At 36.0% G+C, this 71,745-nt stretch overlaps 5 protein-coding genes, 1 long non-coding RNA gene and 1 other non-coding gene across 8 annotated transcripts in view; 5 read left to right on the top strand and 2 right to left on the bottom strand.

Moving 5' to 3' along the window:
* The first annotated feature begins 1,631 nt into the window (after positions 1-1,631).
* On the top strand, positions 1,632-8,155 carry LOC111490520. The gene is made up of 2 exons (XR_002719574.1): positions 1,632-1,902; positions 8,066-8,155. It is a non-coding gene; the product is annotated as an uncharacterized LOC111490520 (long non-coding RNA).
* On the top strand, positions 5,846-8,056 carry LOC111490460 (protein PHLOEM PROTEIN 2-LIKE A9-like). Its single transcript, XM_023139091.1, has 3 exons — positions 5,846-5,964; positions 6,063-6,133; positions 7,228-8,056. Exons 1-3 carry the CDS (start codon positions 5,905-5,907, stop codon positions 7,931-7,933), a joined length of 837 nt encoding a protein of 278 aa, XP_022994859.1. The 5' UTR covers positions 5,846-5,904; the 3' UTR covers positions 7,934-8,056.
* A 21,460-nt stretch (positions 8,156-29,615) lies between the features above and the next one.
* On the top strand, positions 29,616-36,710 carry LOC111490487 (protein PHLOEM PROTEIN 2-LIKE A9-like). 2 transcript variants are annotated; one of them, XR_002719566.1, is made up of 4 exons: positions 29,616-29,806; positions 29,987-30,063; positions 31,413-31,899; positions 36,530-36,710. XR_002719566.1 is itself a non-coding variant. In XM_023139131.1 (3 exons), exons 1-3 carry the CDS (start codon positions 29,741-29,743, stop codon positions 31,825-31,827), a joined length of 558 nt encoding a protein of 185 aa, XP_022994899.1. In that variant the 5' UTR covers positions 29,616-29,740; the 3' UTR covers positions 31,828-31,962. The 2 variants fall into 2 exon arrangements, 1 of the variants encoding a protein (XP_022994899.1); XM_023139131.1 differs by lacking the exon at positions 36,530-36,710 and having other exon boundaries at positions 31,413-31,962.
* Positions 36,711-54,492: 17,782 nt separating this feature from the next.
* On the top strand, positions 54,493-55,268 carry LOC111490489 (protein PHLOEM PROTEIN 2-LIKE A9-like). The gene is made up of 3 exons (XM_023139136.1): positions 54,493-54,604; positions 54,663-54,754; positions 54,828-55,268. Exons 1-3 carry the CDS (start codon positions 54,539-54,541, stop codon positions 55,219-55,221), a joined length of 552 nt encoding a protein of 183 aa, XP_022994904.1. The 5' UTR covers positions 54,493-54,538; the 3' UTR covers positions 55,222-55,268.
* A 2,400-nt stretch (positions 55,269-57,668) lies between these two features.
* Positions 57,669-57,775, top strand: LOC111490556. The gene has a single exon (XR_002719591.1). It is a non-coding gene; the product is annotated as a Plant small nucleolar RNA R71 (small nucleolar RNA).
* Positions 57,776-59,985: 2,210 nt separating this feature from the next.
* Positions 59,986-61,257, bottom strand: LOC111490485 (DNA-directed RNA polymerases II and IV subunit 5A-like). The gene is made up of 4 exons (XM_023139129.1): positions 61,057-61,257; positions 60,791-60,970; positions 60,593-60,706; positions 59,986-60,111 (listed from the first exon to the last, which is right to left on the bottom strand). Exons 1-4 carry the CDS (start codon positions 61,255-61,257, stop codon positions 59,986-59,988), a joined length of 621 nt encoding a protein of 206 aa, XP_022994897.1.
* Positions 61,258-63,528: 2,271 nt separating this feature from the next.
* The window catches only part of LOC111490406 (lecithin-cholesterol acyltransferase-like 4), an 8,358-nt gene continuing 141 nt past the window's right edge, over positions 63,529-71,745 (bottom strand). Inside the window, exons 1-11 of the mRNA XM_023139010.1 lie at positions 71,398-71,745; positions 70,026-70,117; positions 69,433-69,551; positions 67,617-67,752; positions 67,240-67,291; positions 67,033-67,133; positions 65,920-66,102; positions 65,530-65,687; positions 65,354-65,408; positions 65,151-65,204; positions 63,529-64,134 (exon numbers count right to left, since the gene is read on the bottom strand). The exon at positions 71,398-71,745 is cut by the window's right edge and continues 141 nt beyond it. Of these exons, the coding sequence (XP_022994778.1) occupies positions 63,712-64,134; positions 65,151-65,204; positions 65,354-65,408; positions 65,530-65,687; positions 65,920-66,102; positions 67,033-67,133; positions 67,240-67,291; positions 67,617-67,752; positions 69,433-69,551; positions 70,026-70,117; positions 71,398-71,638 (1,614 nt within the window). The 5' untranslated portion in view covers positions 71,639-71,745 and the 3' untranslated portion in view covers positions 63,529-63,711. The remainder of the gene's footprint in view (positions 64,135-65,150; positions 65,205-65,353; positions 65,409-65,529; positions 65,688-65,919; positions 66,103-67,032; positions 67,134-67,239; positions 67,292-67,616; positions 67,753-69,432; positions 69,552-70,025; positions 70,118-71,397) is intronic.

Below are 71,745 nucleotides of genomic sequence, written 5' to 3'. Positions count from 1 at the left end.
TTTTATTTGTTTAGCCTTGTCTTTTTAGTATCTGTCCAAGATTTGAAGCCTCGAAAATTGTGTTATCATAATTTTTATACTCATTATAGCTAACACAAAAACAAAGTCATAGATTTTTAATAATATCAGTCGTCGAGACCTTAAAAAATACTATAAATGGTTAATTATAGCGTTTTTCGTTAGCCGATAGATAAAGCCACCCTCCCAACCATGAGAATAGTTGCCATTTCTACATGGCATTCGAGGATGAATTGAAGATGAAGATACACTCTACTATAGCAAAATTCTTCCCAAGAGCTCAAATTTGACTCATCATGTATACGTTCACCCATCCTTGCTCACAATATTCTTCCATTATTCCTTTGAAGTTTTACCGGGTTTTTATTCTTTAGACCTATTACAAAACACAAAGAACTAGACAAAGGAAGAAGAGGCAGCCGAGAATGTGATGTCAAAAGGACGGACCAACGACCTACTGAACGATAGGAAATTGAGTTCTTCCTGGATCAAGATCAGTGTCTAAATAGGTGGCGATTCCTTCTCAGCCTGGGCGATGCTATCCCGAGAAGTGCTCCGACTTGAACCTTTCTTTTATAGACTAGAAGATCCCGTAACCTCTATGACCTGACCTTATTTCAGGGTAGATAAGAATCCTACCAAGATCTTCGAGATTCAGAGCGCCAGAGCGTTATAAGGTTCCGGAGTTGTTCAAGACTAAATAGATGAAGCAGGGAACGTAATAGAGGTTCAACGGAATGACAGTAGGAGCTTTCCAAAGAAATAGCTTTCCTGCGCCTCCCGTGCGGGGAGACAGTCTGAAGGGTCGCAGCCCTATATTGAGCAGCAGTAAATTCATGCTTTCCCTTGTTCAATTAGGGAATAGTGTCAAAGGTTTAGTTTAAGGTTGAGGAGAATGAATAAGGAGCTTCACATAGAGTGTAACCGCCTAAGTTCATCATTAGCAGATATATTGTCGTTTTTGGAATTTCTCTTTCGAATGTCTCTTTAAGGTGAACAAGATAAAGGAAGAAGTTTTACATAGAGTGTAACAATCTAAGCACACAGCTAGCAGATATTATCCTTTTTGGACTTTCCATTTCGGACTTCCCTTCAAGATGAATGAGACAAATGAAGAAGTTTCACATAGAGACATAGAGTGTAGCAGCCTAAGTTCATGGCTAGCAGATATTATCCTCTTTAGAATTTCTCTTTCAGACTTCCTTTCAAGGTGAACAAGACAAAGGAAGAAATTTCACATAGAGTATAACAGTCTAAATGCACACCTAACAAATATTATCCTTTTTAGACTTCCCGTGAACAAGACAAAGGAAGAAGTTTCACGTAGAGTGTAACAACCCAAGCCCACTTGTAGCAAATATTGTCATTTTTTTACTTTACCTTTTGGACTTTCATTTAAGGTGAACAAAACAAAGGAAGAAGTTTCACATAGAGTATAACTGCCTAAGCCCACAGGTAACTAATATGGTTCTTTTTGGACTTTCTTTTTTGTGCTTCTTCTCACGATTTTTAAAAGCTAAAGAAAAGTTTCCACATCCTTATACAGAAAACTTGGTTTCCCTCTTCAGCCAACGTAGAATCTCACATACAAGTAAAAAACTAAGGTTACGGTTATGCCCGATTATATCAATGAACCCTTAGAAATCACGGTTATGCCTCCACCATTCTACAAGCCTAACGACAAGCCGAAATCCCCAGAAATCCATTTTGGTTTGCATGAAGTATGGAATAAGAAGTGGAAGGGAGGGTTGACGATTCGTCACGCCTACATTGAGAAGGCCGAACCAGCTGATCCCAAAAATGAAGAGTCCTCCTCTCAGCCCACCATACCAAAAGAATGAGATTTCATTGGAGGGTTCCTTAGGGTTGTGGGAAAATGTTAAGGTCGATCATATATTTTATTGTTTAAGTTAAAAAACTGTTTATGTTTTTGATTATTTATTATACACAAATATCTAGTTTTTCCTCACGTTCGCGTATATATCATATTTTACCCTTTATTTATAAGCAAATATCAGCCTTTAATTTTAATTTATCCTCGTATCATATTTGATTCCTTATTATATGCAAATATGGTGAGTTCATTTATTACTTTTTCCATTTCCTTTATAATTTATTTGATTTTATAAATAATTATAAATAGAGAATTTTCACCGCTTGGTGATTGTAACGAATATTTGACAAGGTTTTAGCTTAATGAAGTTGGAAAAGTTAGGAGGACGTTCATTTTCCTATTAATTTGATAAGCATTAGATTCTTCGAGATGGGTGTCATTGAAAAAATTATCTGAAAAATCAACCACATCTTTATACTGTTTGGATCGAGATAAATTTTGCATATAACCATTTTGCATATAAATTTTGGATCGAGATGGGTGTCATTTTTTTTTTTTTTTTTTTTTTTTTTTTTTTTTTTTTTTTTTTTTTTTTTTTTTTTTTTTTTTTTTTTTTTTTTTTTTTTTTTTTTTTGCATGCCTCCTAATAACCATTTTGGATACGGTTCGAATTATTTTTAACATTTTTCTCATATATTCAACCATTTAAAATTACTAACCATATTGTGATAAGTCTCCTTCTATAATTTCTTAGGAAAGTTTATCTAACTTCTATTTGACATATTCGTAACGATCTTAGATTTCTGATAGTCTAAAGTCACTACTGTATGCATAACATACTCATTTGTGTGGAAATAATCATTTGAAACTTTAACATAAAAGACTGCCATGGACTTACATATTCGAAGATGTCTTTAGAATAACATAACAATTTCTCAATAAATAAACATTAAAGATAAAAACACTCTATTCTAACCTAAGCCTAAAAAAAATAAATAGAACTATCTTATGCATGTGCTATGGTCTCGACTTGCGATATTGTTAGGAGTGTCTTACCTTTACCTGAAATAAAAGTAGCGCGTGGCTGGAGTATTTTAAGAAATATTGAGTAAGTGACCCCATTTTTGGGGTTAGATGCAAACACATAAAATTGTGAATGAGACCTATCCTTTGGTGTATATTTCCTTGGGCGACTATTGTAAATGGGTAATTGGATGTGTATTTACTGTTTTACACACGATCCACAAGATTAAGATCGAGTCGCATATGATCATCAACTAAAATATTAATCTTCTCAATTAACGAAATTTTAAAGAGTGATTAAATATTTATTGATCTAGTATTATACAAACTCATTGAATAGGATACCCCCCACTTACATGTCTCAAAATGAACGATTTGTATCAAATTATTTGTAACGATTCTCTTGTATGTCAACCACATACGATTCAAGATAACATCACTAACCTTGGATTTTCATACCATGGATAATAATTAAATTACAAATAAAATAATAAAAATTATTGTTAAAAACTAAATAATTAATTATGAGACTTTAGGGCATAAATCCCAACAGTTAGATGCACTAGAGTTCGAGATTGATGAGGCATCCACGTTCTCCTACACATATCACATAAGGACCTAGACAAACCAACAAGATTAGTAACCGATCAACTAAGTGCATCTAGAAACCCGAGTAACCTAGATGAGTACAGTACACTTTGAAAGAGGAGTGACGAGGCTTGATAGATCAAATGTAGGGTGATAAGAACCATGGAATTAATAGACCATAGAAATCCAAACGAGCTCGATGGAGCCGATGCACCTAGGTGTTGTCTTTCAATGACCTCTGATATAGACACATGATATTAAGAACATTGGCTCGTAACAATAGCAGTTAGGAGTTACATCATTGTTGTATTCATATTTGAATATTTTGTATAACTCTTTTGTTTAACTCCCACATATGTATTTGAATGATTTTATTAATTTTATAAATTTATATTCTAAAATTGCCAATCTCCATGGCATTACTTTTTGTTTTAAAATGAAAACAAAATTGTATGTAACAGTCCATGGTTTGAAGTCCGAATAAATAAATAAATAAGTATTGAATAAATGTTATTAGAATTTAAAAATATATAAACATATTACAATTTTAATAAAAAGCAGTTATACTACATACTCTATCATCAATAATAACTAATACAAAAACATTATAAAAATTTATAAATTTTTAATAATATCAATGGTCGATACCTTTGAAAAAGACTATAAACAGTCAATTATAACGTTTTAAGTGAGCCGGTGGATAAAGTCACTCTCCCCTTACTTGCCTAAATGGAAATTCTTTGTTCTATTAAAGGTGGTCACCATGGGAAACGTTTCCATTTCTACATAGCATTTGAGGATGAATTGAAGATGAAGATACACTCTACTATAGCAAAATTCTTCTAACCAAGAGCTCAAATTTGACTCATCATGTATACAACCGGTATGAGGGTAAGGTCTTAGGGTAGGACTACCTCATGATAAGGTAAGGTCTTAGGGTAGGATAGGGTAAGTTAGATATGTCTAACTGATGATAAGGTCAGGTAGTCATGATAAGGTAAGGTCTTAGGGTAGGATAGGGTAAGTTAGATATGTCTAACTGATGATAAGGTCAGGAGGTAGATGCCTCCCAGCCGGGGGGCGGATCGAATCGGAGTTTCCTTAGGTAGCCACCGACCTACAGTTATCTTTAACATTCATCCATCCTTGCTTACACAATATGCTTCCTCCAAGAATATTACCTTTATTCCTTTGAAGTTTTAATCTTTTTTTTTTATTATTATTATTCTTTACGTGTAGACATGTTACAAAACACAAAGAACCAGATAAAGGAAGAAGTTTCACATAGAGTATAACCGTCTAAGATCACCGCTAACCAATATTATTCTCTTTGGATTTTCCATTTGGGACTTCCCTTCAAGGTGAACAAGACAAAAGAAGAAGTTTCACATATAGTGTAACTGCCTAAGAGTTCACCGCTAGTAGATATTATTCTCTTTGGACTTTCTCTTTCGAATTTCTCCGTCATGGTGAACAAGACAAAAGAAGAAGCTTCACATAGAGTGTAACTACCTTGGACTTTCCCTTTCGAACTTCCCTTCAAGGTGAACAAGACAAAGGAAGAAGTTTCACATAGAGGGTAACCATCTAAGCCCACATCTAACAAATATTATCCTTTTTGGACTTTCCCTTTCGAACTTCCGTTCAAGATTAACAAGACAAAGGAAGAAGTTTCACATAGAGTGTAACGTCCCAAACCCATTGCTAGCAGATATTGTCATTTTTTTACTCTCACTTTTGGACTTTCCTTCAAGGTGAACAAGACAAAGGAAGAAGTTTCACATAGAGTGTAACGTCCCAAACCCACTGCTAGCAGATATTGTCATTTTTTTACTCTCACTTTTGGACTTTCCTTTAAGGTGAACAAGACAAAGGAAGAAGTTTCACATAGAGTGTAACGTCCCAAACCCACTGCTAGCAGATATTGTCATTTTTTTACTCTCACTTTTGAACTTTCTTTCAAGGTGAACAAGACAAAGGAAGAAATTTCACATAGAGTGTAACAACCAAAGTTTACCGCTAACATATATTGTTCTCTTTGGGTTTTTCCTCTCGGACTTCCTCTTAATGTTTTAAAAAATTAGAGAGAAGTTTCCACACTCTTATAAAGAAGACTTTGTTCCCCTCTCAGAGTCAATGTGGGATATCATAAGTCAAACCAGATTTCTAAAATTTACCAAATATTCTTCAAACACTATTAACCAAAACAAAGTCAAAAGGTAATTAAAGTAGGGGAGGCTTTTTAACACCATGTTTATCACTCAAAATCTTTTTACTTTTTCACGTTAATCTTTCGATTTTCTCAAATATCGTGTTGTTCTTATCCACTAACACCCTTTTTGTTCCATCTTATGAATAGTTAGTTAAGCTAATTTTAAGATACAAACAAGAATACATTGAGGCTCTTAATTTTTGTTGTGGAAGGTTGCAATAATCCAATAATGGAAAAGGGGCCTCACAAAGTACCAGAAGAAGATGCCTTAGACGTGAAAAACAACGAGGTTTGCCCATTCGACAGCCTCTTTGTTTTCTTTTCTTTAAACTATATCGTATGAAACTCAAGATTTTTATCAGTTTTCTAACATTTGATCTGTGGAAGGTCCTAATTTATCCGAGAGGCTTTAACATCACATGGGGCAACGATGATCGCTATTGGAAGAAATTCAACGGGTCAGTTTCTCGATTAAGCTTTTCGATATAGTATACTAATGGTTAAACAAACTCATATCCATTGATTAATGAATGAAAATTAAATTAAAATTTAGATTTATAAATATATTCTTGCAAAAATATTGTTTTTTTAAGCTTTTCCTCAAAGTTTTTATGCTTGTGCTAGAGAGAGCTTTCCATAAAAAATGTTTTGTTCTCCTTTATAAATAATGTTTCGTTCTCCTCATCAATCAATGTGGGATCTCACAATCCACCCCCTTTAGGGTCCAACATCCTTACTGGCACTCTGTTCCCTTCTCCAATCCACCCCCTTCGAAACTCAGCGTTCTTGCTAACATATCGCTTCATGTCCACCCCTTTCGGGCTAAGCCTTTTCGCTGGCACATTGCCCGATGTCTGGCTCTAATACTATTTGTAACGACTCAAGCCCACCATTAACAAATATTGTCCTCTTTTCCATGCCTTTCGAAAGAATGTTTCGTTCTCTTCCCCAACATACGATCTCACATATACAATATTTGATTTTTTGAAATATAAGTGGTACTAAATATAATATTACTAAAATTATTTATTTAAGGATATTTATTAAAATTTATTACAAAATAAACTAAAAAATCTAAAATTTAGTCCCAAAATTAAATTATTTTAATAATTTGACTTGATAAAAATTAATAACTTAATTATTTAAAATTAAATAATGTAATAAAATTGTTGCAAATACCTTAATAGACACGAGACCAAGTGTTAGTAAGAATGCTAGGCCTAAAGGGGTGGATTTGGCGGGGGCTCCAAAGGAAAGAGTGTCAGCGAAGTCGCTGGACCTCGAAAGAGGTGGATTGTGATGTCCTACATTGGTTGGGGATGAGAACAAAAACACCCATTTACAATTTACAAGGGTGTGGAAACCTTCTCCTAGCAAACGCGTTTTAAAGTCTTTCGGGGAAACTAGTATTCTTGGGACAGGTTTTCACACCATTTCTCTTTCTTAACTGATGTGGGATCGCAGAATCCTATGGTTAGCTGAATCCTATGGTTGGATAGCTATCTATTAAGGATTTAATATTATTGTCTACAAATTTGTGTCATTTTTGCAGGGAAAAAAATTGTGCGGCAGAACTGAAGCAAGTTTCATGGCTGGAAGTAGCATGCTCAATTGATAAGAAACTAAAGTATGGGAAGACATATAAAGTGGGTTTCGAAGTGTCATTGAAACCAGATGCGTTTGGATGGAAAGATGTCGATGTTTATGTGATGGCCAAGGTTGGCAAGTCAGGGAAATACAGTTATAGGAAAGTCCATCTTGACAGGGCACCCCTAGGTGAAAAGATACGCATCCCTGATTATTTCAATGAAACCTTAAAAATCAAGGCTATGCGTCCACCATCCAACAAGCATGACGGGAAGCATGACGAGAAGCATGACGAGAAGCATGACGAGAAGCATGACGAGAAGCATGACGAAAAGTCTAACGAGAAGTCTAACGAGAACGACAAGTCTAACCAGAAGCCTAACAAGAATCCTAACGAGAAGTCTAACGAGAAGCCTAGCGAGAAGCCTAACGAGCCTAACGAGAAGTCTAACGAGAAACCTAAGAAGCCTAACGAGAAGTCTAAGAAGTCTAACGAGAAGCCTAACGAGAAGTCGGAATCCCCAGAAATCCATTTTGGTTTGTATGAAGTATGGACTAAGAAGTGGAAGGGAGGGTTGATGATTCATCACGCCTACATTGAGGAGCTCAAACCAGCTGATCCCAAAAATGAAGAGTCCTCCTCTCAACCCCCCGCCGTATCAAACCAATGAGGTTTCCTTGAAGGGTTCCTTAGGGTTGTGGGAAAATGTTAAGGTCCATCGTGAGTTTTATTATTGTTTAGGATAAAGACGGCTTACTATATATATATATCATATTAGACTCCTTATTATACACATGTTAAGGTCCATCATATACTTAGTTTTATTATTGTTTAAGCTAAAAGACGGTTTACTATATATATATATATCATATTAGACTCCTTATTATACACATGTTAAGTTCTATCATATACTTAGTTTTATTATTGTTTAAGCTAAGAGACGGTTTACTATATATATATCATATTAGACTCTTTATTATACACAAATATCTCGTACAACATATCTAGTTTTTCTTTTCGATTTACGTACTACGTATTATATTTTACTCTTTATTATAAGCAAATATCTGATATGATTGAGAACATTTAGCCATATTTGTAGCAAATATTTCACAACGCTTTTAGCTTAACTAAGTTAGGACATTCATTTTCCATTAATTTGACAAGCATTAGATTCTTTGAAATGAACGGTATCGGGATTTTTTTAATATTTTTTTAATATTTTTTTATATTTTTTAACATGCTTCAACGAATTAAAGTTACAAACCATATTGTGAGAGTCTCCTGGTATGATTTCTTGTGAAAGTTTATTAACTTCTTTTTGACGACCCTAGATTTATGATAGTCTAAAGTTGCTACTGTAACGAAAATATACTCATTTGTATGGAAATAATCATTTGAAACTTTAACATAGAACACTGTCTTGAATTTACGTGTTCGAAGTTATTTTTAAAATAACATAACAATTTCTAAATAAATAAACATTAAAGATAAAAGCACCCTATTCTAACCTAAGTCTAAAAAAATAAATAGAACTATCTTATGCATGTGCTATGGTCTCGATTTGCGATGTTGTCGTCAGCCTTATAGAAGTGTCTTGCCTTTACTTGAAATAGAAGTAGCGTGTGACTTTAGTATTTTAAGAAATATTTAATTAATAACCTCATTAAGAAATATTTAATTAGTAACCTCATTGTTGGGGTTAGATGCAAACACATAAAATCTTGTATGGAACCTATCCTTTCAATGTATACTTCCTTGGGCGGCTATCCTAAATGGGTAATTGGATGTTTATTTGTTGTTCTACACACGACTCACACATGCGAGTATGGACCTACCAGCGGTTTGCACACCTCCTAGGCTCTTTTCTTGGTCGAGTGAGCATTCTCCAAAGTTGTTGCCAGACACCAATTGTGAATAGCGACCGTTGCCAACCTCATTTCGTTTACCTCCATATCATATCATTTTTTAACATAGCCTTTAAGGCATGTATCGAGGTTGAATCTCGTATCATTTATAACATACATGGTTTTGTGTCATATCATGCACATAACAAATCCTTCGACATATGATATCATAAAACACGTCACAACATATTTTGTTACGTCAAACGTGTTACACTATAACATATATTGTATCATCAACACGTCACATCATAACACATACCATAATATTAACATAACATATCACCGACATTTCATAATCATAACATATCACACATATCATATCATAGCCATATAATAGTCATATCATTTCATAAACACATCATTCATAGACATATCATAGTCATATCGTTTCATAAACACATCATTCATAGACATATCATAGTCATATCGTTTCATAAACATATTATAGTCATATCATTCACAAACATATCATAGTCATATCATTTCATATACATATCACACATATCAAACATATGACACATGCAGAACCACGGGGCATGTGTCATCATACCAATCATCAATTTTTAACCATATTGATGCTAAGGTCACTTACTTGGTTCTCCCTAAACTCGAGTACGTTTAGATTTCGTCTCCCGAAATTATTCAAACTATAGTTATTTCTTATTGGAATGCCCATCTCATTTTTGTTAAAAAATTACATTCCTAGTTAAAAATTCATATACCATAAATTAACATCATATAGACCAATCGAAATATGACATTTATAACTTTAGTAGAGTAACAAATGATGGAGTTTTCAATTACCTTTATAAAAAGTTTTAAAAAGTTTTAAGTACTTTAAATTATTTGAATTATAAAATCATTTCAATTTATAAAAATTTTCAATTACTTTTAAATTATTACTCATTAACATTTTTTTTATTATATTATTACATTTAAATATGTTATATATATATATATATAATAAAAATGAATTTCAAATGTTTTTAATATTTATTTAAAATAATATATATATATTTAAATGATACATGTGGTCTATAATTTTTTACGATAAATTTAAAAATAAATAAATATTATTTTTCGTCATCCACATCTCAGTTCACGATTTAGTGTTACATATCGATTCCTATTTTTACAACTTCATCAATACTTAAACTCATCCCCTTTTTATATTTTTCAGACCACAACAGAAAGAACATTTCACAATAAACAAGTTCGATAGTTTCTTCGATCTAAAATTTTTTTAAAAGCCTCCATTTTGCTCTCTACATAGTTTCCAATTTTATTTCTTGTTTATCTTACTATGAGAGATGTCTTACTCTGAGATAGATGTCTATTGTAGGGTGAGAAAATTGTAAATCTACTAAGAGTTTGGTGTGTGGTGTTTTTCTATAAAGTTTCAGACAATTGTACTGGTTTGATCTTGAGTCGTGGAAAGGATTGAGTTTTCTCTTGAACTCGTAAAAAAGCGGTATAGCGGTTGGGCACAGATACAAGGAAAGAGTCGAAAGTTTTATTCAAATTCACAAGAGACGTTTGGGGAGTGAAGTAGGTAGAGTTTGACCGAACCACTGTAAAAATAAGGTGTTATATTTTCTAAATTATTGTTATGTTTTATTGCATGGTATAAGTTTTATCGTTATTAATTTTTTGTTTTTTTAATAATTACATGATTAAAACCTTATTCACCCCTCTACGGTTGTCATATCGATCCAACAATTGGTATCAGTGCAGGTTTCTTATTGATTTTTTTTTAAACTTTATTTTTAGATATTATGGCAAATCTCATGTTAAAAACGATTTTTTTGTGAAGGACAATCAACTTCTAGACCTCCTTATGATTTTTTTTAAACTTTATTTTTAGTGATTATGGCAAATCAACATGTTAAAAACGGTTTTTGTCGAGGACAATCAACTTCTAGACCTCCTTATTTTGATGGATCTATTTATACGTATTAGAAAGCTAGAATGAAAATTTATTTGTAATCGATTGATTATCAATTATGGTTAAATGTTAGTAAAAGTCCTAATATTCCAATAAAAATTGTTAATAATATTGTGGAGCTTAATGGAGGATGAATTTGATGAGCATGATATGAAAAAATGTTTTTTTAATTCTAGTGCTATAAATTCTCTATTGTGCCCTAAGTAATGATGAATTTAATAGTATCTATGTGTTCTTTAAAATATGAAATTTGGAAAACTCTTGAAGTAACTCATGAGGGAACAAATCAAGTTAAAGAAACAAAGATCATCATGTTAGTTTATAATTATGAACTATTTAAAATGGATGCAAATGAATCTATGGGTGATATTTCACTAGATTTACGAATATTCTAAATGCTTTGAAAAATCTTGGAAAAATATATTCTACTTCCGAAAATGTCAGGAAAATTCTTAGGTCTCTACCTAAAAGTTGGGAAGCAAAAGTGATGACAATTCAAGAAGCAAAGGTTCTCACAAAGCTTTCTTTGGATAAACTTGTTGGTTCTCTCATGACGCATGAGATTAACATGGAGGAGCGCATAGAAGAGGAATCCAAAAAGAAGAAAAGTATAGCCCTAAAATCCATCACATTGGAAGTTGACTCTGACGATGAGGAAGCCCTTGATGAAGATGATGTTGCCTACTTCACAAGTATAAAAATTTCATCAAAAGAAAGAAACAATTTAGAAAACATTTCACCAACCGAAAAGGTGAGAAGAGCAAACATGATGAGATAATATGTTATGATTGTAAAAAGTCGGGTCATATAAGACCGGATTGTCCTCTCCTCAAATCATCTAAGAAATCCAGGAAGAAAGCAATGCAGGCTACTTACGATGATAGTGATGAAAGTGCAAGTAATGAAGAAGTCACAAATTTTTGCTTCACGGCTCATAGTAACAAAGATGATGAAGAAAATGAGGTAATTCTTGAATCTCCTTCTTACCATGAATTATTTAAAGTTTTTGAGGAGAGCAACTTGATTTAGAAAAACTTGGTTCAAAGTATGTTATACTTCATGTGAAAGGCATGCATTTGATTGTGATGAGAAAACTGCATTAATTGATAAAATTAAATTTCTTGAGCATGATTGTTGTGAAAAAGATAAGTTAATTAAATTATTCAAAGTAAAGGAATCAAATACTATGCAAGAATCCGATAAGGATAAAGAATCTATTCTAAATTTAACTATATGTTCTCAAAAGTTAGATAAAATAATTGAAGTAGGTAAGCCTTATGGTGATAAAAAAGGATTAGGCTATATTGATGAATGTTCTACCCTTCCAGTTCTAAAACAATATTTGTTGTATCTTCCCTTATGTCTAAGCTAACACATGCAAATTTGTATCTCAATATGATAAATTTAGATTTGTGCCTATATGTCATTATTGTGGTGTTGAAGGTCATTTAGACCTAATTACTTTAAATTGAAAAATTCTCAAAACATTACTGCATGAAGAAAATTTTCTCAAAATATAAAATTTAACAATGTTTTAAGAAATAATTTTTCTATTGAAAATAGAAGGCATAAACTTAGTCCAAGAAATAAATTCATGCATGATATTATTTGTTTCTCGTGTGGTAAGTTTTCTAATATGAATGCAAGCATGATTACTAAATTTATGAAAACTAACTTGTTAGGACCCAAACAAGTATGGGTACCAAAAGTTCAATTTTGAATATCTTTATTTATAGGTTTATTTGAAAGCCTCCAAGAAAAATAAGTGGTATTTGCGTAGTGGTTGCTAAGACACATGACGGGAAACCAATCCAAGTTTGTGAATCTTTCCAAGAAGGATGACGACTTAGTAACTTTTGGCGACAACAAGAAAGGTAAAATAATTGGTAAGGGTACTATAGGTAATGACTCTCGTACTCTCATATAAAATGTACTTTTAGTTGATGGTTTAAAGCATGACTTACTTAGCATTAGTCAATGATGTGATAAAGGTTTTAGAGTTATATTTGATAAAAATAATTGCATAATTGAAAATGTTAGTGATCGAAAAGTGTTGGTTGGAAATAGGGATAACAATGTGTACATTATTGATTTAAATGATTGTCTAACAAATGATAAATGTCTTTCGGCTTTGCATGATAATTCTTGGTTATGGCATAGAAGATTAGGACATGCTAGTATACATTTGATTTCAAATATCTCAAAAAATTCATTAGTGAGAGGCGTTCCTAACTTTAAATTTGAAAAAGATAAAATCTGTGATGCTTGTCAAATGGGTAAGCAAACCAAATCCTCTTTCAAATCTAAAAATGTGATTTCTACTGCTAGACCTCTTCAACTATTACATATGGACTTATTTGATCCTTCTAAAATAGCTAGCTATGGAGGGAATTGTCTTTGATGATAAAACATAAAAATGATGTTTTGAAAAAATTTGCTAGTTTTGTAAAACTAGTCCAAAATGAAAAAAGTTTTTTAATTACTAAAATTAGGAGTGACGAAGGAGGGGAATTTGATAGCATGACATTTGAAAATTTTTGTGAAGATAATGATTTTTATCATGATTTCTCCTCTCCTAGACTCCTCAACAAAACGGTGTAGTTGAGAGAAAAAAAATCGTACTTTACAAGAATTTGTTAGATCAATGTTAAATGAATATGATTTACCTAAATATTTTTGGGCGGAAGCTGTTAATACCGCATGTTATGTTTCAAATAGAGTTTTAATTAGACCCTGTTTAGATAAAATCCTTATGAACTTCGACATAATAAAATTCCAAATATTTGGTATTTAAAAGTTTTTGGTTTGAAATGTTTTATTTTGAACCAAAAAAAAAAAAAAAAATTAGGAAAATTTGTTTTTAAGACTGATGTTGATATTTTTCTTGGTTATTCATCTATTACTAAAGCTTATAGAGTTTTCAATGAGAGAACTTTAGTTATAGAAGAATCTATGCATATGGTATTTGATGAATCTTGTAATGATATTTCTAATGAGTCTATTTGTAGGGATAATTTAGAAAGAAATTTTGGAGATTTACATACGGAACTCTTTTAAGTAGAGAAGAAGTGAGCTTAAATGAAAAGAAGGAAGAAAGTTTTTCATCAGTGCCAAAAGTATGGAGGTATGGCTCATCTCATCACAAGGACTTGATTATTGGTGATCCCATGTGAAAACTCGTTCCTCTATTAATTTATTTAATAATCTTGCTTTTGTTTTTCAAATTGAACCAAAAAGTCTTAAGGATGCCGAAAATGATGCGTTTTGGATTTTAGGTATGCAAGAAGAACTAAATCAATTTGAAAGGAATAAAGTTTGGGAATTAGTCCCTAGACCCTCTAATATTTCCATTATTGGAACCAAATGCTAAATCAATTTGAAACGAATAAAGTTTGAGAATTAGTCTCTAACCCTCTAATATTTTCATTATTGGAACCAAATCGGTTTTTAGAAATAAAATTGATGAAAATGGATATCATTAGAAATAAAGTTAGACTTGTAGCTCAAGGTTATTGTCAAGAGGAAGGTATAGACTATGAAGAAACTTTTGCACCCGTGGCTAGATTAGAAGCTATTAAAATGTTACTTACCTTTGCTCTTACAAAAAGTGCATTCTTAAATGGTTATATTATGGAGGAAGTTTATGTAAAACATGGATTTGAAAATTTTGATTTTCAACGTCATGTTTATAAGTTAAAAAAGGTTCTTTATGGCTTAAAACAAGCTCCAAGAGCTTGGTACGATAGACTTAGTAATTTTCTTATTGAGAATGATTTCAAAATGGATAAGCTCGACACTACTCTCTTTATTAAAATTAAAGAAAAAGATATGTTATTAGTGCAAATATATGTGAATGATATTATATTTGGTTCATTTTATGTGAAGAATTTTCTAAAGGGATGCATAATGAGTTTGAGATGAGTATGATGGGAGAGCTCAGTTTTTTTCTTGGACTTCAAATCAAACAACTGAAAGATGGTATCTTCCTAAATCAAGAGAAGTACATTAAGGATTTACTCAAAAGGTTCAAGTTCAATGAAGGTAAGACTGCAAAAACTCCAATGAGCACATCTACCAAGCTTGATAAGGATGAAAATGGTAAATGTGTAGGTATAAAATCTTATCGAGGTATGATTGGATCTTTACTTTACTTGACTGCTAGTAGACCTAATATTATGTTTAGTGTATGTCTTTGTGCTAGGTTTCAATCTTGTCCTAAGGAATCTCATCTACATGCGGTTAAAAGAATATTTAAATATTTGCTTGGGACTATTAATTTAGGATTGTGGTATACTAGAAAGGTTGAATTTAAATGGGTAGGATATTCTGATGTGGAGTTTGCGGGAAGTTTACTTGATCGTAAAAGTACTAGTGGAACTTGTCAATTTCTTGGTAGTTCATTAGGTTCTTGGTTGAGTAAAAAGCAAAATTTGGTTGCCTTATCTACTACGAAAGCGGAATATATTGCGGTTGCTAGTTGTTGTTTTCAAATTCTTTGGATGAAACAAACTCTTTGTGATTTTAGATTAAAATTTGATAGTGTGCCTATCTTTTGTGATAACAACCGTGCTATTAATTTAACCAAAAATACTATTCATCATTCTAGAACTAAACATATAACATTAGACATCATTTTATTAGAAACAGGTGCAAAATGGACATATTATTCTTAATTTTGTAAACTCTAATAATCAATTAGCAGATATTTTTACCAAGCCTTTAAATGAAGAATTTTTTTTTGCAAAAATAGGCTTGAGCTTGGTATTATTCCGTATGATATATCTTGAATTTGAGTTTAGTATTACTCGGTGTGATATATCTTGAATTTTATAATCTTAAAATGGACATATTATTCTTGATTTTGTAAACTCTAATAATCAATTAGCAGATATTTTTACCCAGCCTTTAAATGAAGAATTTTTTTTTTTTGCAAAAATAGGCTTGAGCTTGGTATTATTCGGTGTAATATATCTTGAATTTGAGTTTGGTATTACTCAGTGTGATATATTATGAATTTTATAATCTTAATTTTACTTATAGGCATGTTCTTAGGGGAGCATGTAATTCTTTTATTATTGTTTTATTATTTTTTTTATAATTCTTTTATAGTTCTTTTTATGATTACAAAAGGGAGAAAATTAGGAAAATATGTTCTAAGTTTGTTTTTTTTATAATTAATAAAATCACTAAGTTGTTATTTTATAATTAATGAATCACTTTGTTGTTGTGTTATTTCATAATTCATTGAAACATTAATATAGGGGAGAGTATGGATTTGAGTGAATTTCAAATTTATGATAATATATTAAAATGCCTATCATGATTATTATTTGAATATCTGCATTATTTTAAATTTTATGGTTTTATAGATTTTATACTATTTTTCTTGAAATAGTTTGTTATCGTAAAAAAGGGGGAGATTGTTGACTTTTTTTCCGTTAACTTCAAATTAATTAATGAATTAATTGATGTTTTGATGATAACAAACCTACATTCAATTATTAACAATTATCAGTATTTTGTTTACAATGTAAGGTTGGGAATAACGATTTCAATGTCTTTTGTAGTTCACTCAAATTAGAGATAAAACGAAGGAGTTCTAGTCTAAACAAGATACCCGGCGTGATGAAGTATCGGAAAAATTGACATCATCATAGACCAGCGACAAAATTGACATCATAGACCAGCAGCAAAATAGACATCATAGACCAATCGAAGTATGACATTTATAACTAAACAAATAGTGGTCATCAATAAAAATTTTCATAACTTTTAAATTAAAAGTGGTGTATATAAAATCATTTCAATTACATATATTATGATTTCAATAGATTTATAAAACTTTTCAACGTTATTCACATGGTTTTCATTAACATTTTTTTTATTATATTATTATATTTAAATAGGTTTTATATATATATATATCTATATATAATAAAAATGAATTTTAAATGTTTTTAATATTTATTTAAAATAATATATATATATATATATATATATATTTAAATGAAACATGTAGCGTATAATTTTTTTACAATAAATTTAAAAATAAATAAATATTATTTTTCGTGGGCCACGTTTCAGTGGTCCGTATCGATTCTTATTTTTACAACTTCAATCCCCTCTACATATCTTTCACGACACACAAAACATTTCACAATACAAGTTCCATAGTTTCTCGATCTAAACTTTTTTAAAGCCTTCATTGTTGCTCTCTCCAAGTTTCCAATTTTATTTCTTGTTTATCTTAGAGAGATGTCTATTGTAGTGTGAGAAAATTGTAAATGTACTACTTTGGAGAGTTTTATTTCTTGTTTATCATAAATCTACTACTTTAGAGAGTTGTCGTGTGTGATGTGTTTCTATAAAGTTTCAGACAATTGTACTGGTTTGATCCTGAGCCGTGGAAATTGAGTTTGCTCTTGAACTCGTAAAAAGAGCGGTGTAGCGGTTGGGCTCTGATCCGAGGAAAGAGTCGAAAGTTTTATTCAAATTTACAAAAGGCAATTGGGGAGTAGAGTAGGTAGAGTTTGACCGAACCACTATAAAAATAAGGTGTTATAGTTTCTAATCCTTTTCCTATTTAAATTCTAAATTATTGTTATGTTTTATTGCATGATATAAGTTTTATTGATATTAATTTTTTTTTTTAATAATTACATGATTATAACCCTATTCACCCCTCTAGGATTGTCATATTGATCCAACAATTGGTATCAGAGCAGGTTTCTTATTGATTTTTTTTAAACTTTATTGAGGAGATCATCTAGAACTATCAGAGCCTTAGATAGATATTCACCCTCATTACACTATCGGTTGCTTACTGACGAAGGAGAACCAGAGTCCTTTGATGAGATGAGCTCACTTGAAAAGAATAATATGTGGGTGCTGACTAAGTTACCTATAGGAAAGAGAGCTCTGTTGAACAAATGGGTGTTCATAATCAAGGCTGAACCAGATGGCAAAAGGAGGTTTAAGGCTCGGTTAGTAGTTAAAGGATATTCACAAAGAAAAGACATTGATTATGTCGAGATCTTTTCTCCGATTGTGAAATTAACTACTATTCGAATTCTGCTGAGTATTGTTGCATCGGAGAATTTGCACCTTGAGCAAATGGATGTAAAAACGGCGTTTTTACATGGAGATCTAGATGAGGAAATCTATATGCAACCACCAAAAGGGTTTGCAGCTCCAGGCAAGAAGCACATGGTGTGTAAGCTTAATAAGAGCTTGTATGGACTAAAACAAGCACCGAGACAATGGTACACGAAGTTTGACTCCTTCATGTGCAAGAGTAGTTTCCACAAGAGTGAAAAGGATCAGTGTTGTTACCTCAAGAAATACACTAATTCTTATGTGTTTCTACTCATGTATGTGGATGATATACTGATTGCTGGATCAAGTATGAAGGAGGTAAACCATCTGAAGGCAAGCCTGTCTTCAGTATTTGAGATGAAAGATTTGGGTGCAGCAAAGCAGATTCTTGGGATGAGAATTTCTCGAGATAGATCTACTGGCACACTAAATCTATCTCAAGAGCAGTACATTAAGAAGGTGTTGTCCAAATTCAAGATGAATGATACTAAACCCAAGACTACCCCCTTGACAAATCGTATTAAATTGTCAAAGGGGCAATCTCCCAAGACAGTTCAGGAACGTGAGCACATGGCATCAGTTCCGTACGCTTCTGCAGTTGGGAGTTTGATGTATGTTATGGTTTGCACTAGACTTGATATAACACATGCAGTGGGAGTTGTTAGCAAGTACATGACAAATCTAGGGAAAGAACATTGAGAAGCTGTGAAGTGGCTTCTGAGATATGTGAGAGGTACATCCAATACTTCACTTTGTTATGGCAATGACAAAGTAGTTCTAAAAAGGTTTTGTGGATGTTGATCTTAGTGGAGATGTAGACTCTAGCAAGAGTACATCTAGATATATCTACACTATAGATGGAACAGCAGTGAGTTGGATGTCCAAACTTCAGAAATGCGTCGCTCTTTCATCTACTGAAGCTGAGTATGTGGCAATAGCTGAAGCTGGAAAGGAGATGATATGGATGATAGACTATCTAGAAGAATTAGGCATGAAACATTGCAAGAAGATTCTTTATATAGATAGTTAGAGTGTCATACAGCTGGTGAAAAACTCAGTCTATCATTCAAGGACAAAACACATTAGAAGGCGAAACGATTTCATTCGCAGGTTAGTGGAAGAAGGTGATATGTGTTTGGAGAAGATAGAGGGGGCAAAGAATCCAGCAGACATGTTGACAAAATGTGTTGATGTTGGAAAATTAAGGTTATGCAAAGCCTTAATTGGTATGGTGTAGTGATCGTTTGAGTATGAAATTCTTGGTTAACTAGATCAATCTCCAAGTGGGAGAATTGTTAGGTTATGGAGTCTGCTCTCTTATTTATAGCTTGGTCAACGGTTATATCCGGAAAAGCTATATATAGCAAATAGCTATATATAGTAAATGGTTAAATCTGGTAAAGCTATATACAGTAAACTGAACCATATATATATCCACTCCGTAGAGCTCTGAAAATGTACTTTCTATATTCTCTGAAAATGTACTTTCTGTATTCTTTGTATTCTCTCTTACTGTACATACTTAGAAGTCATCAATATAAATCTTTTGGCCAGAGTTCTCCTTGCATTTTCTCTATCATGTTTTTTGTGTTCATCTAGATCGAGTGTGTGCGTTGTTGTGCGATCCTAATAAGTAATCACCTTAGACTTTTCTTAAGAAATACTTGCACGAAAAACAATTCTGTATGAACCTTAAACCAAGTATAAATTAAGGATATATGAAATAAAAAGACCAAGAACCGAGAGTTAAGGCCCTAAATCAATCAAATTGTTCAAAATTTAAGTAACATTAAAATAATCAACTAGATGAACTCTGCTTCCTAATAAATTTTAATTATGAACATATTATGAGATGTTAAAATTATATATGAAATTTAGTGGTCATTGGATAAGAATAAGTAGCTAAACCAAGTAACGGTGTAAAATGACCATAATACTCCTAAGGTAATTTACCTTCGGTTCATGATCTAGATGACCTCCAAATGCTATAGAACACTGTAGTAGATCTTATTTTATGATGTTTGATGATATTGTGAAGTTTGAAAGCCATTGGAACCCGTTAAGTAGCAAAACCAAGAATTAGGGTAAAATGACCAAATTGCCCCTTAGATTATTTATGATATTTCAAGGTCTTTATGTACTCCAAGTGACTTGCTACTTTCTATAAGGCCGGTTCTTAAGATCATGAAGATGTGTTTGAGATTTCAAGTTGATTAGAGAGAGTATGGAACCTAAACCAAGTTATGACCAAATAAACAGTTAAAGAAAACACCTCAAGACTCTTCTAAAACCCTTTAAAGAATTCATTATGACTCTATGAATTTCTAGAATAACTCAGGCTTGTTATTATTATGAATTCATTTGTTTATGAATGCATGTTACAACTTATGTCTGAATGAATTATGAACCTTAGAACCTTCCCAAATTAAGAACCAAGAACAATACCACACAAGCTCTACGACTACCAAGGTAAGAAGAATGCTAGGTACTATTCAAGGATAAGGGATCAAGGTCCTCAGCACACAGAAATTCAAGAATGCTAGGTAGTGCTCTAATCATGTCCAATTGTGATCCATAACCTCCCATCATGCAGTGCTTTTAGAGGCTCATGTTTTCCTCTTCTACATAGGATGCCCTACACCATGTTTTCTTTGATCTCATGTTTCCCTCACCTAGATGAGATGCCCTATATCATGTTATGGATGCCCTATTCGCGATTTGCAGGATGCCATGTTCATGTTTCATACCGATCACGAGACCTTTATAGTCTTTCATGGAGAGTAATAGGGCCATGATGGAACAAGAAGAGAGTAAATTACCTTAGTCATGAATCAAGTACTTTCTAAGACCTTCCATGGTACAACATGTTCATGACTTAGATTACGTTACTTGAAACGTATAGAGCCTTGAGCATAGGTATTCAGACTATGCCTTTGGAATGTATGAAACCTTAGGCATAGGTATTCAGGCTGTATCACAGGGCAAGCCCTAGATGCATGATTAGACTGCATCGCTTGGAACGTAAGAAGCCTTGGATGTAGGTTTTCAGACTATGCCGCTTGGAACGCATGAGGCTTTGGGCATAGGTTTCAAATTGTATTGTAGGGTAAGCCCTAGATGCGGGTTTAGACTATGTCGCTTGGAACACATGAAGCCTTGGACATAAGTTAAGACTGTGTCGTTTGGAACATATGAGACCTTGTGCATAGGCTGCCACGTTATGACTAGTATAGTAAATCTTAGGGAGAGTGTCTTGGAGAGCAAACCAAGAAAAGAGTAAGAACCTAGAAGGCATCCAAGAACAAGACAACAATCAAGGGCTAGAACATCAATATTAAGGGCTCTTAGAGTAGAATCAAGGTTTAAGAATCCAAGGAGAAGGTCCTCAAGATAAGATCATTATAAACCCACAAGTCAAGAACAAAATTAAGGGCCCAAATACTTACAACAAGAACTAGAACAAGAAAAGAAAGAGTTTGGTACCCTAGCATATCAAGAACACAATTAAGGGCTTACAAGTAGGTTACTTACTGAGTTATTATACTCCTTCTATGTTGTTCAGGTAAACAAGGAGCTGGTCAAAGTCGGGAGTGAACTCTAGAGCAGGTGCCATAACAAGTCTCACCCGTCGTCCTCCACCTTTTTATTTTAAAATGTTTTGTATCCGTGCCTTATTTTGTGTTTTAACTATCATGTTGTGTTTTTATATAATAATTTATGAATTTTATTTCAATGTAATATAAATATAATACATATGAACTTTATTTCGATGTAATATAAATATAATGCATATTTTGGTGTTGTTGATCCTAAAAGTCTGAACCCAAATTCCCTTTATTCTCTCAATCTTCAGCTGTTCACTCCGGTGAATCCCTCTGCTAAGACAATTAATCATATTCCCCAAGTTGAAGAAACAAAGTGATCGACATTCCAATTGGGTGAAGTCGATGGGGAATTTGTTCGTCAAGAACCCCGAAGTCACCGATGTTTATGAAACGATTCTTTCTCAAGACGCAGCGATGCAAACTTGGTCAATATCAAAAGCATAAAAGAATATTGCAAGAGGGTTAGTTCCACAAAACAAAAAGGATCTAGTCACGTTAGATTTGAAGAATAAAGAGGCACAAGGAGAATTATTAAAGCAAGTTGATGCTAAGCTGTGATTTTGGTTGCTTCAACTCTGGGTTTGGTTGGAAAATTTCTTGAAGTATGCGCATGTCCTGGGCTCTTGCACATGTCATACCTTAAGATTGTTTAATGTTTGTTTATTATATTATGGGATGATATATGTTATGTTATATTGCACGCTATGAGATATTTATGTTATGTTATGAATTTTGTTGTGACTTCCATATCCGTATGCATAATACTTTTGATATGTCATGCACATTATGTTAATAAAATTACTTTAGAATTTTGGCGATACAGTTATGCTTTCATGAAAATTAGGTTTATGAAAGAATGAATGTATGACTTGCATCATATGTTTACGTCATGATTTAAAGTTGGAAACCTCATGCGTTTTTGTATGTCACGTGCATCAGGATACTTCCCCGTTTTCATGAGTATAGATGCGTACATAACGATATCTATGTACGCCATGATGTTATCTGGCTCATTTCCGTTTGTGGCTCTGACAACGTGAGTGTGTGCTAGTTGAAGGGCAAGCGAACGGGGGACGCATATGCTCATCTAGTGGGTTTATGTGCACATACGTGGGCCATGTGTAAATAAGTACTACACATCCCATTTTAGCCCAAACTGGAAAGTAGAGTTCACGACCCTGAAATGTTTTTATGAAACGATAGGTCCTACCATGATTGCTTGTGTTTATATTTTCCGACCCCCATAGTTGGGTTACTTATTGAGTATTTCTTAAAATACTCAATTTACATATTACTCTTATTTTTTAGGTAAAGGTAAGACACCCCTCGTATAGATGACGACGTCATAGTTGGCCATGAGACCGAAGTTAGGATAATTGCATTTATGTTAGATCAAGACGTTTTTCACTACTTTGAGTTTTTATTATTTCGTTTTTAGGGTGTTACAAATCCTTTCGTCCTTGAAAGTTTTCAGATCGTGAAATACTTAGGGTAGGATGTGCGCACCTCATATTCTCTCGTCTAGGTTGCTCTTATAGCCGAATGGTTAATCTTTCATGTTATTGTTCACATGACGTAGTAAACTCTCCTTTCACCCACGTGTGCTCATGACCCACCTCGACGTAGTCAGGGTCGTTCAATGCTAGGAGAAACCTCCATTCTTGGAGTCTATCATACAAACGCAAAATGTTGCTTTGTTATCTTTCGTCAAGCTTACTTAGCTCGCTTATTCCAAGTGCTTCACATGGCTTTCATCGGGTCTCACATAGTCCTTGCAAACTCATCATTAGCTGGTGGTATACAATTACAAGTGTGCTTTTATTGTCGTGCCCTTGGTATCTTATCGTTAACTTTGTACTAAATCTTGATGTCAACTAGGGCCTAACACGACACGACACATGACAGTTCATGAGCATACATATCATGTCTAGCGATTGTGGTCTCGTGGCAATGACCTGCTGCTTTAAATAAACCATACGAGGTTTCTTCTTCAATTAGCGAGCACCATGTGCTCCTAGGTGTTCATTCAAATCTTGTCAGTCTATGCTAGTACAATATTTCCTCTATACCCTCATGCCAACATCACGACTCAAAATTGCAAGTCTATGGCCTTAATCTCTTCCCTCACTACCATCGCATAGGCAACAACTTCATGCGTCGTGTCTACTCAATCGGTTTGACTTTTCTCTTCAAAGGCGATGCCACCATCCATGGCATCCCATATCTTCGGCAAAACTATCCTCTTATCGGGACATTTTTAGTGTTATCGACTATTCTCTTAATGGCATTTAACCATCATCTTAATAGGCATTCATTTGAGACGAAGTACTATTCTATGCTTAACTAACATTTAACCATCATCCTAATTTTAAGCTGATTTTGTTCTGAGTTTATTACAAATAGAAAATAGGTTTTGGATACAATTTCAAATAAAATATAAAAGACTGAAAATACACAAAAATGACTAATGCCTCGGGACTACCTCGTTTGTGACTGTGCAACTCAAGAGCACTCCCTCATCTTGACTAGTGGTCACAATAGACTGAGTATAAAAATACTCAGTAATCAATCCACTTGTAAGCTCTCGTCACATCCTTATCATAATAGGATACCATGAGTTTTTTTTTGGGCTCTAGGTAATACTGATCTAATCTCTATAACTATCTGAGCAACTGAGAACGCCTCGAAGTTCCAAACAGCTCTCTTGTCTTATTTTTACTTCTTGGTGTTTGTGCATGTTCCTCAACCTTTTTGTACTTCAACTTCGGTAGCTTGCTTTATTTAGGTAGTGAAGGACTAGTATGTTAGATTGAGGCACTACCTCAATAACATATGGTAGGACAATATGACATTTAATAGTCTGAACATCATTTGTGAAATGTTAATGAGTGGACCCTTCTAGAGGAGGGAAAGCGACTTATGCACTAGCCCGCTACTACATCTGCTTGTGTGGTCCCTCACCATCTCTCAAGATGAGTGTACAAAGAAAAAACCCTACTAAGAAGACCCTAGTCATTTCCATAAGATGAACACACTTAATCGATCTCTAATGCATTACCCTAACCAACCTATGCAAAATTAATCATAAAAATAATTTAATTGTTGAGGATGGTTGGAAGGGATTCCCACATTCGTTAGCGGAGGGAATGATCATGAGTTTACAAGTAAATCATACTTCTCCATTTGTACGAGGCCTTTTAGGGAAACCCAAAGCAAATCTACGAGAGCTTATGCTCAAAGTGGACAACATCATACCATTATGGAGTGTCGTGATTCCTAACATTAATGTCTTAAAACATATTTTGGGAACATTTATTAATAGTATATTTTATCTTATTTTCATAGGTGGGTTAATAGTATATATTCTCTTATTTAAACGTCCCAAACTCTCTTTCTATGAAATTTGATATACAACAATAAGATAGGTACCAGAGAGGAAAAGTGTTTGAATATAAGACAAATTTGCATTCCTTCTCCTCATTGCAACCACAACCAAGCAGTGTAAAGAGGAGGCTATTTGGTTCTTCAACCAATATCCTTTGCTTCTTGGATTCTTCTCAATGTTCGTTGAAAAGAATGAGAGATTCTTGATGCATGTTGCCAAACTGCGAATATTTATTTTTTTTATTATTATTATTATTCATTCATTCATTCATAAATTCAGACACACACAAATAATTTGTTAGGTATATTTTTATCTGAGGGATTTAGAGGCTGAATTTGACGGAGGGTTGGAGGTGAAAAATGCTCAGAAAACCTCCCGGAATCTTGGAAAAAAATTAAAAAGTTTGGATCAAAGTCAACCGAGGAGTAAAATGGTAATTTTCTCCCTTTGACTATCCTGGGTCCGGGAGACCTTGGTCAGACCAACAAAAAAGAGAAGAAAGAAGAACACACGAAAAGAAAAGGGATTTGTTCAAATTCAGCACGAGAGTTTCACAAGAAAAGAAGTTCGAATGTTGAACGTTCGTTTTCATCAAGAACTTAAAAAGAAAACGTATTGAAGGTATTCATGAGAGAGTTAGAACTTGAAATTTAAACATGTTGTTCTAGGAGAAGTTCTTCATAGATCTCGTATTGAAGTTTGGCTAGGAATCGTGGTGAAACTCGGAGCTTTAAGAAGCCTTTTAGTTTCAGTAAGATCACATAAATTCCAAAGTTTAAACAAGTTTATTAAGATATATGATCGATCACCCAAAAAAAAAAAAAATGATAAGACAATTATTTATGGAAAGTTGGATTTGAGACCTACAACTCTAGTGAAGGAGTTCAATAGATACAGATATGCGCGAGAAGTCAAGAAATCCCAAAGAAAATAGGTTGGAAATCAGAAAACTCATTATATTTGGGAATTAAAATGTAGGTGAGAGGTTTCTAGAGTTGGGTGGATCGTGCAATAAGCCTCTCTCGACCCTCCCTTTCTCATACGGTGACATGCGTCGACAAACAAGAGGTGGAACGTGGCTTGTGTAGAAAAGGGCACACGTCAAGCATGGAACAGTGAACCCAATCCAAAATCTACGTGCGACCCGAGAGTCTGATACCCAACCCAAATTTTCAGTCGATCTACGGTCCGATCCATCAACCCAAAACTGACTTGACTCAAATTAGTAAGTATAGTCGAATGCTAGTAATGAAACTTAGATCTCACTAGTCATGATAGTCTAACTATGTTTTTTTATGGTCGAGTGATATGATTATAGCTTGAAATTTTCTTGGAATTCCAATTAAAAGTTTGAAATTTTAACACAAAGTCCGAACCAAAATTAATTTCTCAATTTTTCTTTTTAAATTAAAAGTGTTGTGATTTTATTGAGAGTTTTAGAAACTCAAGAAGTTAACTTTCTATGTCAACTCAAGGGGCAAAATTGTCATTTTAATGATGAGGATTCTATTAAAGGCCTAATCTGAATTGGAAAGGGAAAATAAAATGGGAAAAAAGGAAAATGAAAAGAAAAGAAATAAAGAAAGTACTAAGGCTTTGAGAGAGAAGATGATAGAGAATCTAAAATCATGCGACTTTGGTGAAGAAATCAAATTGATTCCGAGCCTATTTTGGACTCATTTATCTATCTCCACAATTAATGAAATTGAGTTTGAATACTTTTGTTTGAAACTTAGACTAAATCATGCTACTTTGGTGAAGAAATCAAATTGATTCGAGATACTAAGAAAAAGATACAAATTCAAAAGAAAATAGGTTGAATACGATATTGTAAGAAATTTGGAAAGAAAATGATGGAGAAACCAATGTGCATACGACACGTTGGATGGTGAATTGCAGAATGCTGGTTGGCACGGACACTACCACGTGTTGAGAAAAGGCAAAGGAAGTGCATTTGGCTGGGAGAGAGACGTGTATTGAAGTTTGTTTGGCATGCACATATCTGTGGATCGACCCGACCCAACCCGTTTTTTGCCTTCGAACCAATCCACGACCCAAAATTTGATCTGAATCCCATGACCCGAACCTCTTGCTTTTGCTTCAACTTAATCTCTACACATCAATGAGTACTAGCCATGTGTTGTGCAATGAGTGCGTTCAACTGTTTTTCATCTTGATTTCAATACTAACCCTATCATGCAAATGTCATTCATGAAAGTAGCCGATCTAATTTTTCTCCCGTAATACTTGTAGGGATAATTATAACATGCTAACATGCAAGCATATCTTACCTTTAAGTGGTTAAAATATGCATGTTTAGGACCTCACAAGCGAATTTTTGGATGAGAATGCAAGTATATTATAAAAAATTATTAAAATACCCCTAGGATGTGCTAACATGCTAGCATATCTTACCTGAGGTCGTTAGAATATGCATGTTTAGGACCTCATAAGAGAATTTTTGGATGAAAATGCAAGTATATATAAAAATTTACTAGAATACCCCTAGAATGAGAATTTAGGATGCATCCCGATTTTAATGTTTACTACCGTGCTAGAATGAAGGATGAGATATTCTGATCTATGTCCTGACGATTGATGGATGTTATCTCTCTGTAGAGCTTGTACTAATGCATAATATAATATGTTTAGCTTCAGTTGGTTGATTGTGTGTTCTCCCTATAAAACATGTTTATGTGCATAGAGCTGGAGTTAGGGCGCTAGAGTTACGACTAGATGATGACCTAGGTCAAGATGTCTCCAGTGGATTAAGCACCTTTGGATCGTGAACAGTGATCAGAGGGTTTAAACTCTAGTGCTTTCAGACTAAGAAAGACTGGAGAAGTTGGAACAGTATCCTTGAGTCGGAAGTTCGTATTATGCCACTCAGCCACCCTAAGAATCGAGTAAACCTCCTCAGCTCCTAAAGATGACCAAGGTAATGTATAGATTTTGTTTCTTAGGCTTTAGGTGGTCGATATAAATATTCTCAAACACAATATGCATATGTGAACCAAGTTAAGACTAGGGTGCTACACTTTGAGTGGTTTACACATTGACATAGGTCACTACATTTACAGTTAACTGGGCACCTTAGGATCGTCAGCACCAATCAGAGTTCTAGACTTATGTGGACCTAGTGATTGGATTAGTCCTAAGGGGTTAACCTCGAACATTCTAGAAACATGAGATTAGATTTAAACTGCCTAGATACTCCTAAGAACCTAATAGACCTCCACGACATTCAGGATTGACTAATGTAACTCACCAAGTAGTTAGCATTATGACAGCGCCATCAGAGTCTTTGCCTTCTACTTCTCCGATATGCCTTTAGTGCTAGCAGCGCCCTACAAAGAGATAGTAGTATAGGTACCGTTGAGCTAAGCCTAAGCCAAATAGTGCAATGCATCGACTAGGTATCCTTACCTAGAGGAAATGACTAATTGACTCCTAAATGGGGCCATTGTGTAGTAGAAACCTATCTTGGGAGGGAATGTGGTATCATGCAATAAGATTCAATAGTTGGCCAACACACGGGGTCATTTCCCCAAACTAGGGTGATTATATGGTCCTGTGGGAGAGTTTGCCGGCTAACCTCTCATGGATGATGTTCAGACTAGATAGCAAATACCATACCGTCCCACTAGATGATTATGATGTAGTGCTTCAACCCTAGATACTAGTGATTCATCCAAATGTTAGAAAACCTATACAAACCCATAGGGGCAATATTCAAAATAAAGATCTACTCAAAACTTTTAGACCTCTCAGATGCTCAAATAACAGTAGAGACTAGGCCCGAACTTCCTAATGCTCAAGTAAACCTATGGATACCTACTAAGTTAAGAATGTGATGAGAGCTTACAAGTAAGTTGCTTGCTGATTATTTTTATACTCACCCCTTTCCTCTCTCTTTTTCCAGGTCTTGGCAGGAGCTGTTCAAGGTGGAGCATTTGAGAGCTCCATAGTCACAAAGAGAATCGTTCTAGAGCGTTAGTCCGTCTTTACATGTTAATTAGTTTTACATGAATTTGTTTGAAACATGGATGATGTGCATGTAGTAATAATATTTTCTCAATTCATGTCCCAACATATTTCAATCTTTACACAACATATAAACAAACAAAAATCAAAATACTTTTGACTTCAATCAATTCCATAAATCCCATCAACTTTCCACACAAGTATTTCATCAATCATAATGAATTACACATCTATTCCTCGATTCCTTTCCAACTAACACGACTATCTTATTCCAAAAAGATAAGAAAAAGAAACCCATAAAGAAGCAAAAAAGGAACATACAATCCAATCCAAAAGAATTGGATTCTCCATTTACTTACCATTAAATATTATACGAAGCTTCCTCCCATTAGCATATACTCCTCTTCTATAAAAAGAACCCTTTGGCTCTTCCTTAGATTACTATCAACAAGGCTTCGAAGAACACAAAAGAAAAGAAAAGGCTTTGATCATCAGAGGGAGCTGAAGCTGGAGAGCTCATTAACCTTTCTTTCTTTGTTTCCTTTTATGTCCATGAATGGAAATAGGGCGTTCCAACCCTCACCATCGGGCTGAATCAAACAACATAAAAATGGAGGGGAAGGTTCGTATGGTACCCATAATTTGAAAGTTCATAGACTAAATTTTACAGATTTTAATTAAAATGTTAGAAAACGACCAAGTTTCTTGTTGAAAATTTTAGTTTAATAAAATATTTGAATTATTAGCCAAATTCTAAAATTCTATTGTTTTTTTCGTTATTTGATGGTCCTTAATTTTACAGAATAAGTTCAAAATATATCCAAGGGGACTAGATATTACGTGGGGCAACGACAATCGTTATTGGATGTTATCAGACATGTAAGCTCTAAGCTGCAACTTTGTTTTTTTTTTTTTTTTTTTTTTTTTTTTTTTTTTTTTTTTTTTTTTTTTTTTTTTTTTTTTTTTTTTTTTTTATGAAGTTTAATCTGAAATTTATTTTGTTAACTTGATTTTATAGATTTCGTTGTAGAAAAACCGAAAGGAATAATAATAATTAAAAAAAAGGTCTTCTTTGATGAATCACTATTCCTCCTGAGAATATATGCTAAAACCATGACACTAAAGGGCGAAAGTTCCCTTTGATAATTCTTTATTGAATCAAATAAATTACAAAGAATACGAAAAGATGAACAAAATTCAAGATATTTGTCTATAAGAAAGAGACAAATACGATACCTATGATAGATTGTAAATATCTATATATTTGTCTTGTTGGATGATGAAAGTCCCCCATCAGCTAATTTAGGGAATGATCATGGGTTTATAAATGAGGAATACTAACTCTATTGGCATGAGGCTTTTTGAGGAACCCCAAAGCAAAGTCAAAAGTCATGAGAGCTTATGCTCAAAGTAGATAATATCATATCATTATGGAGAGTCGTGCTCGTCTAACGGTCAAATAGGGTATCCTTTCAATACATAGTGTTTGATCTAAAAGCTAAGTGATATTTATGCTACTTTCTTGTGGATCTTTTCCTCTTCCTATAAGTTTCCTTTGGGAAGAGCCATCTAATTGAGTTGCTCTTTTAAGCCCATTGTTCCATGTAATAGTAGAAGAAATAAAATTTTTACACGAAAGGAAGAGTACATAGATGAACTGACGACATCAAATGAGAGTGATTTAAGAGTAAGATTGTTGAACCGAGATTAAAACAATTCAAGTTATTACCTATACCAACAAGGTTCACTTTCTTTTTTTTGATAGCTCAATTATTGTAATGGGCTAAATCTACTGTTAGCTGATATTGTCATTTTTGGGCTTTTCCTCTCGGGCTTCCTCATTTTTAAAACGTCTCTGCTAGGGAAAAGTTTCCACACCCATATAAAAGATGTTTCGTTTTCCTTCTCAACGATGCGGGATCTCACAATTCACTCTAAGAGTGCTTCGTTCTCCTCCCCAACCGATGTGGGATCTCACAATCATATAAACTCTAAAGTTAAACATGATTTGCTTTGACCAATTCTAAGTTGGATGACCTCTTACTTATTTTCCTATGAAACATGTGAATGAGGACAAGAAAATGTGTTAATTTGTGGAGATAATAGTTTTCATTCGAGAATCGACAAATAAGTAACGCGGTTATGTTACAAAGGATACAGGTTCCATATCGGAATTCCTTTGTTTCTTTCAATTGTGTTCATAATTTGTTGTTATTGTGATTTTGTAGGGAGGCGGAAGACAGTTTTGCAGAACTAAAACAAGTAAATTGGCTAGAAGTAACTGGTTCAACACCGAAAAATCTAAAGATTGGGGCTTGGTTCAAAGTGAGTTTCAATGTGACACTAAGACCCAATGCTTTTGGATGGGATGAGTGTAATGTTTACATAATGGCTAAGATTGGGAAAAAGGGGCATTACAGTTTCAAGAAGCTGAATCTTAATGTTAAACAACCAGAAGGAAGATTTAACATTCCCCATAATGAATTAAAAATTAAAGTTGCCAAGCCCAAAAACGGATCCGAAGAGGATCTCAAGCTCTACTTTGGTATGTATGAAGTTTGGAGCAACAGATGGAAAGGAGGGTTGAGGATCTATCATGCACTAGTTGAGGAGTGCGAGGCACCAAAAGAGAAAAAATTATGATGATCGTGTCTATAACAATTGCTATCGACTCGACGTGTGGTTTCAAGAACATGAGAATAATAGGAGAATAATAGAAGAATAATGTACTTGTAAATGTTGGCTGAATTCACTCCACCATATTTGAGAGTTCTCTTATTTATAATCAAATACAGAAATATGTTAAATTACAAATAATATGAAAATAACAATAAAAGGAAAGAATAATAAATGAATACAATATATTTGTATTTAATAAAATGACAAATATGGTAAGCCGTAATGTAAGGCAAATATCTAGATATTTTCCTTATAATGAACGGTCAACTATCCTTAACACCCCCCGCAAGCTGAGCGTCGGATTTGAACGAACGTGAAGCTTGGATCTGAAAAATTTAAAGAGAGGTCAAGAAATACTTTTTGTGAAGATGTCAGCAACTTGGAGATGAGAGGTTACATAATGTGTGCGAAGTTTGCCAGCAATAACAAGTTCTCAAAGAAAATGATAATCTAGTTCAACATGTTTGGCTCGCTTGTGAGAAACGGGATTAGAGCTCAAAAAAATAGCACTTTTGTTGTCACATAAGAGTAAGGCCTGCTGTGAAATAGGGACCTTGAGGTCATGCAAAAGATGCGTAACCCAAAGAAGTTCAGCAACAGTTGTGGCAAGAGCACGATACTCAGATTCACAGCTGGAGCATGAGACAGTAGGTTGCGTTTTGGCACTCTAAGAAATGAGATTGTTACCAAGATAAATAGAATAGCCAAATGTAGAACGACGAGTATCGGGACAACCAGTTCAGTCAACATCTGAATAAGCGACTAGCGTACTAGGAACAGTGGATGGACGAAAGGTAAGACCAAAGTGGAGTGTTTCTTTGACATAGCGAAGAATACGTTTGACAGCAAGAAAGTGATCTGCAGCAGGGGCATGCAAGAATTGACTGATAGAATTGACAGCATAGACAATATCTGGACTCGTAATAGTCAAGTACTGAAGGGCGCCAACAAGAGATCTATAGAGAGTAGGATTAGAGAAAGGAGAACTATCAGCAGTCAGGTGTTGAGAAACAACCATGGGAGTGTGAACTGGTTTGCTATCGTAATTGAGCACGAGAAAGAATATCTCGAGCATATTTTAACTGACTAATAAAGAGACCATCAGGAGTGGGTGAGGCTTCAAGACCAAGAAAGTAACTAAGAGAACCCAAATCTTTGGTAGCAAACTCAAAATGAAGCTTGCGAGTAAAGCTGTCAATAAGAGATGAGTTGTTGTCGGTAACAATATTTCCATCAACATAAAGAAGCAAATAGATAAGGTTAGATTGCTGATGAAAGACAAAAAAGAACGTGTCAGTGTGACTGCAAGAAAACCCAAGTGTGAGAAGAAATAAGCTAAAACGCTAAAACTAGGCACGAGGAGCTTGCTTTAAGCCATAGAGGGCTTTCTTTAATATACAAACATGAGTGGGAAATCGAGGATCAATATACCCAGGAGGTTTTTCCATATGAACATGTTCAATAAAAGTTTCATTGAGAAAAGCATTCTTGACATCAAGTTGTCGAAGAGGCCATTTTTTTGTGACTACAAAAGAAAGCACAACACGAACAGTGGTAGCTTTGACAACCGGACTGAAAGTGTCAATGTAGTCAAGACCAAGAACCTGAGTATAACCTTTGGCAACAAGACGAGCTTTGAAACGCTCAACGGATCCATCAGGAAAATATTTAATACGAAACACCCATTTAGAGACCATGATGTTGGTGTTGGCAAGGCGAGGAACCAAAGTCCAAGTATCATTTTGTTGTAACGCTCGAATTTCTTCATCCATGGCAACCACCCAAGCAAGATTCTTAGCTGCAGATTTGAATCCTTTTGGCTCAATGGATGCAAAAAGAGTAGAAAGAAGTCTAGATGAGCCCAAAATACCAAGATTTGCTAGATGACGAGTCTTGAATATACCAACTTTCGCTCGTGTGATCATAGGATGAGTTCTCAAAGAAGAGGTATCAATAGTAGGTTCAATAGAGGTCGAATTAGAAGTCGAGGGTGGAAAAGTGGAACCTGCAAAAGAAGTATCAACCTGCACAGACTCATCCACAAGGTTAGAACAAATATCACACAGGGATGAACTGGATCGAGGAATGTGCGGTGATGAAGTGGTAGGGGGGATGAATCAATATGACAAAGATGTGGTTCCAAAAAATTTGAAATAGGAATAGAGGAAAGAGGTTGGGCCTAGGAGCTAGAGATAGCATGAAAGTGAGTTTCATCAAATTGAGCATGACGGGTGATATAAAGCTTAGTGGTGGCAGGATCAAGACAGCGGAACCCTTTATGAGCAAGACTATAACCCAAAAAAATACAAGAAATGTTGCGGGGAGAAAGCTTGTTAGGCATATAATCACGTAAATAAGGATAAACACGACAACCAAAGGGATGAAAATTGTCATAATGTAGAGTGTAGCCATAAAGAAGTTCAAAGGGTGACTTACCTCCAAGAAGTGGAGTAGGAAACCAGTTGATAATATAAGCTCTGGTGCTGAAGGCGTCAACCCAAAAACAAGGAGAAAGATGAGAGTGAAAGAGAAGGGCCAAGCCAGTCTTAGACACATGGCGATGTTTTCTCTCAGCACGACCATTTTGAGCAAGTGTATATGGACAAGAGAGTTGATGGTGGATGCCAAAATTACGTAAATGAGTTTTGAAACAAGTACTAATAAATTTGGTACCACCATCGTTTTGAAATACCTTGATACGAGAAGAATATTAATTTTTCATAAATTTTTGAAATTGAAGAAAAATATCAGAAAAATTAGATTTAAATTTTAAAGAGTAAAGCCAAGTGAATCGAGAATAATCATCAATAAAAATAACATAATAAAGAAAACCCAAATTTGATTTGACGGGAGAAGGACCCCAAAGATCACAATGAATAAGATCTAACACATGAGACGACCTACGTCCATTGTGGGAATAAGGCAATCGATGACTTTTCGCAAGCTGACAAGTATTACATAATGATGGAGAAGGCAATAAAAACGTAAGAGAAATATGACCTTTTCTATTTAAAAAAGAAATAACAGAATGATTCACATGATCCAGACGAGCATGCCATAAATCATATGAAACACGTAAAGATTTATTTCTAAGGACTGAAATAAAAGCAGGATTGCCGCGCTCCAGCACATGTAGCCCTCCATCTCTTTTACCGGTTGCCACCACCCTTCCTGTTTGACGATTATGGATAGTAATAAGATTATTAATAAATGTAACGGAGAGAGGAAAATCAGACGTTAATTTACTAATAGAAAGAAGATTTTTAGTGAGTTGAGGGACAACCAAGACATCTAATAAGTGAATATTTGGAACAGGATAAAGAGTACCGGTGTGGGTAATGGGTAGAGATGCACCCTTTCCTACGATCATAGAGTTCTTTCCCATGTAATTTTTAGATTGATCCAGAATAGATGGGTCGGTAGTCATATGGGCCGAAGCCCCAGTGTCTAGAAACCAATCAGCAGCATCGGGTCCAGCAATAGAACATGACGTGTTAAAGGCTTCAGTAAGGTGAGCATGAGAAGAATCAGGTCGAACATACTGTTGGTTGCAGCGGTCAGCATAATGGCCCTCTTTGCGGCATATTTGGCAGTGAGGTGGTCGACGACCCTAACCTGAGTGGGTTCGTCCTCGATTAGAAGAGTTGTTTTCGTGAGAGTAAGAACGACCTTGCTGGTTGCTAAAGAAAGCAGGGTGGCTTCCATGGGTGCGACCACGATTAGTGGCTGTGAATGCTGTAGGAGTGGAGTCAGAGGACTCAAGGGAGCGCTGGAACAACTCAAAACTTTCAGCTTAAGAGACTAAATCTGCAAAACAAGGGATAGGGGTGAGAGCCATCTGAGTAGTAGAAAAAGCTGAAAATTCGGTGCCGAGTCCACGAAGGAACTAGTGCACTTTATCAATGTCCTCGACAGGTCTGCCAATGGCATGAAGTTGGTCGCAAATTATTTTGAAGGCACGGGCATACTCAGCAACAGGTTTGGTGCCACGTTTCATCAACTGCAAGTCATTCTTGAGTCACAGTTCACAAGCTTTTGACTGATGGCTGAACGTAGTTTCGAACGCAAGCCATACATCACGTGCAGTAGAGAGACCAACGACAACAGCCATGGCTTCCTCAGTGAGAGAGGAGAGCAGGAGACAGAAAAGTCGTTGATCGGCTGCTCTCCATGCCAAATATTTGGGGTTGAGTGTTGAGGAGGTTTCTGGTTCAAAGCGAGGTGGTGGAACCATAGTTCCATCAACATAGCTCAACATGTCTTGACTTTCAAGGAGAGGGAGAAGTTGGTTTTTCCAAAGAGGATAATTGGAGGAAGAAAGTTTGATGGTGATCATATGGATTAGAGTATTGAAAGAAAGAAGATGATAAGAAGATTCGAAAGCCATAGAGAAGAAAGGATCAGGGTTGTTAAATCGAAAGGGCTCTGATACCATGTAAATGTTGGCTAAATCCACCACACCTAAATGGTCGTGAAAGTTCTCTTATTTATAATCAAATACAAAAATATGGTAAATTACAAATAATATAGAAATAACAATAAAATAAAAGAATAATAAATGAATACACTATATTTGTCTTTAATAAAATGGCAAATATTATAAGCCGTAATGTAAGACAAATATCTAGATATTTTCCTTATAATGAACGGTCAACTATCCTTAACAGTACTTATGTATCCACTAGTATTATGGTGATACTAAATTTTTAATGTATTTCGTGGATTTTATTTGTTTTAGAAGAATATGCACCAAAAATATGTATTGTATTTGTTGATATGTTGGGAAATTTCCATATTGAGTATGTTTGGCTATCTCTAGAAATCTTTCAACTTGGAGAAGTTGGATACGAAGTGCTTTAACATGTTTAAGTTTTGGGTACTTATTGGGATGGAAGTTGTGTCCAAGTAGAAGAACATGAAGTTTAAGTTGGATCATACATATAAACAAAAAAGACTAAAAAAACGATGGTCAAACTAAGAAAAGAGAGAAGGAAAACATGGGTCGTAGCGCGAGTTCCTTGGTTTCACACAGAGCATGTGCCCTGTGTTACAACCTCGCTAAAAGAAAGTAGTTTGTGCCCCCACATGCAAGAGAGACGAGGGGCGACCCTTAAGTGGCACCCATCCAGCCACGTGAATGTCATGATTGAGAAGTGTCTTGAGGCGACCGAGGAGGATGATGCATCATCCAACACACCAAGAGTGTGCACTTAAGCCAAGTCGAGACATACGCAAGGTTCGAGAGAACGATGCGACACAAGGGTCGAAGATATGCTCGAAGAGGGCTGGGTAAGGCCCCGGGCAATAACCTCAAAGATGAAAGCTCATAAAATTTGGTGTCAATCGGATACTCGAAGAATGATGCATGGAGCGTATGACCGCTCGCAAAAGAAAGTCTACTCGATGAGAACCCAAATGGATGGATGTTCAAGGTGTCCCAATGAGAATCAAAACATGGGTCAATTCCCAACGAATGTGTCCAAGTAAGCTAAGAGGGACGAGGTGTCCTGAGACATGTGATGGCATCATGATGCATGGGTCGTGTTGTTGGAAACTGAGATAAAGATGAGATGCGATGTGGATTACAAGAGACCTTTATGAGTTAATAAGCTTGACTTAGCAAAAAGAAGTTATTACCAAGAATAATTTTAGGATAATTGTTTAGTTGTTATTGACTTGAATATATTTAGAGAAATAGTTAGTCTTTTGTTGGAATTATTAGTAGTTGATTAATTTGAGAAGAAAGTTTAGGAAACTAGTTGTGTTTTCTCTACTGTAAATACTCATGAGATGTATGTTATTTCACAACATAGAAAATTGAAAAGCATAAGTACTTAATGTTACTTATTTCAAAAGCTCTCTCGACTCGAGTTGTTCTTCCTACTTCAGCTGTTTGTTTCGACATATTTCGATCGTGGGTTATTTTCAACAATTGGTATCAAAGTTAGGATGTCGAAACAAATGTCATCACCATACAAAGTTATCAGAGGAGAAGTGACAATGATAAAGAGTGGAAGGGAGGGGAGTGTAACGCTTCGGTACCCGTTACTCATGAAGAGTAACTATGCAGCATGGTCGATAAAGATGCATGTTAACTTACAGGCACAGGGCATGTGGGACGCCATCAAGCATGGTGATGTTAAGAAGGTTGTTAGGATCGTTCAACAACATATACACTCAATCTAGATGAACACAAAGAATAGGATAGAGAAAATGGAAGGAGAATATTGGCTACAGAATTTGTATTGATGACTTCACGTATGTATAGTAAGAGAGAATATAGAGAATAGAGAAATACATTTTCAAAGCTATACCTGAGCAGATACATATATGGTTTAGCTTACTATATATAGCTTTATCAGATATAACTATCTACTATATATAATTATCTACCATATATTGCTTTACTAGATATAGTTTTTTACTACCTATAGCTATTTACTATTTATGAAAATTTATTTATATGTCATTTATCAAATATAGTTTTATGATGTATAACCATTAACCATTAACTAAGCTATAAATAAGCATCAGGCTCCATAACCTAACAATTCTCTCACTTGGAGACTGGTACAGTCAACCAAGAATTTCATTCTCAAACGATCATGAGCATCTTCACTGCACTAAACCAATTGAGGCTTTGCACATCCTCAATATTCCAACATCAACACAATAAGGCGCAAGGCACTAGGGCAAGCAGCAAGAGCACAGACGATAGGTCCTTGACACAGGGACAACAAACCCATATGATCGGGGCCAGATCGGTTCAGGAATTCGCAGGAACAGTGAAATTCGGCAACGGCTCTGTCATCGGAGATCGAGGGGTGCGCGGCACCTGAGGCTCAAGGCTAACCTTGTGAGCCTGGTCAACTCGATGATGCTGGTTGCTCACGTGTCTTGCAACATCATCTTCGACAAAAGCACCTTCTGGCAGTGGAACAACGTGACTGAGGTAGAATCGAAGGATGAAGACCTAGTGTGGGGGGGGGGGGGNGGGGGGGGGGGGGATGGAGTTTGCAACATCACGGACTGTCGAATTCGACGCTCGGAGATTGAGGGGCGGGGCACCTAAGGCTCAAGTCTAACCTTGTGAGCCTGGGTCAACTTGATGAGGCTGGTTGTTCACGTGTCTCGCAACGTCATCTTCGACGAAAGCACCTTCTGATAGTGGAACAATGTGACCGAGGTAGAATCGGAGGATGAAAGACCTAGTGGGGGAGGTGATGGAGTTTGCAACACCACGGACTGCTGAGTTTGACGCTAGATGCCAATAACGATGATAATCTGGTGGCTAGGTATCGGAGGATGAAAGACTTATTGGGGGACATGCCGCTGGGACACCGATGCCAGGAGGAGATGACATCCATCACTGAGAACCAGACGTAGAGTTTGGAGGACATGCCGTTGGGACACCGAGCCATAGGGGCTCAAATGGGTCTTCAAACTGAAGCATAATGAAGAGGGAGAAGTTGTGAAACACAAGGCCCGTCTAGTGGTTGGGCGAGCTCAAATGGGTCTTCAAACTGAAGCATATTGAAAAGAGGCACAAGGCCCGTCTAGTGAAGGAATACGTCTAGAAGCAAGGGAGTGGATTTGCGTAATGAAGAGGGAGAAGTTGTGAAACAAGGCCCGTCTAGTGGCGGGGCGGGCTCAAATGGGTGGTCTTCAAACTAAAGCGTAATGAAGAGGCACAAGGCCCGTCTAGTGGGCGGGGAGGGCTCAAATGGGTGGTCTTCAAATTGACGGGTAATGAAGAGGCACAAGGCCCGTCTAGTGGCGAAGGGATACGTCCAGAAGCAAGGAAAGTAGATTTTGAGAAGGTATTTGCATCGGTGGCAAGGCTGAAATCTGTCCGCCTATTGCTGGCAATCGCGGCACATCATTCCTGGGAGGTCCACCACATGGACGTGAAATCCGCGTTCCTGAACGGAGAGCTGAAGGAGATGTGGAGTTTGGAGGACATGCTGATGGGACACCAATGCAGGAGCTAGATGACATCCATCACTGAGAACCAGACGTGGAGTTTGGAGGACATGCCGCTGGGAGGCTGGAATCTGTCCGCCTATTGCTGACAATCGCGGCACATCATTCCTGGGAGGTCCACCACATAGACGTGAAATTCGCGTTCCTGAACGGAGAGCTGAAGGAGATGTGGAGTTTGGAGGACATGCTGATGGGACACCAATGCAGAAGCTAGATGACATCCATCACTGAGAACCAGACGTGGAGTTTGGAGGACATGCCGCTGGGAGGCTGGAATCTGTCCGCCTATTGCTGGCAATCGCGGCACATCATTCCTGGGAGGTCCACCACATGGACGTGAAATCCGCGTTCCTGAACGGAGAGCTGAAGGAGACGTGGAGTTTGAAGGACTTGTCGTTGGGACACCGAGCCATCACTAAGNACCAGACATGGAGTTTGGAGAACATGCCGATGGGACATCGAGCCATAGGGCTCAAATGGGTCGACGTGGAGTTTGGAGGACATGCCACTGGGACACCGAGCCATAGGGGCTCAAATGGGCCTTCAAACTGAAGGGTAATGAACGAGCCATAGGGCTCAAATGGGTCTCGCTGGGACACCGATGCAGGAGTCAGATGACATCCATCACTGAGAACTAGACGTGGAGTTTGGAGGACATGCCGCTGGGACACCGAGCCATATGGCTCAAATGGGTCGACATGAAGTTTGGAGGATATGCCGCTGGGACACGGAGCCATTGGGACTCAAATGGGTCTTCAAACTGAAGGGTAATGAACGAGCCATAGGGCTCAAATGGGTCCTGCTAGGACACAGATGCAGGAGCCCGATGGCATCCATCACTGAGAACCAGACATGGAGTTTGGAGGACATGCCGTTGAGTCACCGAGCCATAGGGGCTAAAAATGGGTCTTCAAACTGAAGCGTAATGAACGAGCCATAGGGCTCAAATGGGTCTTCAATGTTTAAGATCAAGGGAAGTTATTAGCAGTTATTAATGTGTGGCTAAGATTGTAAGAAGTTAGTTTTTTTTTCTGTCTATATATGTAGTGTGTAACAAGTTGAATAAAATAAGTAAGTTGGTTTTGTTTATTTTCTAAGTATTGTCTCTATTAGAGAATAACGTTATTGTGCAAAAAATCACTTTCTTGTATGTGTGTTTCTGTCATTTGGTATCGGAGCGTGGTTACATGCCAAAGATCATGCCGAGAAATAATAACAACACTGGAGAGAGAGGAGAGTCGTCAAAGTCTGCAACAAAGGAAGGTCTGGTATCACTCCAATACCCGATGTTATCAAGAACCAACTACTCAGCATGGGCTATGAAGATGAAGGTCTATTTACGTGCTCAAGGGGTGTGGGACGCAATCGAATCAACTGAGTCTCTGGATAGTCTTGATGAAAAGAAGGATCAAATAGCCTTAGCAGCTATCTATCAAGCAATCCCTGAGGAGATGTTGTTTTTGTTAGCAGAGAAAGAGACAGCAAAAGAAGCATGGCCGACGTTAAAAACTATTCATGTGGTGTTGAACGTGTAAAGGAGGCAAAGATCCAAACTTTGAAGATCGAGTTCGAAATGATAAATATGAAGAAGTCCGAGACAATTGATGATTATGCAGCAAGGTTGACAGGAGTTGTTAATAAAATACGTACTTTTGGAGACAAGTTTGAAGAGGCATACTAAGTTTCTTCATATCGCATCGGCAATAGAACAATTTGCCGATTTAAAGAAGATGACTATGGAGGAAGTCATCGGCCGTCTTAAAGCATATGAGGAATGGATCGGTGGCAACAAAGAGACTGCTGAGCATGTCTTATTGACTCAAGGAGAATGGAAAGCAAAAGAATCGAAAGGCAAAGGTGAAAGTTCAACATTTGAGAAAAAATGTAGCGACAATGGAGGTCATAGCTGAGGGCGAGGTCGCAGTGGTCGCTGGAGAGGGAGAGGGTCATGGACGTGGAAAAGACTCGTTACATCAGGAGAAGAAGGGTGACAAGAGCAAAGTAAAATGCTACAATTGTCAAGGCCTAGGCCACTATGCCTCAGAATGTCAGAAGGTGAAGTGTTATAATTGTCAAAAAATTGGCCATTATGCATCCCACTGTAGATCGAAAAAAAGGGAGGATCAGGCGCACTTGACTGAGACGCAAGGTGATGAGGATGAGCCAGCCTTACTTACAGCACAAGTTTGTGACGTCTGAACTCTCGGTTCACCAGAGTTGACAGAGATGGCTCTTTATGAAGAGAAGGTTGTCCCGGAAGAAATTGAGAAGAAAAACAACACTTGGTTCCTAGATACGGGAGCTAGCAATCATATGACTGGTTGTTGAAGTTGGTTCTTAGAATTGAACGAGTCAGTGACCGGCATGGTGAAGTTCGAAGATGGATCACTTGTAGAAATAAAAGGACGTGGAGATGGGATGCTGCAATGTGAAAATGGAGATCACTATATCCTTTCCAATGTATATTTCATTCCTAAACTTAATAGTAACATTATAAGTGTAGGACAATTGAACGAAAAGGGCTGTAAAGTTGAGATCGAACATGGTTTACTTGTCATTTTCACAAAGGCAAAGGAGCTCTTGACAAAAGTGAAACGGTCAAGAAATAGGCTATATACAATTAGCCTAAAAACAACGAAACCAGCATGTCTACTTGGTAAGTTGTCTGAAGATTCTTGGTTGTGGCATACTAGATATGAGCATTTGAATTTTGAGGCTTTAAGAAACCTATCTACGAAACAAATGTTAAAAGGAATTCCACATGTTGAAAGGATCAAACAAGTTTGTGATAGTTGTGTAATCACTAAACAACGAAGAACACCATTCCCACAAGCGAATTTTCGAGCAGTTAGTGTTCTACAATTGGTGCATGGCGATTTGTGTGGTCCAATTACTCCAACAACTCATGGAGGTAATAAATTCTTTTTTGTGTTGGTAGATGATTTTAGTAGATATATGTGGATTGAATTGCTCAAAATTAAATCTGATGCATTCTTGGAATTCAAACGTGTAAAAAATAAAATTGAAACTGAATCTGGAAAGAAATTGCAAGCGCTTAGAACTGATAGAGGTGGAGAATTTAAAAGTATTGAGTTCAAAGAATATTGTGAGAGTAGTGGGATTAAAAGATATTTAACAGCACCCTATTCTCCGCAAAAAAAATGGTGTGGTTGAACGACGAAACCAAATTATTATTGCAATGGTGCGAAGCATGTTGAAGTGCAAAAATTTACCGATATATTTCTGGGTAGAAGCGGTGAAGACAGCTATCTACATCCTTAATAGATCCCCAACGAAGAGTGTAATTGAAGCAACTCCTTATGAGAAATGGAGAGGAAGAAAGCCTAATGTAGAGCATTTTAGAGTGTTCGGAAGCCTGGCGTATGCAACAAATACAACACCAAATTTAACCAAATTACAAGACCGAAGTGTGCCAATGATCCACAGGTCTATGTGAATGACGAGGACATTTTAGAAGAGCGGGGAGAATCATTAGGGACTCTATTGGGAGACGATTCATCACCAACAAATGATTTATCACTAGGAGACAATTCATCACCAGGAGACGATTCATCTGACGTCTCATCTAGTCCAAGAAAATTTTGATCGTTAAGAGAAATTTACTCTGATTCTATTGAGTTGAATGAAGAAGCTGGGATGTGTTTTCTTTCACTTGAGGAGCCAAATTCATATATGGAAGCAAGAGATAATGAGAAATGGCAGCAAGCAATGCTAGAAGAGTTGTCTGTTATTGAAAAAATGGCATGTGGGAGTCCGCAAAACTACCAAAGGGACATCGAGCAATCAGGTTGAAATGGGTATATAAGTTGAAGAGAAATTCGGATGGGGAGATCGTGAGGTATAAAGCCCGTTTAGTCGCAAAGGGTTTTGTCCAGAAATATGGAGTGGATTTTGATGAGGTATTTGCACCTGTTGCAAGGCTTGAAACAGTGCGAGTCTTGATTGCTATAGCAGCGCAGGAGAGTTGGGAGATTCATCATATGGATGTCAAGTCAGCGTTTCTTAATGGTGAGCTGAAGGAAGAGGTTTATGTAGAACTACCAGAAGGATTTGCTGTGGAAGGTCGAGAAGGGAATGTTTTACGACTTAGGAAAGCATTGTACGGCTTACGTCAAGCACCTCGTGCCTGGAATGCAAAACTGGATAGTTGCTTAAAGTCTCTTGGATTTCAAAAGTGTCCTTTACAGCATGCTGTGTATACACGTTGGAAAGAAAATAAAATTCAGATAGTTGGAGTTTATGTTGATGATTTAATTATTGTCGGGTCAAGCAATGATGATATTTTGAGCTTCAAGCAACAAATGAAGAAGTTGTTTGAAATGAGTGATTTAGGATTGTTGTCTTATTATTTGGGAATAGAAGTTAAACAAGATGTTGACGGAATCAGGTTATCTTAGTTGAGTTATGCGGCAAAACTTTTGGCAAAACTTGGAATGATGGATTGTAATCCGTGTCATGTTCCTATGGAGCCGAAAACAAAGCTAAGCAAAGTGAGTAATTGTCCATCTGTTGATTCCACTCTTTATAAGAGTATTATCGAAAGTCTTCGTTATTTAGTGAACACACAACCTAACTTATCATATTCCGTCGGAGTTATGAGTCGTTATATGGAAGCTTCGACGATGGTTCATATGGTAGCTGTGAAGCAGATATTTAGGTACATTAAAGGAACTATTGATATTGGATGTCATTATGTGAAGGCAAAACAAGTAGAAAATCACTTAATCGAATATAGTGATAGTGATCTTGCTGGAGATATAGATGATCGAAAGAGCACTACAGGGACATTGTTTTTCTTATATGGCAATCCAATTACATGGATTTCAAAGAAACAAAAGATGGTGGCACTTTCATCTTGTGAAGCGGATTATATTGCGGTGACGTCAGCTGCTTGTCAAGGAATATGGTTAGGACATTTACTAAAGAAATTTCATGGGAAGAAAGTAAAACCAGTTCGTTTAAATATCGATAACAAGTCTGTTATAGCATTAGCGAAAAATTCAGTTCATCATGATCGCAGCAAACATATAGACATGAGGTTCCATTTCATTCGTGAATGTGTGCAAAAAGGAGAGATTGGATAGTATACTTACGAAGCCATTAGGACGAAAAAAATTTGTGGAGCTTCGAGAAAGAATTGGTTTGAAGAATGTAAGAATGTGAAGATCGAAATACAAGATTAAAGGGATGATTTGTTAGTTTATTTAATCTTGAATTAACTGTAATTCATTTGTATTTGCTGTTTGTATTTTAAATTATGTCAGTTTTAGTATTTGTGGCTAAGATCGGAAGTTATTAGCAGTTATTAATGTGTGGCTAAGATTGTAAGAAGTTAGTTTTTCTTTCTATATATATGTACTGTGTAACGAGTTGAATAAAATAAGTAAGTTGGTTTTGTTTATTTTCTAAGTATTGTCTCTCTTAGAGAATAGCGTTATTGTGCAAAAAATCACTTTCTTGTATGAGTGTTTCTGTCATTCAAACTGAAGCGTAACGAAGAGGGAGAAGTTGTGAAACACAAGGCCCGTCTAGTGGCAGGGCTCAAATGGGTCTTCAAACTAAAGTGTAATTGAAGAGGCATAAGGCCCGTCTAGTGGCGAAGGGAATACGTCCAGAAGCAAGGAGTGGATTCTGAGGAGGTATTTGCGCCGGTGGCAAGGCTAGAATCTGTCCGCCTATTGCTGGCAATCGCGGCACATCATTCCTGGGAGGTCCACCACATGGACGTGAAATCCGCATTCCTGAACGGAGAGCTGAAGGAGACGTGGAGTTTGGAGGACATGCCATTGGGACACTGAGCCATATGGGGCTCAAATGGGTCTTCAAACTGAAGCGTAATGAAAGAGGGAGAAGTTGTGAAACACAAGGTCCATCTAGTGGCGAAGGAATACGTTTGGAGGACATGCCGTTGGGACACCGAGCCATAGAGGACTCAAATGGGTCTTCAAACTGAAGCGTAATGAAAGAGGGAGAAGTTGTGAAACACAAGGCCGGTCTAGTGGCGAAGGAATACGTTCGGAGAACATGCCGTTGGGACATCGAGCCATTGGGGACTCAAATGGGTCTTCAAACTGAAGCGTAATGAAAGAGGGAGAAGTTGTGAAACATAAGACCCGTCTAGTGGCGAAGGGATACGTTTGGAGGACATGTCGTTGGGACACCGAGCCATAGGGAGCTCAAATGGGTCTTCAAACTGAAGCGTATTGAAAGAGGGAGAAGTTGTGAAACACAAGGCCCGTCTTGTGGCGAAGGGATACGTCTAGAAGCAAGGAGGTATTTGTGCCAGTGGTCAGACTGGAATCTGCCTGCCTATTGCTGGCAATCGCGGCACATCATTCTTGGGAGGTCCACCACATGGACGTGAAATTTGCGTTCCTGAACGGAGAGCTGACATCGGGCTTTCTAGACAACAACAACCCTAACAAGGTATTGTGCCTGCACAAGGTACTCTATGGGCTTCTGCAAGCACCACGAGCCTGGAACGAAAAGCTCGACAGTACCCTACTATCGCCGAAGTTCAAGTGTTGTGCCTCTGAGCATGATATGTTCACGCACGACCACGACGAGCAGCGACTGATCGTGGGAGTGTACATCGACGACCTCATAATCACTGGAGGCGACATGGAAGTCCTCAGAAGGTTCAAGAGGGAAAAATGTCAAAGAACTTCAAGATGAGCGATCTCGGCATGTTCAGCTACTACCTCGACATCAAAGTGCAACAGAGTACTGCCGACATCACCATCTGCCAAAGTACGTACCCAAAAAAGTTGCTAGACACAACTGAACTTGCGAACCATAACCCTACAAGGACGCCAATGGAGGCCCGGCTCCAGCTAAGGAAGGCCGGCACTACGACGACAATCGACGCCACCCATTACCGCAGCATTGTCGAGAGCCTGCATTATCTAGTAAATACACACCCTGACCTTGCTTATTCCGTTGGATACGTGAGTAAATTCATGGAAGCACCTAAGGAGCATCTTGTGGCTATCAAGCGCATCCTACACTATATGGCTGGAACTAGAGGCTGGGGTGTGAGATACTACGTAGGGAGAGGAAATGAGAAGCTTGAGCTGGTCGGCTATAGTGATAGTGACATGGCCGGTGACATTGATGATCGTAAGAGCACCAGTGAGATGATTTACTTCCTCTCAGGTGGCGTGATCTGCTAGCAATCAACAAAACGAAAGGTAGTTGCTTTGTTTTCCTGTGAAGCAAAACACATCGCCGCTTCGACGGCGACAACACAGGTGGTCTGACTTGCGCGACTGATGAAAGAACTCATTGGAAGAGAAGGCGATCCACCAATGCTATACGTGGACAACAAAGCTACGATCTCCCAGATCAAAAATCCAGTTTTGCACGACCGGAGCAATCACATAGAAATTAGATTCCACTACATCCAAGAATATGCAGATCGATGGCTCATCAAGATTGATTTCATCCGAACAGAGGAACAGCTTGGAGACATTTCCACAAGTCCCTAGCGCAGGTAAAATTTGAAGAATTATGCTCAAAGATCGGAGTTCAAACAATAAGGTAGATATATACCATAGGACTTAGGAGGAGATTGTTAGATACATCATTAGGTTAAAAATCATTCCTATTTTTTTAGTTAACCGCATAATTAAAGTTAGTGGGATTCACACATGGGGTGGAATGACTTTAATTAAGTTGTTTTCTTCTCTATTTAAATATGTCAATTGTATGACAAACAATCCATGAGTTTTCAGCACATAATAAAACTATTTTCTCTCTCTCTTGTGTTTTCTGTTATTTTCTTCTTCAATCAATTTTGGCTCTTCCCTCGTCAATGTTTTCCTCCTCAGTCAAACAATAGAGTATTGATGATTAGAAGATGAAAGATTTGAGAGCCAAAAATTATCTTTTTCAAGTATTATATCGTTCAATTCTAGAAACAATTCGAAACAAGGACACAGCGAAGGACATATGGGACTCTATGAAGAAAAATATCAAGGAACAACTCTGGAAAAGCGTGCACAGCAGCAAGCACTCATAAAGAAATTTGAAATTCTTCAAATGAAGATAGGAGAATCTGTAAATGAATATTTTGCTCAAACACTTGCAATAGAAAATAAGATGAGAGAAAATGGTGAAAGAAAAGGAGACGTTGTTGTTGAAAAGATTTTAAGATCTATGACTCCCAAATTTAATTATGTGATTTGTTCCATTGAGGAGTCTAAAGATATAGATACTTTAACCATTGATGAATTGCAAAGTAGCTTACTTGTTCAATGAGGAACCTGCCTTGAAGGTGACAAATGGAGATCAGTCAAGAGGAAGGGGTCGAGGTTGTGGAAGTTTCAGAGGAAGGGGACGTGGAAGAGGTAGGCAAAACTTCGAAAAAATTACAGTAGAATGCTACAACTGTCACAAATTTGAGCATTTTCAATGGGAATGTCCAAGTAAGGATAAAGTGCCAAACTATACAGAAACAAAAAAAAGATTTTACTGATGGCTTGCACGGGTGCGAACAAGGATAAAGATGGCAAAGAAGATTGTTGGTATCTTGATTCTAGTTGTAGCAATCATATGTGTGAAGTAAAGCAATATTTTTCAGATTTAAATGAGAGCTTCAGAGATTCAGTAAAACTTAGCAACAACACAAGCTTGGTTGTACTAGGAAAGGGCAACATAAGGCTACAAGTGAATGTAATAATGCATATTATTACAGAAGTGTTCTATGTTCTAGAATTGACAAACAACTTGTTGAGCGGACCATGGCAAGAATAGGGACTGTTTCAGTATGGAAGGTGTAAGGTGTTCTCAAGTCATGGATACAAAAATGTCTTGGAATCGAATGTTCATACTTCAAGCAACATTTCAACCTTTACCATTAGTGTGCTTCAACTCAATCACTGAGGACATAGTACAGTTTTGAAATTGCAGATATGCACACCTAAGCTTTGATGGTTTGAAAACACTGAAAAAGAAATTGTGAATGTATTTCAAGGCTGTGCTAAGAGGAAAATAACAAAGAGAATCTTTTCCAAAGAAGGCACATGAGAGCTTCACAAGTGCTTCAATTAATACATGTTGATGTATGCAGACCAATAAAACCCATCTACAACAATTTAAAATCCATATTGGGAAAGAAGAAAATGTATCAATTAAAAGTCTGCGTACTGAACGTGGGGGGAATTCACATCTCACGAATTCAATAATTTTTGTGAAAATAATGACATACATAATAGCTCCATACACGCCATAACAAAATGGAGTTGTAAAAAGGAAAAACAGAACCATTATGAATATGGTACGCAAAATGCTTTCAGAAAAGAAACTTCCTAAAAGTTTTCGACCTAAAGCAGTAAATTGGACGGTACATATTTTGAATCGTAGTCCAACTTTAATCGTTAAGAATAAAACTCCAGAAGAAACTTAGAGTGGAGTTAAGCCTTCCGTTGAGTATTTTAGATTTTTTGGGTGTATTTCTCATGTTCATGTACCAGATAGTAGAAAAAAAAGCTTGATGATAAGAGTTTAGCTTGTGTTCTGCTAGGAGTAAGTGAGGAATCAAAGGCTTATGGACTTTATGATCCTGTTTCACAAAAGATTATACTAAGTCGAGATGTCATATTTGAAGAAAACAAAATTTGGGAATGGGATGAGAATCATAAAGAAAGAAGTTATGTGTGATTTGGAGTTGGAAGATCATGACAAAGAGACGAATGAGATTAATGACAATAGAGATGAACCTGATATTGATGCAAATTTAGAAGAGGGAGATATTTCCTCTAGTTCTTTAGAGAAAACAAACTTATCTAGTTTAGAAGAAAAGAGGAGTAGGAAGGCACCAATTTTGATGCAAGACTATGAAACACGAGAAGAACTGTTAGAAGAAGATAATGCAACTCAATTAGTCATGCTCACATTTGCAGGTGATCCCACTCGATTTGAAGATGCTGTAAAGAGTGAGATATTGATAAAAGCCATGAATGTAGAAATAGAAGCAATTAATAGAAACGATACTTGAGAACTGACAGAATTACAAGAAAATGGAAAGATTATTGGAGTGAAATGGGTTTATAAGACAAAATTTTAATGAAAACGGAGAAATAGACACGCGCACAAGGCGAGGTTAGTGGTGAAGGAATGTTCTCAGCAACAAGGTGTAGATTATACATAAGTATTTGCTCCCATGACAAGAGTGGAAACAATTCGTTTGGTGGTGGCATTTGCAGCTCAAAGAGAATGGTTCATATATTAGTTATATGTAAAGTCTTCATTTTTACCTGGTGAGCTTAATGAAGAAGTGTTTCTTTCTCAACCTTATGGTTAGGTGCAAAAAGGAAATGAATACATGGTTTATAAGTTTTAAAAAATGCATTTTATGGGCTTAAGCAAGCTCTGCGTGCTTGGTACAATCGTATAGAAGCTCATTCATGAAGGAAGGTTTTGAGAAATGTGATTATGAACCCACTCTTTTCGTCAAGGCTGGAGAAGATGGTAAAATTTTGATGGTAAGTTTGTACGTTAATGATCTCATTTTACTGGAAATGATAATGTTCTGAATTTAAGAAGTCCATGAAGCATGAGTTTGATATGACTGATCTTGACAAAATGAGGTATTTTTTTGGGTCTTGGAGTACTACAAAAATTAAGTGGTGTGTTTTTTAATCAAAAGAAATATGCAGGACTTACCAGCAGATATATGAAAAATCCTACTGAGCTTCATCTATAAACAGCAAAAAGAGTGTTAAGATATTTTAAAGGCACCATTGATTTTGAAATTTTCTACAAGAAGGGAGGAAATAGTGACCTTATCTCTTACACCGATAGTGATTACGCAGGAGACTTGGAAGATTGAAAAAGCACTTCAGGTTATGTTTTTTTTATAAGTTTAGTAGTTGTTTCTTTGCAATAAAAAAAACAACCGGTTGTAAGCTTGTCTACTACTGAAGCTGAATTCGTTGCTGCTGCTTCATGTACATGTCAAGCAATACGACTGATGGACAAACTTGGTCTAAATCAAGGTCAAACAACTGTCATTCAATGTGATAGTAGTTCCGTAATTAAATTGTCAAATTTACACAGTCGAAGCAAACATATATATGTACACTTTCCTTTGCTAAGAGAATCATCAAAAAGTTGGAACGGTTGAGTTAGTATATTGTAGCACACAAAATTAAGTAGCTTATGTGATAGACCAAACCTTTAAGCTTTATTAGGAGTCTGATATGAATCGGATGTAAACGGAGCTGTGTGAGATTCTCGTATATCTCACTGTCCTGTTTAGGAAGCCAAATGGAATAAGATCTTTTTAACTTTTTTTTTTAATATAATTATGTATGCAAATTAAAAAGAAAAATGGAACCTTCAGTCATTTCACCTCATTAGATTAAATCATCTTCTAATCCCAGACAGGATAGCCAATACACTACGGAACCTTACATTAAAGGCATATCTTTGCTTCGTGGATGTCTTTTCTGCTGTCGAGTCAGCCGTAGGAGATTATTCCTCGCCTCGCGTATCTATAATGTTTTTAAAACGTGTCTGCTAATGTGTCTGTTAGAGGGAGGTGTTCACACCTAAGGAATTGTCTCACAATCCACCTCCTTCAGGACCCAACGTCCTGTTGGTACCGCTTGGTATCCACTCCCTTTAGTGCTCAACGTCCTTCAGAGCTCAACATACTCGCTGGCACATCAGATTTCCACCCCCTTATATAGAATTGTCTCACAATCCACCCCCTTCGGACCCAACGTTCTCATTGGTACATCGTTCGGTGTCCACCCTCGTTCGGTGTTCAGCGTCCTCGCTGGCACACCACCCAGTGTCCACTCCCCTTTAGGGTTTAGCGTCATCACTGACACACCATCTAATGTCTAGCTCTGATAATATTCGTAACAGCACAAGCTCACCATTAGCAGATATTGTTATCTTTGAATTTTTCCTTGCGGACTTCTCCTCAAAGTTTTTAAAACATGTATGTTAAGGAGAGATTTTCACACCCTTATAAAGGGTGTTTCGTTACTCTCTTCAATAAATATGGGATCTCACATTCATGCATAATTGCCTTCCTAATTTTCTCTTCCCATTAGTCGACCGAATAGATTGTTCTATTCCCACCAACTTTTTTCTTTGTTCTTCTACTCTTCATTATTATCATTTTTCTTTTCTCCTTAGGTGCAAATTGCCGTCCTATCTTCTCAAGAATCAATGCTTTAATTCTTTGGTGTTGTCGTCGATTATTGTGAAATTCTTCAATGGTATGATATTATCACTTTGAACATAACCTCTGGTTTTGCTTTGGGCTTCCCCAAAAGGTCTCACATCCATGGAGAGAGTATTCTTTGATTATAACCCATAATTATTTCCTAAATTAGCCAATGAGGAACTTTCAGAAAGAGAGATAAAAGTTGGAAACGTTTGTCTTCTATCAACTTTTCTTTTCGGACTTTTCTTCAAAGTTTTTAAAACACAACTGCTAGAAAGAGGTTTCTACACCCTTATAAAAAACGTTTCGTTTTCTTCTTCAACTAATGTGTGATTTCATATTTAGAACTTAAAATGTAATGGATAGTGATGAGAGAAGATCAACTTCTATGAACAAAAAAAATAAAAATAAAAAGAGGTACTTAAAAAGTTGAAGACTATTTTTTTGTAACTTTTGTAAAATCTTATTGGATTCCTTTCATATTGGTATGTAACAGGCATGTCACGCCAACGTCGAAAGTAAAACCTAAAAACACTAAGGCGAACTCTTTTTTTTTTTTCGATAACTTTGGTATAAAGTAGTGATATTATTTTCATATTACCATGGCAAAATAAGATGGGTTTATGAAGCATGATATAATATAATTATTTGCTTTATTATCTCTTTAGAACATTTTAATCAAATCAAGGTCTACTATGCCTTTCTTTCTAGTTTTTATGGCTAGCATTTAAATTTTTTTTATTATTCCTATAAATTAAAATATATATTTTTAATTTTATTTTAAATATAAGAAAATAAAAACGAATATAAAAAGAGTAGGGTCAAAATTGGAAACCCATAAAAGTTGAATAATAAAAAGTAAATTAGAATAAATTAAAAGCAAGGTGACCCAATAAAAAAATGGAGAGAAATTGAAAAGTCAATACTAAAGAAAGAATAATAAACAAGTGAGAATCTAATTTTATTATTTATACTTTGAAAAATTATTGAAATTTCTTTTATAATGAAAAAAAAATTAAATGGGGGATAATATGAAAAGAATCAAAAACCTGGGACACATGAGTGTGGTGGTCCGTGCGAGATTGCTGTCACCACGAATGCAGTTAAAGTGCAAGCCTAATCTGATGACCCAATTAGGCTTCCTCACCACTCTCATGGAGGTTGACGCTTTCGACTCCCCGGCACAAGCCTGAACCTCCGAAGACGACGTCCCCAATGCCCGAGGCTGGGTTCTTGACGGCAGTAGTGCTATCAATGTCGGGTTCTATAGTCGAGCCAATCAAAAATTCTACGGAAGGTTAGGGGTGAATTGGGACATCCGAGTGGTGAATCAGTCCTATGAGTGGGTTGAGAGGGCTATCGTCCTTAGGTTAGGCCGGAACTCAAGAATTGGGTCACAATTGAACAGATCGAGCAAGTTCAAATTGACGTAATTTTTATCATCCTTGCGTCAAGCTATTTTCGGTTAAAGCAATTTTACAAGTACCAAAGGTATCATTGGGCCGTTACAAATGGTATCAAAGCTAGACACCGAGCGATGTGTCAATGAGGAGGCTATTCCTCGAGTAGGGGTAGACACGAGGCGGTGTGCCAGTAAGGACATTGGGCTCCAAAGGGGGTGGATTTGGGGGGAGCATCAATTAGAAAAAGGAACGAGTGTCACCGAGCATGCTGAGCCCTGAAGGGGGTGGATTGTGATATCCCTAAAAAATGCGTTTTAAAGCCTTAAGGGGAAGCCCGAAAGGGAAAGCCCAAAGAGGACAATATTTGCTAGCGGTAGGCTTGGACGGTTACAAAATTTGAATGTCTATGAACTATGTTAAATGAATTGATTGATGCGTTAACAATAGGTAATTTTTGAGTTATTTACTTGCTATTATTTATGGAATGAAGTTTTGTGATGCATATGCTTCTTATTCGTTGATTCACGTTTGTTAGGTTAATACAATCACATTATGCCCTAAAGATGTACCAGGTATAATAAGCATGAATGAAAGACCATAAATATATAGATACGAACTCATATGAAACTTATGTGAGGGTAAATAAAAAAGTTTTATGTGTATCATCTCATTGAACCATGATTCTTTAAGTACGACTTCAGATATGTTGTACATCACACAAACATGTATTACTTCTCTAATATATAATATATGTATGCGTATAGCACAATATTATATACACTCCTTTCTTTCCTTGATTTTTTTTTTTTTTTTTCACATAACAATCATGACATACACTTAAAAACACTCTTATTTTAAAATAAAAATACAGGGGTGACAGATATTCATTAACACCTCATGAATGATTTTTTTTCAATAGTCTAAATATTCCAACTTTAAAATACTTCATAGGGTAGTATCATTTTAGATTTATGAGGGTAGTTCTAAAAGTTATATATATATATATATATATATATATCTTCCCACAAAGCTAACTATAAAAAGCTTCATTACACGACCTTTTCCCTCACCATTATTTCTAGCAAAGATGGTTGGATTTGTCTATTCATCACCTCACCACAAAGGAGATCAAAAGGCTATAGAAAAAATTAAGGTATATCCAAACCTTTACTTCTACCATCTTCAATATCTAATCTTATTCATTTTCACAGAACAAAAAGACCATAATTTATCCAAAAGGCTTAGACATCACATGGGGCAAGGACGACCGATACTGGCGCTTGCCTAGCCGATACCGAAACACGTAAGCGACTCTATCCGTTTTCATTTAAGACTTGCATGCTTTGGCCGACATATATTAATATTAAACCTCTTAGGAAGGACCCAAGCGCAGCTGCGGAGCTGCTGCAAGTGTCGTGGCTCGAGGTGACATGCTCAACCAACAACATCGAGGCTGGAAAAAGCTATAGAGTTGGCTTCAACGTATCGATGGCACCAGCGGCTTTTGGATGGAAAGGGTGTAACGTTTACATTATGGCTAAGATTGGGAAGGCAGGGAAATTTGTGTACAAAAAGATGTCGCTAGAGAACAAATGTTCTGTTCCAAATAAGTTTAGTATGCCAGAGGAGGATCTTATTATCACTGTGAAACCTCCACCGAGTTCACTAGGAGACTATTGTCTGTACTTCGGAATGTACGAGGTTTGGAATGGGAGGTGGAAGGGTGGACTCATGATCCACCATGCATTTGTTGAGAAGGTTAACAACTAGTATCCATCATCTCCCTCGGATAAAGATATCTAGTCATAAATTATAGTTTAACATATTATATTTGATCTTTTTATTATATACAAATATCTAGATATTTATTTTAGAGTAGGTATCATATTTTTTCTATTATTATAGTCAAATATCTTAAAATTGTTTATTGCTGTTTCTATTTATTGTTATTCTTATCTCTTTTATAATTTATTAGATTGGATTCTTCAAATGATTATAAATAGAACTTTCATTTATTTCATCCCAAAAGTCCTTGTCATTTTATTTCCACCACCTGTATTAGTTTTAACAAATATTATCGGACATAAATTATAATGGGATGATTTTATTAGAAGAATGTTTTTTAATTTTTAAGTATGAGAAAGGATAACGGTTACAAATTTAAGCTACTTTTAAATTTATTAGTCAAATTGATCTTCTTGAGAAAAACAATCAAATAGAAGAATGTTAGGAATAATATTAGGAATCACCAACTTTGTTGTCCACTTTCAACCTAAGCTCTCATTTTATTTAGGTTTTCAAAAAGGCCTAATGACAATAGAGATTATTCTTTACTAACCTATTACCATCCTATAACTAGCCAAGGTAAGACTCTCCCAACCATCCCTTCAAATAAATTGGGTACTTCTCCATCATTTCATCCTCTCGTTTTTATGTCACCTTTTCTAACCGATAGTTTTGTCAAAATACCTTGACAAATGTTATAACTGTAATGCGCAGGTCCTTATTTTTGGGCTAAAATTTGTTCGGGTATTTTCTTATAAATAAGACTCGTTTAATAGCAAAGACACATAGCCTATCACATGGGTTTGGTTGATCATATACTTACAAAGCATAGATACGGAGAATATGTTATACACGAAAGAAAGAGATGGTGATATAGTGGATCAATACTCATTGATCAAGTTGATCCTCTTTTCATGTGGAACCACAATGGACTATTGCATGCTCACTAATTATAAGAAATAAAGCAATTAATTAGAAAATAGTGAGTATGGTTGTAAAATTATATACAAAAAAGGTCTGGTATATCTCTACTTCGAGAATTATCACCGTTCCAAACTTAAGGGGATTGTTCATCTTTGAGTAATCATTCTCTTCGATCTCCCTCTTTTTTTTTTTTCTTTTTTTCATTAACAAATGTATTTTTCTCATGTGTATTTCTATTTGTAGAGTATTCAATAAAACATGTTTTTGATCACATTTCATGTACTCCCCTTACTCGACTACAACTTCCTTCATAGATTACGAGTACAATCCTCCCTAGATTAACATACTCAAATTTTAAAATCTAACTCCTAATTTTTCTCTTAGATCTAAGAGAAATTCGAAAATAAGAATTCAATAACTTACCTTTGGATTTTCCTCGTTTCTTAACGACTTTGGATCCAGAACATGAGGAGGCTCGGAATCAGACTTCTTGTGGCCAAAATTGAACCTACTTTCCTCTCTCTCTAAAACTTCCCTTCTCTCTTTACTTTCTTTTCTTTTCCTTTCTTTTCTTTTCCTTTCTTTTCCTCTCTTTTCTTTCTTTTTTTTTTTTCCTTTTTTGTTTCTTTTCTTTTCTTACCTTTAACTAACCTCCCAAAGGAGGGCGGAATGACCAAATTACCCCTCTTTGTTGAATTTGACCATTTTTCTAATTTTTTTCCATTTTTTCATTTATGTTTTTCTTAAGTTTATGAGAGTCTTCCGAGCATTTTTCTCTTCTACAAAATCTTGAAATTCAACCCTTAAGACTGTCAATAAAATCTCAGGAGTTTGGTCTCAATAGAAAAAATCAAGTATCTAGTACCTCGTTGAGGCTCGGGTGTTGCACCCTGGTATGTGTTGAGCATGACTAGTTTATTTCCCTTGGATTATGGCTTGTTAAAAACCATAAGTCATTTGATTTTGTTGTCCAAAATCTAAAGCGTAATTTATCTTAGATGGTATTTACTAATTGCATGAGGTTTGTCCATTGTAGGAGAAGTTTGGATGGTTTCAGCATTTGAGAAGAGGTTATTTTTCTAGTTTACTTGACCAGTTTGATTTTCCACATAAAATAGAAATTGGATTACTTGGACATAGGTCAAGACCGTGTTCTTCTCTACAATATACACAAGATTCAGCTGCGGGTTCAGAAATTACAACAACAACTTGGACTGGCTTTAGCCAATGAGTCTTGTCCCAATGCTAGAGTCTAAAGAATATTAGTCACCGAAATTAACTGAGTGTTGATGGATGTCAAAGCATCAATTTCAAATACTACTCGATTCTTTTTTCTTGGATTACTTCTCACATCAGCCACGAACCATTGTTAGATGCTATTCTTTATAAGATCTCATAAGTTTCATTCCTTGTATGTCTTTGACAAGATAGGTCTATTGGCGGATGGATTCACCACATGTTTAGTAGCAATGTCCATTCTAGAAAGTTTCTATTTGGATAAAATAGGGTAGCGATGGTGAGGGCATTTTCTAAACGTCTTCTTGAATGTCACTCAAGCATCACTTAGTGTTTCATCTTCAAACGGTTGAAAAGCAACAATTTCATTTTTGAACCGTGCATTTCTCTACTAGACTATTCTAATAATCAATTGCTCCCAGTGCTAAGGTGTTCAACCATGATTTAGCACCAACACTCAAATAATAAAGGAATAAACTTAATCTAATCATATCTTTATCCACTCACTAGAATCAATATGAGCCACTAACTCCTAAAAATAACTTTAGATGTAGGGGAGTCTTCTAACGCTAGTCCATCAAATGGCCCAATGGTTTAGCTCCAACTCACTATAATGTATCACAAGTCAAATAATTGAATTAGGTTCCATAACATCCGTGCAAAAACTAGATCGCTTATGAAGGCATATACTAAAATAATGTGAAATTCACAAGAATAAGTTCAAGTATACATCCTCACAAGTAGCAAGTAATAAGTAAATTATTGATTATACAGGAAACTTATTTTTTGGTTATTTTTGTGGCTGAAAATTAAGTGAATTTCAAGTGTCATTCAAATGTGCGTTCATGAGTGTAAAATATCTCTACAAAATATATGCGGAGTGACAACAGAAAAATAGAGAACAAGAAAATAAATAAATATGAGGAGACATAATAAACTCATTAATAAATTCAATTAAACTTACGTTAGACTTGATCATCCTTTCATATCGAACCATAATAGACTATTTCAATTCTTACTAATTAGAATAAATTGAGCAATTAATGAAAAGATTGTGAGTATGAATGCAAAATTATTTATAAAATAGCTCAGCATAACTCTACTTTTGGAGAGTTATCAGTTGTTCGGTTTTGTGTTTGTGGCTTTTGTACTTTGTTTTGTAATTGTATCTCATAAAAAATTTGAACTACACCTTCTTATTATAATTGAATATTATTTTTTATTTAATTTTGGTGTTCGTTGTTTCTATTTGTATTTAAATTTTATCCAGTTTTCATATTTTATTTTATATAACATTAATCTTTTATTTGTTCACGTCTTTGTAGTCTCAATCAAGTTTTGAATCCTCGATATACAAGTCATGAGAGAGAAAAAAAGTATCGTGGTAGTGACCGACCAGGATTGCTACCTCGATTACTTTAATAATACTAGTTTTGTTCTATATAAAACCTATCCAAACTAAGATGTTTAAGGGTCACCTAGAATGTCCAGAATTACAAGATATGTCTTGATTTATCTATAGCAAATTAGAGACGTGTTAGATATCGAGTATGTCTTATAATACAAGTCACTAGCTTCGATCAATTTAGAGAAGATTTGTATCCTAAAATCTCATAATTAATTATTTAATTTTTAATAATATTATTTGTAATTTAATATTATCTTAAGGCGGTTATAATATATGGATAATGTTGGGTGTCTTATTCTTATTACAATATTGATGCGACCCACTTAAGAAACATGTAAATGAGGTATCTTATACAATAAATTTGTATAAACCACGAAATATTCAATCTCTCACTAAGTTATGAGCGTGATGGAATTGAGCTCTTATTGTAAGATGGAATTACATGGATAAAATGAATTTGTGACTCGGTTATAATTATAAACAACTCTGAATAATCATCTTGTTTGTAATGATTATATCTATGAACACAAATTATTCCACTAAATTCAACTATATCTATAGCGGAGAAGAATGGATATCAATTGATCAAAAATTTTAATAATTAAATTTGCGCCATTTAGTTTTTAATAAAATCAAACCAAGATCCAATGTTTTTGGCCGTGAGTAAATGAAAAGTTCATTCTCTTCCCTGTATCGGGTGACCTAAAAATTTTCCTAGGAAGTATGTGAATGAACAAAATGATCCAGGTGAGACGAGGGGCCAATCTTCACTATTGTGAAAAAGAACATTAATAAAAGGTCATAAGAAACTTTCCATTGATTGGATCGAGATCCTCAATCGATCGTTATCCACATTTTTGTACACTCCGTTTCTGTAGATCTCTTCGATGGCATTGACTCCTCGACTGTCGAGATTCTAAGTTTGCGATGATAACGTTAATTTTCAAGATGTCAATGGGAAGAAAAGTGTTATTTACAATGTAGACTCGCTCATACTTTTGGAATGAAAGTAATTAAGCTAGCAAATTAACGTTGTCATCACAATGGAACCAACAAAAAGCTTTGGCAGCTAAGAAAAAAGATGAGGAAGCAACAAAAGTTACTTAAAGAGCATGGCTGCTCAAAGTGCTCACACATTTACATGTACCATACCATGATTTCAACTTCGAGTTAGGGCAATCTCAAACAACATATCTATAAGTCACATACCTTCCTGCAGTCTCACTTGGTCGAATGATCTTCAAAACTTGTCCACGCTTCAACCCATAATATCGAGCAATTGGATCAGTGACTTGAATGCGAGGTAGCTGAGACAAACAAACACAACATTACGTTAGAACAAAATTGTAACGGTCTAAGCTAAGCTCACTGCTAGCAGATATTGTTCTTTTTTTACTTTCCCCTTACGAGCTTCCACTTAAGACTTTTAAAATGGGTCAACTGGACAGAGGTTTCCACACCCTTATAAATAAAGAATGTTTCGTTCTCCTCCCGGATCTCACAATCCACCTCCTTCATGGCTCAGCCTCCTCACTAGCACATCGCCCGGTGTCTAACTCTAATACCATTTAGATATTGTCATTTTTGGATTTTTCCCTTTTGAACTTCTCAACTTCCCCTTAAGGTTTTTAAAAAGCATCGGCTAGGAAAATGTTTCCACACCCTTATAAAGAATGCTTCATTCTCCTCCACAACGAACGTAGGATCTCACAAAAACAATATACATTTCAAGGGACTTTTTTTAATGAGTTCACTTCTGTATCTTTCGGGAAAAAAATCGATACTCACCTGCGTTTCTTTCACCGTATACCTCTCCAACAACGTCTTCTTCTCTTCATTTGTCAACAGCTGATGCTCAGGAATAAGAACATGATCTTTAACATTAACCATCAATTCAGCTTCCTTCAACAACAAGTAGAAAATGGCAATTATAAGCACAATGATACGGAAATCACAAAACTTTTGCAGCATAGTCTCAAACAATACCTGAAAAACCTCCAAATGGAATTTAGATGATATTTCGCTTATACAAGTACGAGCAAACGGGGTCAAATTCTGTTGAACAACCAATATAGCTCGAAAAACATTCTCCGATTTCATACGATTCGTATACGTTTTCATCGTCTTGACACCAACCTTGGGTTCTTCAGGAAAAAATATATATATCTATAGAAACGAGCCATAAACAAGAGAGGAACAAATAAAAGGATCACTAAGGATTCATAGTATCATTGTAGAGCATGAAACTCTACCTGATCAGAGCTATTATTTCTCATGGCTTTATTGATAACAAGATCTTCTCTCTTCATATTATCACCATACTTATTCCTAAATTGATTTCTTGACATGTCAATGTCCAAATCTCCAACATAGTAGCCTCGATCTTTCAACATTTGCATCAATGTTTTTCGGATTCTAAAGAGTCTCGTGATTTCCTCCTCTGATAACACCATCTCTTTTAGCTAATAAATCGTTAAACAATTCAGTTCTAATGAGTAGTACGAAAACAACAGTTTAAATCTCAAATTCTAAACAAAAAACAGGAATTCCAGAGCCAAATAAAAGAAAATCACTAAATCACAAACACTCGATTCGACGCATATATTGAAACGTTTCGATCAAATTTCGAACAGTTCTCAACCATTATTCTCAATCAGTATTACGAAGAACCGTATAAATCTTAAACCCTAAACTAAAAATAGAGGAGAAATTAATCATACAGCATATAGGAATTCCAAAGCCAAATAAAAGGAAATCGCTAAATCACAAACACTTGATTCGACACATATGTTGAAACGTTATGAACAACTTTCAATCCTTATTCTCAATAAGTAGTACAAAAAATAGTATAAATCTCAAATCGAGTACGAAAAATAGTATAAATCTCAAATCGTAAACCAAAAACAAAGGAGAAATTAATGAGCATATAGGAATTTCAGAGCCAAATATAAGGAAACCGCTAAATTACAAACACTCGATCTGACACATACATTGAAACGTTATGATCAAATTTCGAACAATTCTCAATCATTATTCTCAATAAGTAGTACGAAGAACCGTATAAATAAACATAGCATAAATCTCAAACCCTAAACTAAAAACACAAGAGAATTAATCGTACAACATATAGGAATTTCAGAGCCAAATAAAAGGAAATCGTTAAATCACAAACACTGGTTTCGAAGCACACATTGAAACATTCTGATCAAATTTCGATCAAATTTCGAATCTGGATTTGTTTCGACGCATACATTGAAACAAATCAAGTGAATTTCATATAAATAATTTGAGAGAGTACCGATTTCCTCTTACTAGAAAGTAAAAAAAAAAAAAAACGCCCTAAACCTTAATCCAGCCAAGAACAAGAACAACATCAAATCCATCAATATATATATATATTATCAACAAAATCACATACCCAAAAACAAGAGTGCTACGAACTTCTAAGAAGAAAATGTATCGAAAAAACCTGATTAAGAAGGGAATTATGGTTCAATTGATTCCTCCAAATAAATAATGAAATATAAAAGTTTGTTTCAGTGCTTTCTCTCTCAACCCAAATATGTTGGTTAACGTCTTCCAACAATTGTGGAGCTTTATAAGGAAGTGTTCTTTCTAAGCATTCTTTTGGCCAAAAACAATTTAATTTTCTTTACCTTTAAAACCTAATTACCTTCTCAATAATTGCAATTTAGGAACATTGTGATGATAAATTATTTGAGTGGGATTCACATTTTTGTTGGATGATGAAACTCCCACCTCAGTTAATTTAGAGAATGATCATGTGTTTATAATCAATTAATACTATCTCCATTGGTACGAGACCTTTTGGGAAGCCCAAAGCAAAACTATGAGAGTTTATGCACTCAAAGGGGACAATATCATGCTATTGTGGAGAGTCGTGTTCGAGCTTATGCACTCAAAGTAGACAATATCATGCTATTTTGGAGAGTCGTGTTCGTCTAATAGTAGTTGTTGATCGATGCTTACTATGAATCAATTAAATTAATTAAAAATTAAATTTTATTTTAATTCAACCATGACATCTATTTTTATTCTTTGGTTTAGTAATTCCAATAATGAAAATTAAATCATTAATTTTTAAGATGGTAATTGATGGATGACAAACATTTAATAAATAAAAAATGTTAGTGATATTATTTTTTAAATATAATAATAAAAGTTGAAGAGATTTCTCCTTTCTTCCTTACATTTTAGTTGTTCTTTTCAAATTTGATTTCTCCTCTACCGTCCTTTTCGAATTTAGTTTTGCTTTGTCCGATCTTTAAAGAAAAAGGATTCGACCACTTTGAATTGAAAACGTCCCACTGTGAATTCATAGACAGAACGTGGAGAAAATCTTTCGCTACGCAAGTTGTGTGACTGCATTTGTTCAATCGAATCACCAAAGAGTGAGCAAGCACGAATGACTGGAATTGGAAACTCAGATTTTGCAGTTCTATTATTGCATATTCAGTTGAGCACATGTGACGGAATTGCCCGCACCTAATCTTAGAGAGATTTTTTATATTGATCGTGTCTCACCTTCACCCATCACTCGTGTTGTGTATTGTACCAAAACTACAAGTCAAATCTCATTATATGTACTTACATGATTAAATTCTTCCAATTAGACCACTCCAAAGAAACTTCTTTTTTTATTTGGGTCATTGTTTTTAGAACAGAGGAACAATCATTCAGTTGCGTTTCATCTTTTTTATATATATATATATACATAAGAAATAAAAAATAAAAAAAAGTGATGTCTAAATTTTTAAATATACATTTTCACCACATAAATTAAGTATAAATGACTGTACAGGATTGTTCATCAATTGCGCACGCTCTTGGGGCTGATTGCAGTCGAGTTTAATTTGAAACAACGTATCGTTGCATGAGAAATAATTTCATGCATCGACTGATATGCTAAGAGCATTCAGCTCAACGTGCTGCTTACCCTCTTTCTGGGGATGAACGATAACGGTTGCGCAAGCCTCAGCCCTCAAGGATGGACAGTCCCCGACAACTCGAGATAGCGTTATGGAACTCACCAATGGCTTCCCATTACACAACTCATCTGGTTTATTTTGGTCGTTGGAGATGATCTCCCATTCCTCTTTTAGAGCAGCTACTTGCAGACCCTTGTCCACATGGCTTTCGACCTCGAAAGCAGTTGGCAAGATCACATAGTCGTTCAGTGGGTCGTAGAACGGGTCGGGATCGCCTGCTTTGAGCCAATGCTTGAGGCTTCGGAATAAGCGGTGGTCTCTAAGAACGCGCTGGTGCTCACCAGGGACCCCAATCCTCGCTACTGCATCAAGTCCATCGGCCTGAAAAGAAAAAAGAACCATGGCTTCTGAGCATTTTTCACTATCACATTCGACCAAAATGAACCAAAAGCTACATGTTCGTGTTCGACCAAAATGAACCAAAACTAGCAGCAACACTGAGTGTGAGAAAGCTACATGTTCGTGTTCGACCAAAATGAACCAAAATTAGCAGCAACACAATGTGTGAGAAAGCTACATGTTCGTGTTCGACCAAAATGAACCAAAATTAGCAGCAACACAATTTGTGAGAAAGCTACATATTCGTGTTCGACCAAAATGAACCAAAATTAGCAGCAACACTGAGTGTGAGAAAGCTACATGTTCGTGTTCAACCAAAATGAACCAAAATTAGCAGCAACACAATGTGTGAGAAAGCTACATGTTCGTGTTCGACCAAAATGAACCAAAATTAGCAGCAACACAATTTGTGAGAAAGCTACATGTTCGTGTTCGACCAAAATTAGCAGCAACAGTGTGAGAAAGCTACATGTTCGTGTTCAACCAAAATGAACCAAAATTAGCAGTAACACAGTGTGAGAAAGCCACATGTTCGTGTTCAACCAAAATGAACCCAAAATTAGCAGCAACACAGAGTGTAAGAAAGCTACATGTTTGTGTTCGACCAAAATGAACCAAAATTAGCAGCAACACAGTGTGAGAAAGCTACAAGTTCGGAAAATGATCACGTATTCACAGGGTAGAAAATTATCTAAACTATTGTCTAAAGTACATCCGAAGCAAAACGAAACAAGGACAAACCTCCAAGAAGCTCTTAGTAAAAAACATTACGGGACGTTTCGGATTCTATCTACAATTCTAGATCCGAGTTAAAACCTTCATAATTTATCTTAACAAAGGGAAAAAATACATCAGATGAACATTTCAAAAGCGAAATGAAACAGAATAAACCTCCAAGGAACTCTTAGTAAAAAGGGTTTGGGAGCATAAACATATATCAAGGAGCGGAATCTCAATGCCTAATTGATTAGTTAGAAGAAGAGGGTGACGTAACAAACCATTGCCGATTCCACGGGAACCGTCCCATCACCATCGACGTAAACATACTTCGGCTGAAATCAAGAAAATTCAAGTAAGCTTTCCAGATTTATTTTTATAACTTAAAAGATAGATAAAAGAGAGAATCATAGGACAAAATTGAATTGCGTAGCAAAAAGTTAAATCATAATTGAAAAGATGCAATAGAATAGACAACAATGACCTCAATGAATCGCAGTTTTTGTAAATCAGCAACAGGATTTTCTGCATCTCCATAGCTAAACCAAGAAAAATTCAACATATCAGAAAATAACACGATGAAGCAAACATCAAAATAATCAAAACGTTTTGCCTACAATGAATTCACGTCAAATATCATTTAGCATAACGAAGACTTACCAAACGGTATGCGGCGTCTCGAGACCTGTTGCATATATATTGTAAAACTTGACATGAGGAGGTAGTTTAGCATTCTTTAGAATTTCCCGCGTCTCGTTCGCCCATTTCAAAATCTCCAAATTAAATGGCAGGGGAATATCCATCCCATCATGAAGAATCTGGTTCGGTTCAAGTAAATAGAAAAAAAATGTGTTATAACTTCGATCTCATACGGGATTTATTTATAGTCGAGCACACAACAAGCAATGGTACCAAAAACAACAAGCTTTCCAAACCTTACTTCAAAATCATCTATTTCGAGAACTTTCTAATCAGAACAATCGATGAGAATAACGTTCTTATCTGATAATGTTTCCTTCTGAAAAATTACAATAGGCAATTAGAACTCACCATGTTTGTCGAAAGAGATTCTGTCAGTATTTCGACACTTCCTTTAAGCGAGTACGATTCCAACATCTTGTGAGCGTTTCCATCCGCGTCAAGTTTCTCTCTCCAGACTTCAAGTAGAGGAATGTGTTGCCAATCAAAGTCCGGAGAGCCCATTAGTTCATAAATGGATGGGCACTCAATAAGCTGAAGAGGGGAAAAAACCAGTATTAACTAAGCCTGAAGAGTATCCAAAAATTTAAATACAATTCAAAAACTAAAACACATAAACCTCTACAAATCCACAAGAAAAAAAGAGAGGAGAATGATTTCTTTAGAAGACGAGCATCAGTCACACTTGAGAGGAAAGAAATCAAAATAACCTCTTCATATTCTGTAACGCCCCAAGCCCACCGCTAGCAAATAGTCCTCTTTGAGCTTTCCCTTTCGGGATTCCCCTCAAGGTTTTTAAAACACATCTGCTAGGGAGAGATTTCCACACCCATATAAAGGGTGTTTCATTCTCCTCCCCAACCGATGTGGGATCTCACAATCACCCCCCTCCAGGGCCCAGCGTCTTTACTGGCACTCGTTCCTTTCTCTAATCGATGTGGGACCCCCACCAAATCCACCCCCTTCGGGGCCCAACGTCCTTACTAGCACACCGTCTCGTGTCTACCCCCTTCGAGTAAAAGTCTCCTCGCTGGCACATGGCCCAGTGTCTGGCTCTAATACCATTTGTAACGCCCCAAGCCCACTGCTAGTAGATATTGTCCTCTTTGGGCTTTCCCTTTCGAGCTTCCCCTCAGGTTTTTAAAACCCGTCTGCTAGGGAGAGTTTTCCATACCCTTATAAAGGGTGTTTCATTCTCCTCTCCAACCAAGGTGGGATCTCACATATTCAATCTACCATAAGTATTAAACCACTTAAAGGCTAAAATCTAACGACAAACCGAAAGAACCAAGCTCAATTGAAAAGTCAAAAGATAGTAACCAAAGAAAAGATGGCTCGACACTGCAACATCAATCACAAGACCAAATTCCTCCGTCTTAAAAAATAAAATAAATACGAGCACATGAATAATTTTAAGAAGGGAAGAAAATGCAATAAAGTTAAAATTGTTCTTTTGATTCATACCAGTTGGTGCATGCTCCACTTTGATATGAAGAAGTTCTCTCTCCATCCATTAACGAATGACATTCCACTCACAAAGGTAGATGTAACATATCCAGGTGCACCTGTTAAACACATATTTCAATTATTCAGACTAGCAATTGCAAAAACAATGAACCCTCACAAATATGGTAAGAAATCTTTCATATCTTAAATACTTTTGAATCTCACCCTGGAATGGAGCAGCAATTGCAATCCAATTCTGCACATACTTCTCAAAAATCTGCAAACGAATGTAAGAAACTATTTGATTAAAACTCTTCATGTAGCGGAGAAGGAATACACAAAAATAGACATGAAACAGAAGAATCGAGCCTCCACCCTTCTCCGAAGGAAAGGATAAAATGAAATAAACTAACAAAATAACTTGGAGTATTTTTATGTGAATCAACTAATCAGTGCAAATTGTAGAGAGAATGGATCACCCAAATTATACAATGCAAGATTTTTGCCCCTCCATTGAAATAAAATGTTGGTTCCAAAGGAGTTCGGATGAAAACGGTTACAGATGATTATAGATAAAGAATGTGGAGAACGAAAATCTTTACGTCGCTGCGCAGGCTCATGAAGCATTTCACTAAAAGACCACCCATTGAATGACTAATAAGATTAATCTTTTTCCCTCCTGAAGCATTATATACAGCCTCCAGTTTCGCAGCTAAGAGATCCAAAGTTTCTGGCAACCTAGAAAAAACAGGTAAGAAAAAGTGTAAAAAGACCCAGAACAACAAACCTAAGAATAATATAAACAATCGATATCGGAAAACTCAATAAGGATATTACAAGTAGTCCATAAAGTGCATAAAGTGCAAAGCAGGGACAGTATTATATGACCTGATATGTAAGTTCGCAATAACTGAATGCGACACTTCAAAGTCTACACAACTCAAAAAATTTATCTATGCCGGGCAAGATGGGTGAAAGATGATAAAAGATAAAGTTGAAAAATCAAAAGGTGGGTGGATGACTAACACGGAGAGAGCTTGTCCATGAATATTACATCTGAAGGATGATCACTTTAACATCTTGACATTTGATAGCAGAATCAGAATCCATGAAAAGTAAGAAAAAAAAACTTTCCACTAATAATTGAGGAGAATGTTTATCCAAATGTTTGGACTAGCTAGTGGTAACAAGTTTAATAATCTTCAAATTTTAAACCTATATATCATTTTGATTTGACCAGCAGACTAAATCAACTCCTTGTGCATACCACCCATCTCAACCTTCATACCAAACAATTTCTCAACATCTACATACTTATATCAGGACCCTACGTCAACAACGGTCATCCTTCTAATTGATTGAGAAAGCCTAAGGATCATGAATCTTATTTGAATACCTGAAGGTGCTTCTCGCCATAAATCTAAGAGATAAGACTTGTTAGGATATAAACTAATCCTAAAGGCTAATAAAAAATTATTTCAGAAATTGTTGTCTCCTAAACAGTCTAGTTCCTAATCATAAAGAAAAAGATGCTTTGTTTCAGCAACTATATAAAATAAAAGCTAGACATGTGTAATATCAAGAAATGTGGGTACTTTACTACTAACTTATGATGGTTATATTCTAGGCTAAAATAAATTAACAAGGTAATCAATTTCGATGTCCTCACGAATCATCTCCCTAGAAGTATACTTATCATGGTTTTTGTAATAGCTCAAGCTCACTACTAGCAGATATTGTCCTCTTTAGGCTTTCCCTTCTGGACTTTCCCTCAAGGTTTTTAAAGCGCGTCTACTACAGAGAAGTTTCCACATCATTATAAAGAATGCTTCGTTCTCCTCCTCAACCGATGTGAGATCTCACAGTTTTATTCCAGGTTAAAGTGATGTGGGTACTTCCTACTTGGTTAAGCATGATTCCAAGCCCTAAAGTTATTGTCACTTCCATGGAATTCTTGTCAATTATATCTATCAATTTAAAGTCAAGCAAACCAAAGTTGGTATTGCAAAATGAACCCCATAAGAATGGCATATTCTGACTTCCGAGTGTCAACTTTCAGTATGGATACTGAACCTTTTTTTACATCACGAAAATGAAAATATCAAAGGTATCGAAAGAAAATGTCAGACTCCAATTATTAAATTCTCTTCATAGCTATAGAGAACTAAATCAATGATTGGATACGAAATCAGATTTTCTAGAAAAATATTAACGCATATTAATTCTCTAGAAATATATAATGCAAATATATAAGACTATGAAGTCAAAGTTCGAAACGATACTGTGTAACCTGAACTTCAGTTGTGGCAAATTAGTAAAACATCATAAACTTTATTTTCATCATTAAGATTTTTCCTATACTTTTCAAGCAGGAATAAGTGAAGTAGTGATAAAATAACCTCGAAGTTTAGTTGATACCTGTTACTTTGGCGAAAATCGTATCCAAATCCAAAAAGTGTTTTTCCTTCTTGAAAACCCCACTTGGTCATTTCAACAATCATGTCATGGAAATAGTAAACAGAATCGCATCCAATGATCTAGGATGCAAATAAAAAATCTTGTTCAGTCTATTAGACATGAGTTTCAACTACTTTAATTGGCTAATTGAAGGAAGACAATCAGAAAATATTTGAACACTGAATCGAATGTTTTCGAGAATTCATATGGCTTGAAGTTTTGGGATAAAATATAAAAATTAGACATGGTTTCAACAAGAATCATCACACAATACAACATATTCATGCAATTGAGAGTCCGAATGTGCTTGTATTCATAACACGTGCATGTATATACTGATACTTTATCTACAAAACACACATTTATCTATGATTACACAGAATTATATACAAACCGATCGTTAAAAATAAAACGTGCATGTCTTAGTGGGTGCAGATGCACGTGAAGGAAAGGATTAGATTTTTCGGTCAATAACTTCATCCCAAGTGCCAACGGATTAGGACTTAAGTATTTTCGAAAGAAAAATACAGTATATAATAAGACTAAAAGTATACCATGTCAGGGTCCAGAGTATCAATTGCATACAATCCGTTTCTCTCATCAGGAACTTTGATTTTGATCTTCGGATCAAAACATACAGTCTCACCTGTTTCACAAGAAGATATTAGTGCACTAGAAAAAGACATAGAATGATGGCAAGCTTTTCTCGTCTTTTTTCGTGTTCTTTTTCCCTCTCGACAATTGAAAGCATTTTTTCTCATCACATATCACAAGCACCAGAGCAAACCGGAAAAAAATTGTATCACAAGTTTTCGAGGGGAAAAGTGTTATCGACATAACTACGAAAAATGAGAAGTTAGCAGCTCAACCAGACTAGCCAAGTCTTGCAAAACTAAATCAGTTTCCAGCCAACTACTTGACAAGTTCACTAATCGATTCGTAACGTTGGATAAAATCAATACTGAGGCAGCATTGACTTAAGTACCCACCTATTCATTGTAAACAACGTCTAATTCATGGCAATCTTTGCGAGATCTCTTCTAGACAAATTAGTATGATCTTTAAGCAGAATCCATTTCTTCTTAAAACTCAGGATTGACTACATTTGTAATAGTCCAAGCCCGCTGCTAGCAGATATTGTCTGCTTTGCGCTTTCCCTTTCGGGCTTTCCCCTCACGGTTTTAAAACGCGCCTCCACACCTTTATAAAAAATGTTTCGTTCTCCTCCTCAACCGATGTGGGATCTCACAATCCACCCCTTTCGGAGCTCAGCATCCTCGCTGGCACTCATTCCTTTCTCCAATCGATTTTGGGACCCCCCCAATCCACCCCCTTTTGGGCAAGTGTCCTTGATGACACACCGCCTCATGTCCACTCCCCTTCGAGGCTCAACCTCCTCGCTAACACATCGTCCGGTGTCTAGCTCTGGTACTATTTGTAATAGCCCAAGCCCACCGCTAGCAAATATTATTTGCTTTGGCTTTCCCTTTCGGGCTTCCCCCCATGGTTTTAAAACATGTCTCCCAGGGAGAGATTTCCACACCCTTATAAAGAATACTTCGTTCTCCACCCCAACCGACGTGTGATCTCACAACATTTGAGGTCATTTATCAAAGAAGTTCTCGCAACACAATTGAACAACTGACAATACGGGAATCATAACAAATTTCATAAATTAGAAGGCCATCTAAAATATGCTAAAGCTGGAGAAGCTGAGCTAAGTTTCTACACCTTCATATACAATAACTACATTGATGACTTCCATCTCCTTGTTTTCCCAAAAATTTTGAGCAATCAAATCATTTCGAAACATCATATTCCAAGGAAACCCAAACCCTAAAAAAACGACCCCCGATCACCAAAGCTACCTGAAATTTACAAAGAAAAACTAGTGTACGAAACAAAATAGAAAGCCAATAACATTACCAGAAGAAGGATCGTAAAAAGACCAGAGGTCGGTTTGGAATTTAGCATCAGCCCCTAATATCCTGACCCAAACTCGCTCCTCTTTTCCCGTATCCTCATGAACCGCGTTCAAGATCGAACCAGCAACTCCCGGAACCAAAAGAACAGGATCGAGATTCGGATCGACGTACGGCTCGGGTTTCTTGATCAGCTTCAACCACAACTCCACCGACTTCACTATCTCCTCCAAGAGCACAGCCATACCAATCAAACCAAAGAAGGTCAATTCGCAGGCAGAAAGCTGGTCAACGAACCCCAAATCGGAGAAGAAAGAAGAAGAAGAAGACAGCGACGGCGACGGCGACGGCG

This window comes from Cucurbita maxima, unplaced genomic scaffold (genome assembly GCF_002738345.1).
Source record: "Cucurbita maxima cultivar Rimu unplaced genomic scaffold, Cmax_1.0 Cma_Scf00015, whole genome shotgun sequence".
Classification (NCBI taxonomy): Eukaryota; Viridiplantae; Streptophyta; class Magnoliopsida; order Cucurbitales; family Cucurbitaceae; genus Cucurbita; species Cucurbita maxima.
The sequence above is the reverse complement of the archived record's forward strand: the minus strand, read 5'-3'. Positions and strand labels throughout refer to the sequence as shown.

Bases quoted from the DNA above. Each gene is read 5' to 3' on its own strand.
- LOC111490489 (XM_023139136.1), top strand. From the start codon at position 54,539: ATGGTTGGATTTGTCTATTCATCACCTCACCACAAAGGAGATCAAAAG. The intron at 54,605-54,662 runs GTATATCCAAAC...TCATTTTCACAG, and splicing joins AGGCTATAGAAAAAATTAAG to AACAAAAAGACCATAATTTA. The intron at 54,755-54,827 runs GTAAGCGACTCT...TAAACCTCTTAG, and splicing joins CCTAGCCGATACCGAAACAC to GAAGGACCCAAGCGCAGCTG.
- LOC111490487 (XM_023139131.1), top strand. From the start codon at position 29,741: ATGGAAATAGGGCGTTCCAACCCTCACCATCGGGCTGAATCAAACAAC. The intron at 29,807-29,986 runs GTTCGTATGGTA...TTAATTTTACAG, and splicing joins ACATAAAAATGGAGGGGAAG to AATAAGTTCAAAATATATCC. The intron at 30,064-31,412 runs GTAAGCTCTAAG...GTGATTTTGTAG, and splicing joins TATTGGATGTTATCAGACAT to GGAGGCGGAAGACAGTTTTG.
- LOC111490460 (XM_023139091.1), top strand. From the start codon at position 5,905: ATGGAAAAGGGGCCTCACAAAGTACCAGAAGAAGATGCCTTAGACGTG. The intron at 5,965-6,062 runs GTTTGCCCATTC...GATCTGTGGAAG, and splicing joins TAGACGTGAAAAACAACGAG to GTCCTAATTTATCCGAGAGG. The intron at 6,134-7,227 runs GTCAGTTTCTCG...TCATTTTTGCAG, and splicing joins TATTGGAAGAAATTCAACGG to GGAAAAAAATTGTGCGGCAG.
- LOC111490485 (XM_023139129.1), bottom strand. From the start codon at position 61,257: ATGGTGTTATCAGAGGAGGAAATCACGAGACTCTTTAGAATCCGAAAA. The intron at 60,707-60,790 runs GTATTGTTTGAG...TTGTTGTTGAAG, and splicing joins TCCATTTGGAGGTTTTTCAG to GAAGCTGAATTGATGGTTAA. The intron at 60,112-60,592 runs GTGAGTATCGAT...TGTTTGTCTCAG, and splicing joins ATACGGTGAAAGAAACGCAG to CTACCTCGCATTCAAGTCAC.